This window comes from Lycium barbarum, chromosome 12 (genome assembly GCF_019175385.1).
Source record: "Lycium barbarum isolate Lr01 chromosome 12, ASM1917538v2, whole genome shotgun sequence".
Taxonomy (NCBI): Eukaryota; Viridiplantae; Streptophyta; class Magnoliopsida; order Solanales; family Solanaceae; genus Lycium; species Lycium barbarum.
In genome coordinates, this window is record NC_083348.1 from 56,144,225 (window position 1) to 56,216,313 (window position 72,089).

Below are 72,089 nucleotides of genomic sequence, written 5' to 3' on the forward strand. Positions count from 1 at the left end.
ATGATGAATGATCAGAATAGCGATGATGATATTGAGGACGACTATAATGGTAATAGCGATGATGATAATGATGAGGATGATGATAGTAATGATAATAGTAAAGATGCTTATGAGCTATATGTATGTATGCCCTTGTATGGCTACTATGAAACACCGAGCTTATATGGTCAGGTAGTATATGTATAGATGTATATGTATGTATGTTTACGTAACGCTCGCACACCACTGCAGTTGGGTACGGATAACACTGAGCCTTGGTAGGGCCAGGTATGTGTAACACTAAGCCTTGGTTGGCCAGGTATGTATGACCACCGAGCCTAGCTATGGTCGGGTACGTGAAACACCGAACCTTTGGGGTCGGGTATGTTATGTAAATGCTATGTATATGATATAACTATGTACGTGATATAATTATGTATACAATATGAATGGGAATAAGGGTATGTATATGAATACGAGTACTAATATGGAACGGATACGAATATTGAGGTACGAGCACAAACACACATTAGAATGGAAAGTTTCTATGAAAGGCAAGTAAGTGCCCGTGGCGATAATATCGCCATCTCCCATCTTGTGCTATTTCTTATGATGTTCTTTATGCTTCTACATTGATATTGATCATGCTTTACATACTCAGTACATTTTTCATACTGATGTCCTTTTGTTTGTGGACGCTGCGTCATGCCCGCAGGTGCTCAGGAAGACAGGCTCGATCCATAGCGGTATTCTCAGAGGCCACCTGCGGAGCTCCATTTCATTCGGAGCCATAGCTTTTGGGTACTTATTCTTTTGTGTACATAATCATGGGCATAGCGGGGTCATGTCCCGCTTATGTGATATGTTATACTCTTCTTAGAGGCTCGTAGACATGTGTATATGGTTAGATGTGTTTGGCCTCGTCGGCCTATATTTTGTATATCATTTTGTTGGCCTCGTCGGCCCATGTACATTGATGAGGCATAGATGCCTATGATGATATAAAGAGGTTGTTATCCAAAGGGACTAGTATGATTGATGGATAGAAATGTATGTTTTTACCATGTGGCTCACCTAAATGTAAGTGAAGTGTAAGTCAAAGGGGTGCCCGGTGGGCTAGCACCGGGCGCTCATCGCGGCCCCCTAGACGGGTCGTGACAAATTTGAAGTTATTCAAGTATAAGGTATGTTCTTCATCTTGTCTCTTATGTTGAGTTGATTTGAAGGTTTAGCAAGTCTTAAAATTGAAAATAGTTATAGAGAAAAGGTCATAAAGGGTTGTGTTGTAGTTGTTGAGTTCATCGACTGTTTTGAGCATGTTGTAGCTGTGTTGTTAAGCCAATTTCCATGTATATGGATAATATCTAATGTTGTTGATGTTGATGAGATTATGCTCTTTAATTTGGAAGAAAAGAAGTGTATATTGTTATTGTATATTGGAATACTTTGGGTTGTTTGGTGTATATTATTTGTATGGGCAGTGAAAGGAGTATTTAACGACTTTAGTAAACTTGCTATTGTTATCGTGGGTTGTTGTATATGTTGAGGTGATTGGAGAGTAAGGGGAAATGCTGCCCAAATTTCGTTAGCTTACTTAATAGTTTGGTTTGACCTCATAAGCATTTCACCGAATTAACCTTGGTACAAATTATCTTGAATGTAGATCTGCAAATTCGGGAGGATAGGCACTAAGTAGTTAAGGAGATGACAAGGTATGCTAAGGCTGTCCCTTTCTTTCTAAAAGCATGATTGCATTATTTTGAGCTTACACAAAGAATGTCCATAATGATTCCTATCTTAGAAAATATTAGAAGCATATGTTCTTGATGTTCTTATGATATTGTTGATTCTTATCTCTTGATTATTATGGTTATTAATCTCACTATTGATGTTGTCTCATCTTATGATTATTGTTCCTCCAAGGTGAGATATGTTCATGATGATAGTTCCATAATGATAATCGGAGGTTACCGACCTTACGTCACTCCGATAGAGTTATAATGTTCATCTGGGCTCTCCTGCATGCTTTATATGTATGTATGTATTTTTTCACACCGAGCAGCGCTATAGTCGGCCGGATACGACACCTATTGTGCATACCATTGCAGTGGGCAGGTTGTGATGATACCCCGGACGCGGGATGCCCCGAACGCGGGATGATATGATATATGGATCGGGTTGCACGTTCTGCAGCACTAACATTTATGGATGGAGCTACACGTTCCGCAGCACTAACATTTATGGATCGGGCTGCACGTTCCGCAGCACTAGCATTTATGGATCGGGTTGTACGTTCCGCAGCACTAACACTTATATTATATATGTATGAAAATATTTTTTTTAAAAGCTAAGCATGCATGACATCCTCCTTAAGAGGCATTCAGAGGTACAGGTTGATCTTTCTTATCTTATGTTATCTCTATATTTTTTCATTATGTTGTTGTCCATGCCTTATATACTCAGTACATTATTCATACTGACGTCTTTTGTTTTTGGGACGCTGCGTTAATGCCCGCAGGTAGACAGGGAGACAGTTCAGACTCATAGGCTGACTTCTCAGCGGTTGTACAGGAGCACTCCACTTGTTCCAGAGTTGCAGTCCAGTTGGTATGATCCTTTTTGTGCAGATGGATACGGTGGGATCTTGTCCCGTCCTTATTATGTTATGCACTCCAATAGAGGCTCGTAGACAGTTATGCACAGTTAGATATTCTATGACCTTCTCGATCCTTATATTGTTGTATACTTGGTTTCAGCTTGATGACGCTTATGTATATCTTTTGGGCTGGTGTCCCTTACCGCTGACGATATTTATAAGTTAGCAAGATGGCCCACTCAGTTATGATTATATGATGAGATACATGTATGTTTTGTGGTGTTTGGTAGGCTAGCTCCGGGCGCCCGTCATGGCCCTCTGGTTGGGTCGTGACAATTACGTCTCTGCGAAAGGGGGAAAAAAGGTTACTCAAAAGCTAAATAAAGTGAAGGGGAGCGAAAAGATAAGTAACTACATCCATGAACATCATTTAATGGAACCTGTTTATAAGTGTTTTTTAAGGCTAAAAACGATGCTAGCAAAAATATTCCCATCTACTAGAGATGATATTGTACATATTGATTTGTTTACATTTTGCTATGCAGTAGACTGATAAGTATGTAATTTTTTGATGCTTATGTTTTTATGCACGATGTTGATGGGAAAGATGTTTAGCTTAGCACAATTAAGGGAAAGGCCCTTCTAATTGTCAATGATGCTTTTATATAGTACTTGTCACGACCCAACTAGGGGTCGTGACGAGTACCCGATACTTGTACCGAGCACCCCTTATCTCGCATTATATTCTTATTACTAAGTGAGCCATATGAACTATACCATACATATTTTTTGTTACTCGACATTAACATTAACCGCATATTCATAAACGTACGCTATTAAACTTTACTAGCACCTTATATAGTGACGAAGGCCCACATAAGTACAAAACATCTAATTGTACATGTCTGTCTACGAGCCTCTAAACATAATACATAGCATCACAAAAAGGACCGGATACTGCCGAGTCCGGACATGTACACAAAAGTAGTACCAATAAGCTGGAGCCCCGAAAGAACTGGAGCACTCTCAATATACCGCTGGTGGAGCTCCTAAGGATCAAGTCCGCCAACCTGCTTACCTGCGCGGCATGAAACGCAGCGTCCGCAAGGAGGGACGTCAGTACGAATGATGTACCGAGTATGTAAGGCATGAATAGTAAAATAAGATCATACTAGAAAGCATAAAACATAGCATAGAGGAGGAGGGATATAATTTGTACCTCTGTTTGCCTCTTAAGGCAGATACTTGTACAGTTTAACTTTACCTCTTGAAGTAACATATAGACAATTCAAGTACACTGCCCGACCGCGTAGGTACGGTGTAATACTGCCCGACCCTATAGGTACGGTGTAGTGCTGCCCGACCATAGAGGTACGGTGTAACTTTATCTGAGCATACCATGGGGTAGAGGAATAAGCTGTTCATCTGAATGCCCCTTAGGGCGGATGCCATGCATGCTAGCTTTAAAAATAATATGTAAAAATCTGTAAGTAAACTGCCCGACCGTATAGGTGAGGTGTAATGCTGCCCGTCCATGTAGGAACGGTGTGTGAGCCCGCGTCCAGGCCTCCCGCGTCCGGGGTATAAGCTGCCCACTATAGTGGTGTGTATATCTGCCCGGCCGCCCGTTGGACGGCACGGTGTCATAAAATAACTCATACATAAGTATAAAGCATGCATGAGAGCCCAAGTGAAAGCTACAACTCTATCGGAGTGACATAAGGTCGGAAACCTCCGATTGCGTTATGGAATGATCATCATGACTTTGCCTCGCCTTGAAGGGACTAGTATTATAAGGCGAGACTATCAACGAAGAATAGCGTTAAGGGAAAACATAGGACAAGGTCATCAACATCATAAGTCACTCACTTGAAGTCTTTAGAAACGCGGGTCATAACCAAGAAGTAGCATTAAAGATCAATAACTAGCTTGACACTTTCACCCTCATATTGAGTCTTTAATTCAAGACTCTTAGTCGTGGGATCACTCTTGTCATACTCATCATAGATATACTATCTTCATTAACATCATCGTTATCATTATTATCATAGAAATACTCTCCTTAGAATAGTTGTAACACTTATCGGGTAATAACTGAACATTAGGGAAGAATACGGGAACAATGGGCCCACCTCGGGTCAAATGAGGCGGCGTACTAAATTTTCATATGTTACACGTCATGGCGTTACTTGTGTGGGTTTTAAAGTAATCGGGTCCTCTTTATGCAAGTTCTAGAGGGTTAGGAAGGTTTTTCAACATTTTTGCGCAATTTCTAGTTCAATTCCATTGAATGAAAAAGGGGAAACTTTAGGTGCGGGTTCCGGGGAATAGGGTTATCCCCGAGGCTCGTATCCAACTTATTACGTCTAAGACATGCCATAGAAGGAAGGATGAAGCCTTACATACCTCTTTCCGCTCCTTTTGCTACTCCGAATTCACGTTGCAATTACGTCAAAATCTGCAAATTGGTCATGTTTACCAAAAACTCTTATTAGGATACTTAGAGTTGAAATCTTAAGGTGATACTTGGCTACCGAAATTTCGGCAGCACTTCCTCTGTAACTATACCATCCTCGACATTCAACCTAGCAAGTTTTCAATCAACAACAACCCGGGAATTCAAACCCGGCCAAACTATTAACACAGCTCAACAATCACACTAGCAATTCACATATTCCATTCAAGACACATGATCTCAATTTACCACTTTCTTCAAAACCTTCCGACTTCAATGAATACAATAGCAACCTTATAATATATATTCCAACAACATCATACTAATACCATTACATGCTATCCCTGCAAGAACATTATTTTTCCATATACACAATCTTCCAATTACCAATACTTCACCAAACTTATCAAGCCTTTATTTGCAATATGAAATCTACAACACAACAACTAAAATATTAACTACAACTTGCTCATTATTCTTTCACGACTCACCAATATACACGACTATACATCATGTATACACGGCCACATACACACTACACACTAACGGCTTCATCATGCACACACAACTACATTCTTTCCAAATTCATTCAACTTCCATTATCAATATAGTATTTACAACAACAACAACAACCAAACACTAAACAAAATAATTGAAATATGATTCCTACACATATATACACATGTACGGCCACATACCATATTCCTCTCTTTCATGAATTTCATCCATTTTAGCATACTACAACACATATAAACCATGTATAACACATAAAACAAGATTAAAATTCACCTTTCTTCTTCAACTTCCCACTTGCCTACAACTTGGCAACTTGGATGCTTATGAATCTTTCTTGCTCCAACAACAACTCCACCTTATTAAGCACCCTTTACTTGGTAGAAAATGATTTTTGAAGGAATTTTTATCAATTTTTCTTGTGGGATTACTCTATGGCCGAATGGCCTTGTTTGGTTGAGCTCTCTCTTTCTTTTCTTTTGTCTTCTTGAAATTTCTAGATGAAAATGATACATGGCCCCCTTATTTATTTACTAGTCTTGAATTAAATCAAGACATGGGCTTGGGCCAATTTTATTGGACCATGGCCGGCCACCCCTCACATGTTGGGCCTCTTGTTTCATAATTTTTTTTTTGAGCCCAATTTAATCATAGGCCATGTTTTGTAATTCAAGAAGCTAATTTCCGAAATTCCAATTTTGCCCTTACTCATCCTCGATATTTCCACGAGTCATATTGCGCACTTCCCTTTATGCCCTTAACCTTTTTTTTCATTATTTCCACTTCAAAATTCTCATAACAACTTATATGCCAAGCCAAGTAAAAATTATGGCCTTGATTACTGTCTTCCCGCGACTGTCTTGAATTATCCGATTGTACAAGAATGCGGGATATAACAGCCTCCCCCCCTTTAAAACATTCGTCCTCGAATGTTAAACTAGCCTCATAGTGTATTGTAATACTTCGGGGAGGTCTCCTTTGTAGACACCTCACATATCTCTTAGCATATCCATTTTAGGAGCTTAGGTTGCCTTTAAGTCATAGGTCAACTGATGTAGCTCCGAACTCTTGCTCTGCGTTAACAAGTACCTTTTGTTGGATCTTGAATCGTCATAATCCATTTTAAGTCCAACATGTCCTCCCCCCCCTTTATTAAGAGGGTCTGCACACGCCTATGCCCTTTAAGTAATCGTCGCTTCCCACGATCTTTTACCATTATAATTCCTTCTTCATAGAGTTTGTCACGTTTACCCACTTGTTAGATATGTTCCCGTGTATCACCGCATTAGGCCTTTCTAGCCTTGTGGGTTCGGGATCGGTCTTACCCTGTGACATCCATACTTATACCTTTCATTGCGTCCTCTGAATTTCATTCAGCTTGCGCATGCTATGTATCGCGACACTGCTTGTTAGGGTTCTTCAGTCACCGATAAGATGTCACGTATATATATATATACATTTCCGCCACTAATTTACTTACAGCCATTCCCAAAAGCTAATCAAACTTTCCCTGATCTTGGATACCCTTTCTGTCATGCTTTCTCCCCTTCTGCTTGTCTAGTCCGCCTCTACCTGTAGGACTTATGTAGGGTTCCTAACCACTCCACACACTCTAATTTACATTGGGCTACCTAATCTCACATTCGTCTCTTGTTCCCATATTTATGAAAATTTCAGCACATTTCCCAGGGGGTCACCCATCATGGAATTGCTCCCACCTGAGCACGCTTAACCTCGAAACTTTAACGCATTTTTGTGTCTTAGTATTAGTATTCTACCCCCATTCTCTCGGACTATCTTTATCACATCACTAGGGGCGGTTTGGGGTTTTGACAACTTCCGAGACGCCCTCGTAACGTATTTTCTTTTTTTTTTCAATTACTATCTTAGCCTCCGTAGTTACTATTACTCACCTTTTTCCTACGTATACAGCTACTCTTCGTTCCGAATTCCCAATTTCTCATAAGTTCAGTAATATAAGAGCGGTACATGATAAGGTAGAACCTAGATCAATTTACACACGCATATAATAGGAGAATATCAATAGTGTACCTTTAGCCGCGTCTGGGGAAGGTTCAGGATCCTTCCGTCCTGTCAATGCATATATACGGTGCGGGGGACCGGCCGAACTGGGTGTCTCTCCTCTACCTCGGCCACGGCCTGCTGGGGCCTGGGAAGATTGTCCAGGAGGGCGCACGGACGATGATGAACCGGCTACCGATCCCATGGGCTGACTCGCACCTCGACCTCGCATCAAGGGGCAGTCACGCATCATATGCCCCATCTGCCCGCAAGAATAACAAGCATTCGAACCCAGACGGCACTGTCCCGAATGCATCCTACCACACCGGTTACACTGTGGTGGGGGCGGCCTCGTCTGACCAGATCCACTGCCGTACTGGGGGCTCGAAATCCTGGACTGCTCCTGTGTCTGACCCCCTCTATACTCACTGCTGGCTCTAAAAGATCTGGCCCTTTTTCTGGAGCTCCTATCCACATGGCGCTCGCTCTTCTGCAGCGGATGTTGTTCCTCCAGGTTCTGGGCGTGGGCCTGGATACGAGCAATGGTCATCCCGTCCTGGAGTGAAGCTGTCAAACATTCCTTAATTAAGTGTGGCCCCAATCCACTCACAAATCGGTGTACGTGCTCTCCCATATCAGCCACCATGGCTGGGGCATACCTGGCTAGAGAGTTAAAGCGAAGGCTGTATTCTCGAACATTCATATCTCCCTGTTTCAGATTCAAAAACATATCAGCTCGAGCTCGTCGAACCTCTGGCGGTAAGAAATGTCGTAGAAATGCCTCCGTAAACTCCTGCCAGACTGGGGGAGGGGCATTTTCTCCCCTAGAGGATATCCAGCTGTTATACCACAATACTGCTACATCCCGCAACCTGTACGATGCCAATTCCACTGACTCTGTATCTGAAGCATGTATTATTCTCAGTGTCCTTAACATCTCATCTATGAAATTCTGCGAGTCTTCCTCTGGTTTCGAGCCATAGAACTCCGGAGGTTTCAGGGTGATGAAGTCGCGAGCCCTTGCACTCACCGCCTTGTCCCCCAGGTCTACATCTTGCCGTTGAGCCTGTGCGGCAACTAACTGGGTCAATAACTGGATGGCCTCTGCCATCTGGTGGCCCGGGGCTGCTGGCGGTGGGACTGGAGGTGCGGGGGCTGGAGCTGGAACTCTTTCCTGCTCTGCTGGTGCAGGGGGAGCAGGAAAGGTTTGAGGGGGAGCTTTATTATGAGATTCTCCTTCTTCTAGCTCCCGTTCAACTCTCCTTCCAGCCACTGTCTCGCCCTTCTGGGCTGCCCTAGCTTTCTTCTTCGGCGGCATTACTAAAACCATAACATAGGATTAGGAAAGGAATATGGAAACCTGGGAGCATAGCTCTATCGCACGATCTTAGAATACAAAGAAGGTCATATTTCATAGATGCCCTGTAGCCTCCTGCCTATAAGTGTGGCGCGCTACACACCCATAAACAAGACTCTACTGGACATGGCTCGTAGAAAAAACCCTAGGACCGAACTGCTCTGATACCACTTCTGTCACGACCCAACTAGGGGCCGTGACGAGTACCCGATACTTGTACCGAGCACCCCTTATCTCGCATCATATTCTTATTACTAAGTGAGCCATATGAACTATACCATACATTTTTTTTTTGTTACTCGACATTAACATTAACCGCATATTCATAAACGTACGCTATTAAACTTTACTAGCACCTTATACAGTGACGAAGGCCCACATAAGTACAAAACATCTAACTGTACATGTCTATCTACGAGCCTCTAAACATAATACATAGCATCACAAAAAGGACCGGATACTGTCGAGTCCGGACATGTACACAAAAGTAGTACCAATAAGCTGGAGCCCCGAAAGAACTGGAGCACTCTCAATATACCGCTGGTGGAGCTCCTAAGGATCAAGTCCGCCAACCTGCTTACCTGCGCGGCATGAAACGCAGCGTCCGCAAGGAGGGACGTCAGTACGAATGATGTACCGAGTATGTAAGGCATGAATAGTAAAATAAGATCATACTAGAAAGCATAAAACATAGCATAGAGGATGAGGGATATAATTTGTACCTCTGTTTGCCTCTTAAGGCAGATACTTGTACAGTTTAACTTTACCTCTTGAAGTAACATATAGACAATTCAAGTACACTGCCCGACCGCGTAGGTACGGTGTAATACTGCCCGACCCTATAGGTACGGTGTAGTGCTGCCCGACCATAGAGGTACGGTGTAACTTTATCTGAGCATACTATGGGGTAGAGGAATAAGTTGTTCATCTGAATGCCCCTTAGGGCGGATGCCATGCATGCTAGCTTTAAAAATAATATGTAAAAATCTGTAAGTAAACTGCCTGACCGTATAGGTGAGGTGTAATGCTGCCCGTCCATGTAGGAACGGTGTGTGAGCCCGCGTCCAGGCCTCCCGCGTCCGGGGTATAAGCTGCCCACTATAGTGGTGTGTATATCTGCCCGGCCGCCCGTTGGACGGCACGGTGTCATAAAATAACTCATACATAAGTATAAAGCATGCATGAGAGCCCAAGTGAAAGCTACAACTCTATCGGAGTGACATAAGGTCGGAAACCTCCGATTGCGTTATGGAATGATCATCATGACTTTGCCTCGCCTTGAAGGGACTAGTATTATAAGGCGAGACTATCAACGAAGAATAGCGTTAAGGGAAAACATAGGACAAGGTCATCAACATCATAAGTCACTCACTTGAAGTCTTTAGAAACGCGGGTCATAACCAAGAAGTAGCATTAAAGATCAATAACAAGCTTGACACTTTCACCCTCATATTGAGTCCTTAATTCAAGACTCTTAGTCGTGGGATCACTCTTGTCATACTCATCATAGATATACTATCTTCATTAACATCATCGTTATCATTATTATCATAGAAATACTCTCCTTAGAATAGTTGTAACACTTATCGGGTAATAACTGAACATTAGGGAAGAATACGGGAACAATGGGCCCACCTCGGGTCAAATGAGGCGGCGTACTAAATTTTCATATGTTACACGTCATGGCGTTACTTGTGTGGGTTTTAAAGTAATCGGGTCCTCTTTATGCAAGTTCTAGAGGGTTAGGAAGGTTTTTCAACATTTTTGCGCAATTTCTAGTTCAATTCCATTGAATGAAAAAGGGGAAACTTTAGGTGCGGGTTCCGGGGAATAGGGTTATCCCCGAGGCTCGTATCCAACTTATTACGTCTAAGACATGCCATAGAAGGAAGGATGAAGCCTTACATACCTCTTTCCGCTCCTTTTGCTACTCCGAATTCACGTTGCAATTTCGTCAAAATCTGCAAATTGGTCATGTTTACCAAAAACTCTTATTAGGATACTTAGAGTTGAAATCTTAAGGTGATACTTGGCTACCGAAATTTCGGCAGCACTTCCTCTGTAACTATACCATCCTCGACATTCAACCTAGCAAGTTTTCAATCAACAACAACCCGGGAATTCAAACCCGGCCAAACTATTAACACAGCTCAACAATCACACTAGCAATTCACATATTCCATTCAAGACACATGATCTCAATTTACCACTTTCTTCAAAACCTTCCGACTTCAATGAATACAATAGCAACCTTATAATATATATTCCAACAACATCATACTAATACCATTACATGCTATCCCTGCAAGAACATTATTTTTCCATATACACAATCTTCCAATTACCAATACTTCACCAAACTTATCAAGCCTTTATTTGCAATATGAAATCTACAACACAACAACTAAAATATTAACTACAACTTGCTCATTATTCTTTCACGACTCACCAATATACACGACTATACATCATGTATACACGGCCACATACACACTACACACTCACGGCTTCATCATGCACACACAACTACATTCTTTCCAAATTCATTCAACTTCCATTATCAATATAGTATTTACAACAACAACAACAACCAAACACTAAACAAAATAATTGAAATATGATTCCTACACATATATACACATGTACGGCCACATACCATATTCCTCTCTTTCATGAATTTCATCCATTTTAGCATACTACAACACATATAAACCATGTATAACACATAAAACAAGATTAAAATTCACCTTTCTTCTTCAACTTCCCACTTGCCTACAACTTGGCAACTTGGATGCTTATGAATCTTTCTTGCTCCAACAACAACTCCACCTTATTAAGCACCCTTTACTTGGTAGAAAATGATTTTTGAAGGAATTTTTATCAATTTTTCTTGTGGGATTACTCTATGGCCGAATGGCCTTGTTTGGTTGAGCTCTCTCTTTCTTTTCTTTTGTCTTCTTGAAATTTCTAGATGAAACTGATACATGGCCCCCTTATTTATTTACTAGTCTTGAATTAAATCAAGACATGGGCTTGGGCCATTTTTATTGGACCATGGTCGGCCACCCCTCACATGTTGGGCCTCTTGTTTCATAATTTTTTTTTTGAGCCCAATTTAATCATAGGCCATGTTTTGTAATTCAAGAAGCTAATTTCCGAAATTTCAATTTTTCCCTTACTCATCCTCGATATTTCCACGAGTCATATTGCGCACTTCCCTTTATGCCCTTAACCTTTTTTTTTCATTATTTCCACTTCAAAATTCTCATAACAACTTATATGCCAAGCCAAGTAAAAATTATGGCCTTGATTACTGTCTTCCCGCGACTGTCTTGAATTATCCGATTGTACAAGAATGCGGGATATAACAGTACTCTCTACTGAATTTGTGCTTTTAATTGTATTCTTTATATGAATGCTTTTGTAGCATGGTGAAAAGCCATTTTTATTGAAGACAACAGAAGATGAGCAGGTGTTCATATGGTGCAAGTATGAGACGTGCTTATTTATTATTCCTTAGTTCAACTCATATTATGGAAATAACTACTAAATCCCAGGTTCGTAGGATGTGTATGCATTGTTGATTTCAATAAATCAATGTGAGCTCTTTCTTCAGTCTCTGATTTGTTGTTGATTATGTCTTGAGAAACCATCTCAAAGGGGAAGTGTTGAGCTCCCATCTTCTCTACTAATTTTCCAATATTCCTATATTGTGTTGATGTCAAATCATTTATCATTTGAAGGCCAGTCACTTAAAAGTGTTAACCATGTAGCTTTACTTCCATCTAAACCATGTGTTGCTGCAGCAACAGCAGCAAGTCTTCAGGCAAAGAAAGAAAGTAGTCTAGATAGTTTTAAGTTGAACAAGGCATGTTGTACTAACCTGCGAGACAAAGCCACTCAATAGCATAATGCAGATAATGGTACAACCTTGCTACAACAAGAAGCATGGTATAAAGATGAAGTAACCAAGGCTCTAGATTGGTTGTTGGAGAGGCATCGTTCGTATGTCCCTTTTTGCAGATATTTGTAAAGAAATAGCAAGACCATGCCCATGTTGTATGGAAAAATCTTTTGATTATTATGATTAATTTTTTGTAATTCAAATACGAAGCATTGTGTGTCACGACCCAGCTCCGTGGGCCGCGACTGATGTCCTATTTGGACACCCCAAACAGACTTACATACTGACTCGTCATATTTTTATCTAACTCAGACTTTCATATTAATCATCTCAAACAGATTGAAAGCAAATATTATCTTAAGCGGTCGCACGTGCAAAAATTATCATATCATAGTCAGAAGGGGCGGCGGAATACACATCGCCGAACAGATATACACATATACAAACATACGGGCCATTATAGCCGCCATAACAGACGGGACCGCATTAAGACGTAGATCATAGACAAACGAACACACACACATGACCCATTACCCACATATATGACTACAGGCCTCTACAAACCATAACGGAATCATATGACGGGACAGGGCCCCGCCGTACTCCAAATAACCAAATATACAGAAGCATATACATCACAAAAGATATGTACCAATATATGGGCTCCGGATCAAAAGGAGCACTCTGTAATAGCAGAATGTGTGGCCTACACTGGCAGATCACGAACCTCTGTACCTGCGGGCATGAAACGCAGCCCCCGAAGAAAGGGGGTCAGTACGAAAGATGTACTGAGTATGTAAAGCATAAAGTACAGAAATCCAAACCATAACTGAAGTGAAGGGTACAGAGAGAGAATACCGGATCAAAATATCAAAATCTGTACTGAAGACACATGTACATAATGCAAATAGAAAATCATGCATAAGGCTCAGGAACGTGGTCACCACTCCGACACTGGTGCCACAACACAGCATACTCCAGAAGGTTTCAAATCTCAGTACAACTCCGAACACAACATATGATCACATCATATCATATCATCAAAACATATCATGAGCCATATCACAGCATAACTCCATAAACGGAACCCGGCCCTATGGCGAGGTCTCGGGAACCGTAACACATCATACTGCCGAATATATCATAGTGCGCACGATCACAAAACCGGCCCGGGAACCGGCGAACGATGTCATAGTATAGGCACGAGCAGAGTAGTGCGGAAACCATATGCATATACACAATTAAGTTCCAAGACTCGACAAATAAATACATATACATGTGTATATTGAGATCAGAAAGCTCAAGGTAAGTATCGAGTCTGTCGGAATTAGTATACAAAAGATATGAGCCTTTAAATTTACAAAACTTTCGAAAAATATAAGCCGTTTTCTGAAAATTTAGTATCATTCACATTAAGGAACTTTCAAATAACTTGTGGATCAAGTCAAACGGAGCCTTAAATTCATAGGCAAAAGTCCCCTTTTTATATCATACAAAAATAAATTAAGTAAGACAAACGAAGAAAGTCTCGGGACTAGAGGGCCCACCTCGGATCAAGTCGAGGTGGCGGACATAAATTACGAACATTAGACTCTATGGAGTCATCCATGAAGGTTTCAAAGCGATTCTATCACATTTGTGCAAATTATGGATGTTTGAATAGTTTTCCAACAAAACATAAGAATTGTAATTCAATTACATTGAATGAATAGTACCTAAAATCAGACTCGGATTTCTATGAACAAAATAACCCCCGAGGCTCAAATCCAAACCTAGTACACCTAGGACATGCCAAAAGAAGAAAAGAGATAGCTTTACATACCTTTTCTGCTTCCTACACGTCTCCAAAATCAAATCTCAAGTTCGCCAAAATCTACAATTTGGTCACAATTACCAAATGTTAATTGTAAGGCTTTAAGATTACAATCTCAACCAATACTTGTCTAAAACATTTGGGCAGCATCTCCCCTATACATATAACATCCCCGAGATTTAAACTCGGCCAAAATAGCAGCAATCTCAACAACATCAACAATCGGCTAGAGATGCACTCTAACATAAATAGTCTTCTTTTTCAAATAATGCAACAACTCCCAATCTAACTTTGCATCTCAAATCAATATCAATATTTTCATGCTTCCATACTAATTTAAGATTATCCAAACATAGACCAAGAATATTCCAAGCCATATATCCAATGCTCAAAAATTCCATATTCCATCCAAAGTTCCTACTTATGCTTCGAAACCATCACAACACATTTTCCTATTTACAATTTCATAATCAACAACAATAATCTACACTTTAATAACTTCATTTTCATAATATCATAAAATCACATTAAAATGACATAATTTCCTACAACCAATTTCCATGCCAACTTAATCCATTTTACCTTCATTTACATTATAAGGGTCACAACAACACAACTAGCATACTAAACAAGATTAATTCATTTCCATTCCATCACTATGCACCACACGGCCAACACCCCATTTTTCACTTCAACCAATTTCATTCAACTTTCATCTCCAATACAAAATCCACAATAACCACAACTAGAACACTACATAAAATTCAACTCATCTCACCTATCCATTAATACATACATACGGCTACATGCATATATATACACCCAACATGCAAACTTCTATATTTTTGTAACTTCTACTCATTTCTACATACTACAACATAGACAAACCTTCATAACATAATAAAAAGGAATTAATTCTTACCTTTTCTCTTTAACTTCTTCACTTGACCAAAGTGCGGAAACGATGAAACCGATGAATTATCTTCCAAAATAATTATACCACGTTGTAGAGGGTCCTTGAATTAGTAGGAATACCACAAGAAAATAATTTTTGGAACAAGATTTCAAGGGGTGAAATTCTTGCCCCCTTGGCCGAATGGCCTTTAATCTTTGCTCTTGTTCTTTTGTTTCTCTCCTTCTCTTATTTCTTGAACTTTCTAAAGATAAGGCTCCTTAATATAATTGGTCACATGGGTTTTTAAGGGGGCATGGGCTTGGGCCATGATGATGGCCGGCCACCCCTCCCTCTTTGGGCCTCAATTTTTCTTATTTTATTTGAGCCCAATTTATTATGGGTCTTATTTGTAATTCCCGAAACTAATTTTCAAAATTCCAAATTTGCCCTTGGCCTTCCTCCGTATTTTCGCATCAATATTTTCCATGAATATCACACGTATATTAATTAGAATAAGAACATAGCCTTCATTTCCTACAAAGCAAGATTATTCCAAATTTTCCAAACGCGCAAAACGCGGGATATAACATTGTGTCTGTCGAAACAAAATATCCTGCAATGCAAAGTCCTGGCACGGGCTATTCTCATCTAGTATAATAAAAATAATCTAACTTTAATTATAGTTAAAGAAATAAGTCAAAAAAATAAATATGACACATTATAAATAAACTACACATGGCATGGGAAATATAGTTTAAAACTTACCAAAATTTAAAATAGTAAATTCCTAAAACATCAAGGGTAAAATAGGTATCACTTAAATAGGAGGAGGAAAGTGTCTATTGTTCAAAATTGGGGAGATGTTTGATTTCTATAGCAAAATTGAAGGGAAAATGTTTTCCACCCAAAAAGAATTGATGTTGGTAACACATCTAATTTCTATTGTGAAACAATTTTATGACATTTTAAAAATAAAACTTGTACTATATAAAAAGGTACATACAAAATATTACTACATTATAAATAAAATACTTTTGTATTAAATTTAAAATCGTAGTTAATATAAATTGTTTAGCTTAGTAGCTTTTTCTAACAAATAGTATTATCATATTGATCTGAATTACGTTCCCAAAAAAAAAAAAAAGTTTCTCAAACAGCTCTTGCAAAAAAAGAAATATCCCACGGACTTTGGCAAAATAGATCCAAATTAGTGAAAATTGGTACTCCGTCTATCCGACAGAAGCTCCATCCCATCTCCGACCGCCATTCCTCTACGTGCCAAAGGTATCCTTTAATGCCTATTTATGTCTTCTTAAATTGGCCTATTTGATAAGAAATTGATACAAATCCTGCATTTTTAGATCGGAGAAATAAAAATTAGGGATTCAATTTTTCAGTCTTCATCTGCTTTTAAATATTTAATTTATATTCTTATTTGTGCCTCGTAGATCAATTCACTGTTTGTACTCTTTAAAGATCAACAATTACACCACAATCTCCGTTAAACCGATCAAAGGTAAAAACTTTACTCAGTTTAGATGGTTTTGGTATTTCATCTGTTTCAAAAGAATTATACTCCATTGTTTGCTCTTGCTATATGTGATGAGAGTAATTGTTGGTTTACCTATGTGTCTGCACTTCATACATTTAAACAATGTGTAAGTGCCCAATGACGGAGCCAGGAATTTATGCAAGGGATTGAAAATAGAATAACTAAAATGTCACACTTGAGATTTGAACCTGTGACCTAAAACAATTATCAAACCTCCATTACCAATATACTATAGTTTTTCCTTATGCCAAGGGTATTCAACAGTTTGTATATAGCCAAAAACATTAGTTTTTATCCTATTTGTATAGTATAATTCAAGAGGAAGGAGAAGAAGAGGGTCGCCGATGATCGGCCGAGGATCAAGTGGGGGAGTTTGACTCTGTCTAATGCCCAAGAATTAGGGGAGAAGTTGATGGCTTTAGGGGCGTGGGAGAGCAGGGGAGATGCGAGCAATATGTGGGATAGGACAGTCAGTTGCATTAGAGAAGCAGCTAGAGAGGTTCTGGGAGTCTCAAGAGGTCGCCATGGTGGGCACTGAGGGGATTGGGGGAATGGGGAAGTCCAAGGTAAAGTGGAAGCAAAGAAGCAGGCGTATGCGAAGCTGGTAGACAGCAAGGGAAAAGTATAAGATGACGAAAAGAAGTGGATGAATAGGGAAAAGTATAAGATGGCGAGAAAGGAGGCGAAGTTGGCAGTGTCGGCAGCGAAAATGGTGGCGTTTGAATGCCTTTATGCAGAACTAGAGGACAGAGGCGGGGATAAGAAGTTGTTCAGGCTTGCCAAGGCCCGAGAGAGGAAGGCGCGCGACCTGGATCAAGTGAAGTGCATCAAGGACGAGGATGGCAAAGTGTTGGCGGAGGAAGCTCTCATTAGACGGAGATGGCAGTCATACTTCCATAAACTCTTGAACGAAGAAGGGGACAGAGACATTGTGTTGGGAGATTTGGAGTACTCTGAGAGGCATCGCGATTGTGGTTATTGTAGGAGTATAAGGGTCGACGAGATTAAGGGTGTTGTTCGTAGGATATGCAGGGGAAGAGCGACCGGACTTGACGAGATTCGTGGGGAATTTTGGAAGAGTGCAGGCGGGGCAGGCTTAGAGTGGCTGACTGGGTTATTTAATGTCATTTTTAAGACGGCGAAGATGCCCGAAGAATGGAGGTGGAGTACAATGATTCATTTGTACAAGAACAGGTGCGACATTCAAAGCTGCAACAACTATAGAGGTATCAAGCTGCTAAGCCACACTATGAAAGTGTGGGAAAAGGTGGTAGAGATGAGGGTGAGGAGAGGCATGTCTATTTCAGAGAACCAATTCGGATTCATGCCGGGGCGTTCTACTACTGAAGCCATTCATATTGTTAGGAGATTGGTGGAGCAGTATAGGGAGCAGAAAAGAGACTTGCAGATGGTATTCATCGACCTAGAGAGGTTCTGTGGAGATGCTTGGAGGCTAAAGGTGTACCTCTGGTGTACATTAGAGTGATCAAGGACATGTGTCATGGAGCCAAGAATAGGGTAAGGACTATAGGAGGAGACTCGGAGCACTTCCCAATTCTGATGGGTTTGCATTGAGCCCTTAGCCCATTTTTATTTACCTTGGTGATGGATGGATTGACGCGACGAATTCAAGGTGAGGTGTCATGGTGTATGTTGTTCGCAGATGACATAGTCTTGATTGACGAGATTCGTAGCGGAGTTAACTCTAAGCTAGAGGATTGGAGACAGACATTAGAGTCTAAAGGATTCAAGTTGAGTAGGATCAAGACAGAGTACTTGGAGTGCAGGTTCAGTGGCATACCTCAGGAGGCTGACGTGGAAATAAAGCTTGGTACCCAGGTCATTCAAAAGAAAGGAAGTTTCAAGTATCTTGGGTCTATTTTACAAGAAAATGGGGATATTGACGATGATGTCACACATCGTATTGGTGCTGGATGGTTGAAATGGAGACTCGCTTCCGTAGTGCTGTGTGACAAGAAAGTGCCACCAAAACTTAAGAGCAAGTTCTACAAAGTGATGGTTAGACCGACTCTGTTGTACGGGGCAGAGTGTTGGCCAGTCAAGAACTCTCACGTGCAGAAGATGAAAGTTGCGGAAATGAGAATGTTGTGGTGGATGTGTGGGCACACTAGGAGAGATAGGATCAGGAATGAGGACATTCGGGACAAGGTAGGAGTGGCATCGGTGGAGGACAAGATGCGAGAAGCGAGGCTGAGATGATTTGGGCATGTGAAGAGGAGAGACATAGATGCCCCAGTGCGGAGGTGTGAAAGGTTGGCTATGGACGGTTTTAGGAGAGGTAGAGGAAGGCCAAAGAAATATTGGGGAGAGATGATTAGGCAGTACATTGCGCAGTTTCATATTACCGAGGACATGACCTTAGATAGGAGGTTGTGGAGGGCTCAGATTAGGATAAAAGGCTAGTAGGTAGTCTCGCTTTTCTGTCGCACTAGTAGGCGTAGTTTTGCTCTACTTTTTATTGCCCTTTGATTCCTGCTTTTATGTGTTGGGTCTTGTCTTTTCATGCTGTTTTATCATGACTTCTTTGCTCTTGTTATTTCGCATTGCTTTGATTTGCTTGTCGGTAGCTGAATTTTTTTCCTTGCTTTCTTTTGAGCCGAGGGTCTTTCGGAAACAGTCTCCCTACCTTCCAAGGTGGGGGTAAGGTCTGCGTACACTTAACCCTCCCCAGACCCCACACTGTGGGATTCAACTGGTATGTTGTTGTTGTTGTTGTAGAGGATTCAGTTGAACCCACTTGGTTCTACATAGCTCCAGCCCTGTAAGTGGCTGTAGCAAGTTTTTACTCTTCCTAGTGCATTCGCACATTCTCTTATCAAGTAAAAGCTAGAGCAGTAATACGTTTTTACCTTTGTTAGATCAAAAGGAGGGTACAATAGAATCAGGGGTGGACCTACATTTGTTCAAGAGGATTCAATTGAACCCACTTTGTTGGAAAAATTTAGTATTTATATACATAAATCATATAAGAAAATCCGTATATGTAATAATATGAACCCGCTTTACCGCATCCGAGAATCACTGCACAGTGGTCAAGCTGGCTCAATATATGCAGAAGTGGCAGAGATCGATTCTCCGCACCTGCCATTGCTCGTTTATGCTTATATTTTTTTGAAGTAATTGATAATTGATTAGGGTCCAGGTTACAGGCACTAACATTAGACCTGCCTGTAGCATATCCTAATTTAGTTTATTAATGAAAATATTGCTTCTTACTTCAATTAAGTAATACTTCTATTATGTATAAAACGTAAAATTATTAGTCTTTCTTCTTCGTCTTTGGTATACATGAAGGTTAGGTTAATTTTATTTATTTACTAGTATTTTTTTTCTTATTCTGTTTTTGTTTTGTTTATGGTTTTTCAAAATTGTAATTTTATTGTTATTAGCTAGTTATTAGTGTGAAACATAAAAATTTAAATTGAAGACGAGAAGAAAATTTTCAATATATATTACTTGACCCTACGTTGCTCGGAACCTTCAAAATTCAACTTGTGTGTGTTGGATTCTCCAAAAGTAGTGTATTTTTGGAGAATCTGAAACGAGTGCGATAGTATTTTTGGAGAGTGCGAGCAACATAATTGAACCCACTTGAACAGAATCCTGGGTCCGCCACCGAATAGAATAGCTGAATTGGGAAACTCATTTGGTGCTTCAGGCTAGTCCTAGTGATGTCTTGCAGGATGTTTTGACTTATTTGAGATAATTAGCTGAAGACTTCCTGGAAGATAGGCAACTCTTTGAGCATGTTAACATCTTTTGTTGCTTAGAGTGTGGGGAAATATATTTATTAAGCTGATGAAATGTCGAAGCTGTGTTTCTTTTCTGGCATGATCCGGTGTTTGGTTTGTTTTTGAGAAGGAAACTGATTTTGCTGTAAGAGATTTGTTTTTGGATAGAGTAAACCATAAGTTGAAACTGGACATACATGATTGCAACCGTGTATGGATTATAATACTTTTTGAATGTTTTGTTCTTGTGCTAGTTATTTAAGCTCTGGTCATGGTTCCTGAGGTAGATCCAGATGATCATGCTCTGATGATTGAAGAAAATCATCCGCATACGATGCTAATTGATTCAAAAAGAGATCGCTTTCCGTGCTGCATTGTATGGTCACCGCTTCCTGTCCTGTCTTGGTTTATCCCCTTTATTGGGCATATAGGTATTTGTAGGGAGGATGGCGTAATCTTGGACTTTGCAGGCCCAAACTTTGTGTCTGTTGACAATTTCACATTTGGGGCACCAACTCACTATTTCCAAATAAGCAAAGAGCAGGTATGTCTGCTGGCTCTTACTTCTTTTTTTTAAAAAGAAAAAAAAAAAAAAGATCGTATGCTCATTTGGATACTGCTCTTACTGGGTTTGTTTCTGTTGAGGAGCTCCTTTCTCTTATCAAACTGTCACTGGCTTGTTTTTCCCTTGCTCTTGGTTCTACCTGCAGTTTTTCCATCCAAGCAGATCTAATAACTCTATTGACTTTTTTCATTTTTGGCCAGGCCGAAATTAATTACGGGCGCTAGCCAAAATATACAAAACCTATACATTGATTACGTATATTATATGTATATGTGTTTATATTTTGTGTATAAAATATGTATGTTATATGCATATTTATATTTATACTTTATATACCAAACCTATACATTTGCTGGCTATTATTCTTTTGAGCGGTCCAAAAATTTAATTATTCTAAACTTTACCGGGTGATTGAGTAGGATTCATGATTTTGCTATTTGGCTGGTTAGTCGTGATGTATATTCACTTTGTTTGTGTCGTTTTTGTGGCAAATAGTGCTGCTGCATTTCTCCTTATTCAGCTGATGAACATACCGGTGAATATGCCCAGAACCATGATGAAACTGGAAGCAATGATGACACTTGGGAATCTGCCTTACGGAAGAGCATTCAAGAATTCCAACACCGATCTTACAGCATTTTCACTTGCAACTGCCACTCTTTTGTAGCTAATGGTTTAAACAGGCTGGGGTTTCAGGCTGGTGGATGGAATGTAGTCAACTTGGCCATTTTCATTTTTCTCAAGGGACGTTGGGTAAATAAAACATCTATTGTTAAAACCTATTTACCGCCTCTCGTTGTGCTTGGTTTAGGACTCATCTTTGGAGGAGGGACTTTCCTTACTTACCTGATGATTTTCATGTTTGTTCTTATTGGTTGGTTTCTCCTCGGTACATACTGTTTCAAGAAGTTAATCCATGTGTAGTCTGACACTTGTAATTTTGGACATGATACAAGTAACTTGTTTAGTTATAATGCTCATGTCTTAGAGCTGGTAACTTCAGGTTCTGTATATGTCAACGGTACTCCTCAGTCGGGGAAGCTGGCTTCTGTTCCACTTAAAAGATTTTTTAAAGTGGTTGTTTCTTGTTCTATTGAGACTTGATGTAGTAGAGGCTTGAACTTATGTGATGTCCCAGCAGGGACAAGAGGCTTGCATTTTTGGTCCAGAAGAAAAAAAAAAGTGAAAATTGTAAATTTTGTGGGGATTTAATCTAGAATTTTATGTTTTGGTTATTAGTTATCATATTGTTATTGTGGCAATGACCCCAAAATCCCTCAACCTTTTCTCATCTTAGACTATTTTTTGAACCCTTTTTGATTTCCTAATGTGGGTCTTAAAGAGGATTTGGGACTTCATCTTGAAAGGTGAAATTTGAAAGAAGATCTTTTAAGTCTTTTGTAGAGGGAGTATTCTGGGTATTGACAGAGAGGAATAACTTTTGTAGCTTTGGGAGTAAACCTGCTGAGTTTATGGCCTAGTGATGAAGAAAAGGTGAAGAATGTGACTGGAGGGGGAAAAAAGAAGCCGAAATTACGCTAATTTTTAATTTGTGATCATGTTTTAAACAGTAACCATTAGAAGTGGAATTTATGCAAATAGCACATGAGAAGAAGTCGTTTTTCTACTGGGATCCTTTCTAATTCCTCTGTCTCAATTTATGTGATACATTTTTCATTTTTAGTCGTTCAAAATGAACGATTACCTTTCTATGTTAAGAATCAACTTAACTTTAAACTTTTCATTTTTAATCTTAAAATATGTTTTGTCAATTTTCTAAAACATTGCTTTACTTTGAGGGGAAAATTGGCAAATAGCCACTTTTACACTTGCAATTATACATTAGCCACTATTTTAAAAGCTATTACGAGTAACATTTAGCTACTTTTTTTACACTAAAAAAGTTTTGGACCAAAAATAGGCTATGTTTAACCAAATGCCTAGTGACATGATCAAAGTCAATGACCGTAAGCTATGTCCTCCGTTACTCCCCCAACTAGAACATGGAAAAACTACATGAACAGCTGTTATAGATTGGACATTCACAAAGCAAACAGTGTTGGAGCTTCTCAGTTGAAAATTATGAAAAACGTAGTATGAGCAGATTTCAAAAGCAGTAGCATCAATTTGCAAATGTTGAAATTATAGTACTGAGGACAAAAGAGATACCACCGGTAATATATTTTGTTTCACATTGTTTCATAAGAGATATCTTAGAGTACAAAAATGTTTTTATTGCTTAAAAGTTCTTTTTATTTTGATCCTCAAATCTCTTAGAAAGTACTTTCAGGAAAAAAGTATTTTTTGGCTCCCAAAAACTTGGCCAAACAAGCTACTAATATTTATAACATATTTTAAATTATAAGTCTTAAACTTTTTTGTTTTTAAATTTTATATAAATTAAAATGTATTACATAAAATGGGAAGGAAGATTAACAATGAAGGCTCGATTGACCAGCAGAGATCAGATAAGTATCAAAACGTAGAGCTACGTGCACAAATAGATATACTTGACACGTTTGCTTACAGATGAGGAAAATTTATATTCAGAAAGGAAAAATAAATAATAAAGTAGAATATGATACCAAAACTTCATATATTTTGATATGCTTATTTTGATTGATAACAATCGGTAGCAGTAATGGCATTTCTCAAATCTTGAGGTCATTGGAAGTGAGTATTTGTGAGGTACTTCTAACAAGGATTACTCTTTCCTATGAACAAAAAATAAAATAAAAATAAAAAGGGATTACTCTTTTCTGGGTAATAATATAGATTATTATCCCTGATTTATTAATTGAGATAATATATTATGTAAAAAACATAAACTTTTGAAAAAAGAACAATTATGGGTACTTTCTACTATATCTCACACAAGTTTAATCCTACAAAAGCTCCAGAAAGTGCATCTAATTCATGCACCAAATAATAATTGCATGACGTAAGTCATATACACAAAATATTTCACTTAATCATACTCCCTCCGTCCCAATTTAAGTGTCTTAATTTAACTAGGCACAAAACTAAAAAATAATGAAAATCTTTAAATCTTGTGATCTTAAATTAAAAATATGTATAATGTATTATAGTGTTCTATGCATCTTGTAATTATAAACTAATCACGTAAGATGTTTGAATTATCAACTTACTAAATATAGAAAGAGACATTTTTTTTAAACAGATCAAAAAGGAAAGTAAGACACTTAAATTGGAATAGAGAAAGTATTAGTTACTTTGTCCATTTCAAGTTAAGTGTCTTATTTTTCTTTTTGATCCGTCTAAAAAAAAGATTTAGTAAGCTAATAAATGTAAAATCATAAAATTCAATGAATATTTTAATATATTTACATATTCTTAATTTATACCCATAAAATTAAAAAGTTATTTATACTTATTTTTTATACCCATAAAATAAAAAAATTCTTTATATTTATTTTTTAAAACTTTTAAAATTAAGAAATTTAATCTCAATTAAGGTGGTTTTATATGAAAGTGCAAACTAGTTTTCCTAAACCAGAAGTGGGTGTCATTAGAGGGCATTTAATTATTGGTGACTCTTTAGTTTTTTATTTTAGGAGAGGTGACTCAAGTTTTAATTATTAGGTGGAGATGATAATTTTATATTAGTGATTAAGGGGTTTTGAAGTTGCCCAAAAGTTTCCATTTTGACACTTTGACCCTCAACTTTATTTTTAACACTTTGCACTCAAGTTTTATTTTTAACACTTTGACCCACCCCCGACCCCGACCCCATGCCCCCCACCCCACCCCCGGATAATTTTTTTTCTTTATTTTTTTTTCACCCACCCTCCTCCTCCTCCCAACCCCTTAAACCCCCACGCCCTCCCAAAAAAAAAAATTATTTTCTTTATTTGTCCCCCCCCCCCCGCCTCCTCCTCCTCGCAACCCTCCCCCACCCCCACCCCCAACCCCCACCCTTCAAAAAAGTTTTAAAAAAATTAATTTTCTTTATTTGTTTTTTCACCCCCACCCTCCTCCTCGCAACCCTCCCCCGCCACCTCCCAAAAAAAAAAAATTAAAAAAAAGTTTTGATTTTTTCTTACCAGCCTCCAATCCTCCTCGCCCTCCACCCTCCCCCCCCCCTCCCCCCCCCCCCCCCCCCACCACCAAATTTTTTTTTTAAAAGTTTTGATTTTTTTTCACCAGCCCCCGCTCCTCCTCGCACCCCTCACTACCCCCACACCCCCAAAAAAAATAATTTTTTTTTCACACCCCTCGTCCTCCTCCTCCCCGCAACCCTCGCCCCACCCCTCAACCCCCCTCCCCCCGCCTCCCACAAAAAAAATTTAAAAAAAGTTTTAATTTTTTCTTACCAGCCTCCACTCCTCTTCCCATCCCTCCACCCCCCCCCCCCCCCCAAAAAAAAATTTGATATTTTTTTTAAAAAAAAATCACCAACCCCCTCCTCCTCCCACCCCTCACTACCCCCCCCCCCCCCCCAAATTGCTTTTTTGTAAAATGTTTTGAAAGTTTTTCTTTTTGTTTTTTTGCACCCACCACCCCCCAACCTTCCAAAAAAATGTTTGTTTAAAAAAAAAAAATCTTTTTTTGCAGCACCCCCCTCCCCCACTCAAAAATAATATTGAAAACAAGTTTTGATTTTTTGGGGTTTAGGAAAAGTTTGGATAAAATTCAGGTTGTTGTTGTAGTGTGTTTGTAGTGAAATAGATGGTTTTTCCGTTATTGTCCTGGTATGGTTCAGGGTTTAGGAAAAGATATCCAATAGATGATTTTTTTGTTCTTGTCCCAGTATTTATCTGGTTCTGTTTATAGAAGATATCCAACAGATTTATAGTTGTTGCAACAAGTTCTACACTTGTGGCAACAAGTAGACAATCTGTTCCAACAACTACAAATCTGTTGGACATAGCTTCAGTTATTTGGTTCTCTTTGTAGAAAATATCCAACAGATTTGTAGTTGTTGTCCAAGCCGAAATGCTCCATAGTTGTTAACAGCAATGCATTGTAATAATAGTTATTTGTTGGAACTTTATGACATTTTAATGTTATTCTTTTTTAGAATGGTAATTTCTGTTCTTAGTGCTTGTGAACTTGGTTTATATGATATGTTGATCGTGTTCAAATCACAAATGTGTGTATTGTTGTTAATAAATTGCTGAACAATTTTTAACAAGTAATGAATCTGTAGCAACAACTCTGTAACTTATTGGGTTTTATCCAACAAGTACAGGACTTGTTGCAACAACTAGTAACTTGTGTGTTTATCCAACTGCTAAAAGATTTCCAGCAAATAAGCAATCTGATAGGCCTTGTTGCAACAACTAAGTCATGTTGGGATTTTTCCAACAAGTGGAGTGACTTGTTGCAGAAAGTGGGTAACTTGTTGTGTTTTATCCAACAAGAGTAAGGACTTGTTTAACAACTATGTCATTTGCTGCAACAGATACTACACTTGTTGCAACAGATATTATAGTTGTTACAACGGATGCTACTTGATTCACCTATATTTAGTGATCAACAAAGAGAATCAACGATATTTAGTGATAAACAAAGGAAATCAATAATAAGTAGTGATCAATATATAATCTAATCAATTTGATGGTAATTTGAGTCAGGAATATGCACTAAATCCAATTATCATTAGAGTGAATTGATGTGAACTACTTGATTCACCCATATTTAGTGATTAGCAAATGAAATCAATGATATTTAGTGATCAATATATAATACTTAATCAATTTGATAGTATTTTGAGTCAGGAAAGATGATCTACTAAGTCAGTATGCACTAAATCGAGTGATTATTATAGTGAATTGATGTGAACTTCTTGATTCACTCATATTTAGTGATAAACAAACTATATTTAGTGATCAATGTATAATACTTAATCAATTTGATATATTTTGAGTTAGGAAAGATGATCTACTAAGTCAGTATGCACTAAATCGAGTGATCATTAGAGTGAATTGATGTGAACTACTTGATTCACCTATATTTACTGATAAACAAATGAATCAACAATATTTAGTGATCAATATATAATACTTAATCAATTTGATAGTATTTTGAGTCAGGAAAGATGATCTACTAAGTCAGTATGCACTAAATCGAGTGATTATTATAGTGAATTGATGTGAACTACTTGATTCACCCATATTTAGTGTTAAACAAATGAAATCAACGATACTACAGTTGTTGCAAGAGATACTACAGTTGTTGCAGCAGGTACTACACTTGCTACAACATATACTACAGTTGTTACAAAGGATATTACAGTTGTTCCAACGGATACTACAGTTGTTCCAACATATACTATACTTGCTGCAACAGATACCATACTTGCTGCAACAGATACTACTTGGTTCACCTATATTTAGTGATCAATAAAGGGAATCAGCCATATTTAGTGATAAACAATGGAAATCAACCATATTTAGTGATAAACAATGGAAATCAACCATAATTATTGATCAATGTATACACTTAAGCAATTTAATGATGTTTTGGGTCAGGATAGATGATCAACTAAGTCCACTACGCACTAAACGGAGTGATCATTGAAGTGAACTACTTGATTCACCCATCTTTAGTGATAAACAATGGAAATCAACCATATTATTGATCAATATATGTACTTAAGCAATTTGATGGTGTTTTGGGCTAAGATAGATGATCAACTAAGTCCAATACGCACTAAACGGAGTGATCATTGGAGTGAATTGATGTGAACTACTTGATTCACCCATATTTAGTGATAAACAATGGAAATCAACCATATTTATTTATCAATATATATACTTAAGCAATTTGATGGTGTTTTGGGTCAGGATAGATGATCAACTAAGTCCAATACGCACTAAACGGAGTGATCATTGGAGTGAATTGATGTGAACTACTTGATTCACCCATATTTAGTGATAAACAATGGAAATCAACCATATTTAGTGATCAATATATATACTTAAGAAATTTGATGGTGTTTTGGGTCAGGATAGATGATCACCTAAGTCCAATACACATTAAATAGAGTGATCATTAGAGTGAAGTGGTGTGAACTACTTGATTCACCCATATTTAGTTATAAATAATGGAAATCGACCATATTTAGTGATCAATATATATATTACTAAAATCATTAGTAATTTGTTGCAACTTCTTCCACAACTGTATGATCTGTTGCAACAGATTAGTAACTTATTTAAACAGATTAGTTATTTGTTGAAACAGATTAGTAACTTGTTGAAACAGATTAGTAATTTGTTGCAACTTCTTCCACAACTGTACTATCTGTCGCAACAGATTAGTAACTTGTTTAAACAGATTAGTTACTTATTGGAACAGATTAGTAACTTGTTGAAACAAATAAGTAATTTGTTGCAACTTCTTCAACAACTGTATGATCTGTTGCAATCAGTTAGGCAACTTGTCTAAACAGATTAGTAACTTGTTTAAACAGATTAGTTACTTGTTGGAATGGATTAGTAACTTGTTGCGACTTCTTCAACAACTGTATGATTTGTTGCAATCATTTAGGCAACTTGTCTAAACAGATTAGTGACTTGTTTAAACTGATCAATCTGTTGAAACAGATTAGTAACTTGTTGCAACTTCTTCAACAAGTGTATGATCTGTTGCAACAATTAACTCATCTGTTGCGACATATTTTTTAGTTTTTACAATAGTTTAAGCAATTGTTTGATTTTTTTTCAACAAGGTGAGTAATTTGTTGTAATAACTAATGCATCTATTGCAACAATTAGTAAGTAAAATAAATAAGTTCATAAATAGAAATTGTTCAACAGCCACCTTGGCTCCAAATACCACAACTAATCAAAATAAATAAGTTCATAAACATCATTCACAAATAACATAAAGGACAAAAAAAAAAAAAAAACAGAAATTGTTCAATAGCCTCCAAATACCACAACTTAAGTAATAATTTGTTCAGCAACTACCTTCTGGGGTGTAGCAGATTTCCTTGATCTATTTCATCTCCTTCATTTCCATCATCAGTTTCTTCATCTTCTAGTTCTTCTTCACTTTCTTCATTTGTATATACTGTTTCTTGACTCTGTTCTTCATCTCTTTCTGAGGATTGATTGTCAGTTTGGCTGCCAATTTGACTATATCTTTCCTCAAAATTTGCTGATTCATAAATAAATTGTCTACTTGTTGTAACAAGTATAGAACTTGTTGCAATAATTACAAATTTGTAGGATATTCTCTACAAACAGAACTAAATAACTGAAGCTATGTCCGACAGATTTGTAGTTGTTGCAACAGATTGTCTACTTGTTACAACAAGTGTAGAACTTGTTGCAACAACTAAAAATCTGTTGGATATCTTCTACAAACAGAACCAATAACTGAAGCTATGTCCAACAGATTTGTAGTTGTTGCAACAAATTGTCTACTTCTTACAACAAGTGTAGAACTTGTTGCAATAACTAAAAATCGGTTGGATATCTTCTACAAGCAGAACCAAATAACTGAAGCTCTGTCCAATAGATTTGTAGTTGTTGCAACAGATTGTCTATTTGTTACAACAAGTGTAGAACTTGTTGCAACAACTAAAAATCTGTTGGATAACTTCTACAAACAGAAGCAAATAACTAAAGCTATGTCCAACAGATTAGTGAGTTGTTGCAACAGATTGTCTACTTGTTGCAAAAAGTGTAGAATTTGTTGCAACAACTACAAATCTGTTGGTTATCTTCTACAAGTAGAACCAGATAAATACCAGGACAAGAATAAAAAACTATCTGTTAGATATATTTTCCTAAACCCTGAACCATACCAGGACAACAACAGAAAAATCATCTATTTCACTACAAACACATAACAACAACAACCTGAATTTTATCTGAACTTTTTCTAAACCCAAAAAAATAAAAAATTCAAAACTTTCTTTCAAAATTTTTTTTTTTGGAGTTGGGGGGGGGGGGGGGTGTTAAAAAAAATGGAGGAGGAGGAGGAGTGGGGGCTGATAAAAAAATTAAAATTAAAAAAAAATTATGGGGTTAGGTGGGGGAGGCGGGGGGAGGGGGAGAAGGAGGGGTGAAAAAATAAATAAAGAAAATCAAAATTTAAAAAAAAAAATGGGAGGGAAGGGGTGGGAAGAGGAGGAGTGGGGACTTATAAAAAAATCAATTTTTTTTTAAATTTTTCTTTTTTTTCTGGGGCGGGGGGGGGGGGGGGGGGGAGGGGAGGATTGGGAGGAGGAGGAGTGGGATGAAAAAATAAATAAAGAAAATTAAAACTTTTTTAAAAAAAAAAAAAAAATAGGGGAGGGGTAGGAGGAGAAAAAGGGGGCGACTGGTGAAAAAAAAAAAAATTAAAAAAAGTTCAATTTTTTTTTCTTGGTGAGGGGGTGTTGGGAGGAGGAAGGGGGTGGCTGATAAAAAGCAAATAAAAAATTTGAAACTTTGAAAAGAAAAAAAATTGAGGGGAGGGGTGTGTGGGGCGGGGGAGGGGTGGAAGGAGGAGAAGGGAGTTGGTGAGTTTTTTGAATTAAATTAGGGTCTTTTTATATTTTATAAAAAGTTAAAAAATTTAAAAAAATATATTTTAAACTTAATTTTTTTAATTCTAAATTTAATTGAATTTTAATTTCAAGTGGTGGCTGAGTCACCTATACTAATTTCAAAACTAAAAAAGTCACCCAGAGTAAGCATCAAGGATTGAAAACTGAGGGCAGTTGCAGAAATATGGAGGACTGGAAAGTGACCTATCGTTTACTTACACACTGCAAACACTTTTTTCATCGCCGATCAACCCCTATTTTCCACTATTCAATACCATTTTGCACCTCAGGTACCGCCCTTATTTCTGCTATTCATCATTTGAATTAAATGTATGCTTTGCTCTATACTTTTAGCAATTCCATAACTCTGCCTATGTGAGTTTTAGAAATTCCCATAAATGAGGAGGATAAGGTAATTTGACGATCAGATAAAATAATCAAATTAAAAAGAAAATCAAACTAGGATGAAACCGTGAAACTGAACTGTATTATATGGAATTGATAAAGGGGATGCATATAGAGTGTGTTTTGTATGACATAAGTCATTGTTTCTTGAAAACTACTTTCCAATAAGAATATAATTTTCTGAAAAATCTTTTCTAGTTTTGATTGGTGAGTGGAAACTATTTGCTAGAAAAAAATATATGTTGAATATAAATAATAATATTAGCAAATCGGAGAGCATCGTGACAAAATATGTCAGTAGTGGAATTCATATAACCGACACCAACTTGTTTGGAACTGAAGCGTAGTTGGTGGTGTAATAATGTCTAAGCTTTAGTTGGAGTAAGTAAATGTAGTGAAAACTTAAAAAGAAAATTGTGAGGAAAATGACTTCCACCTATAAGTGAGGGGGAAGTCATCTTTTCCATTTTGATGGAAAATACCAGAAAATGACTTCAAGCATTGAGAAAATGATTTCCCTCATCATTGAAGAATCTAGAGCATAATGTGCCCTTTCACGGGAACCCTATAACTTTTGCACAAACCCTATATATATAAGAAATCAACTAAATATCAATAAATATTTCACTATGAATCCGGTTATCACTGTATATAACTCGAGGTCACTGTAGGAACCCCTAAACTTCAAATTCTGGATCCACCTTTGTCCCTCTCACCAAACAGCCCGATAGTTAACCTGAATTAATTTGGGACTTAATGTAGTTATTTGATGATTGCATGCTGGTTTGATCCAAAGATTGCAATCTTTCGGCTATCGTTACTTGTGTTCAAGGTTGCTTAATTGAACCATTCTCATTTTGTCTTGATATTTGACAATGAAAAAATTAGTCACATGGTTTTGGTCTTTTGGGGTTACTGATTGAATTAAAAATTGTTGAGATAGGAATTTCGGTTACTACCTACAGAGTTTCTTCTGATAAAATCTTAGGTTCAATGAATAAAGTGGCGTTATATTAAGGTATAGTTGAAAATGGACCCAAGCGAACGGTTACGTGTACTCTGAATATTCTTTGATGAAGCTAACTAAGAACCTTCATTTTCATGGTTTGCAGGTTGTAGGTATCATTTTAACCAATCTCCTGAGTTGGAAAAACCTTATATTGGTAATTATCAACAAGAATTTCAAACATTTAAACATCCCCTAGTATCTCTGGGTATGAATCAGTGGAACATATGCAGAAGCCAGTATAGATGTTTTGCTTCTCAGGCCACCATTATTCAGCGAAGACCTGATTTTTCAACAATAAGCTCAGAAGACTTGAGCTATTTCAAGAATTTATTAGGGGAAAGAGGGGTGGTTCAGGATGCGGAGACACTGGATGCTGTGAACACGGATTGGATGAGAAAATACAAGGGCAGCAGTAAGCTTATGCTCCAACCTAGGACAGCAGAGGAGGTTGAAATCTCACTTCTCATCACGATGCTTTAGCTCCTTATTGATAATACATACCAATATCTACACCTTTTGGTTTCCCATTTGGGTTTCTTGGACTTGGGTTTTACAGGTATCTCAGGTTCTTAAATATTGCAATTCAAGAGGCCTGGCTGTTGTTCCTCAAGGGGGGAATACAGGTCTTGTGGGAGGAAGTGTACCTGCTTTTGATGAGGTAAGGAAATCTTGGTTTCTTATTGACCACAGATATTAAATTGTGGGTGGATGGCTAGCGGCTACAGTACCATGAATATCATCTTGCTAGCTCTTTGTCCAAGTAGAGATTGTTGGTGTGGTTTCCCATCATTCATGTTAACTATTCATTGATAGGCTGCCATCACATTGTATTATATCTTCTTCTATTTTGTTTACCACTATTGTTAAAGGCTCATCTGATACGTGCTTAAGCCTGAAATTTACCTAGTGCGCTTCGCCTTTCTTAACTGGCACTTCAGTGTCGGTATCAAGGCGTTAAGGCAACCGCTTCATAACCCATGCTATCTTGAAGAGGGTGGCAGTAAAAAATAAATATAATCGGAAAAGAGATATTTTAATTGTTAAGAAAATGTTGTGAATGGATTTACTACTTATTTAGGAAAAGAATTTTTTTGTTTCAATTACTGTGATCATATAATTGTTTTTTGTGATTATAGTTATTTTTTCTAGCTTTACATATTTAATATTTATTTTTATTCTTCTTCGTTGCGCCTTTCTTTACTGAAACCCACGTTTTAATTGCGCTTTGAACTTAAAGCCCTAGACCGCTTTGAACATAAAGCCCTAGACCTTGTCCAGTTAAAGCTTTTCACTTTTGACAACACTGTTGTTTTACCAAGTATAGATGTTGTTTTGGATCTTCATAAAGCAGATGAACCATTAATCTTCATAAAAGCGAACTTAATAAGAGAATGCTGTCTCATACATCAATCGTTTTAGTTTGTAAAATACTAAAATTAAGAGTGGGCGCAATTAGCTAAAAAACTTATAACATAAGTTTCGGGGGTATGTTTTACCGTATCATTATAATATTCTAAGGAGCCTTAATCGTAATGATATGTCACTTATTCAGAGTAGTTGACACAATAAAATACTTGTAGAAGTTTTTGGAATCAAATTTTGGATAAGTCAAGCGGAATCGCTCAAACAGATTGTCACTAAACTGTAAAAAGGAAAAGGATAATAATTGGATCACTAAATTTGACATTTCTGATACTAATGTGTCCTATTTCGGAAGGATTGAACCTTAACTTTGCTATTACATATGGGATTAAAGTTTTCTGACAACTGGCAATAATCATGTGAAATAAGGATAAATACTGCTGCATCATGTTTTCTAAACCATCTTCTGATAGAAGTGGCAAGGATAGGGAGCAATTGATTCGCATTGTACTTTAAAGCTTCACCTAGGAGGTATACTTCGTGTTTCAATGACTTTCTAATCTACGTTCTTACAACCCACGCTGATGCTGCTTAAACCATATTTCCCTTTTCCTCTCTTTTAGAAGTGGGAAGGATCTGAAGTGGCATTGTTGCATTGTGCACTGGACTAGTTGAAATGTAAACTCTGGCAGGAAAACTGCTGATTTTTTTTTTTTGCTCTCTATACAATTGCACTGTGAGAAGAGTTTAGACTTAAAAGCTGTAGTAATGCAAGTCTTTTTGCTCAATTTAACAGGTTTGAACCAAGCCAGAACATCAGAAAAATTGAACTTCTATTTTTATAAAGCAAAACCCGCATAGAACTGTTGTTGTGCATATATAGATCAGGAATCAGTTTAGATTTCTATGTCTCACACGAGCTAATCACTGATACTTGTCAAGCTAGAATTAGTAGTAATCGACTTCTATCAAACATTATCCATGTTTGCTGAACTTGAAGTCATTTTAAACATCAGTGTTACTGCTACTAGATTTGTTTTCCTTTTCCTCTTTGGATAAGTAGAGTTCGACGGATATAGATGATTCCTATAGCCGAGCCCAATTGGTTTGGGATTGAGGTAGTTGACAGACTGATTGATGTAACTAGTGTTGTTGCTGCTGGATTTGCTCTTTGCTGTGAATGTTCGAAAAGGTCTTGACCTAAATGTGTTGGCTTGTCTTATATTTCTTTTCGTAACTGATTACTGATGTATTCTTTCTTTATTTTGAAAACGTCCAGGTGATTGTCAGTATGAGTCATATGAATAAAATCATTTCTTTTGACAAGGTAAGAGTAAATTTATTTTGAAAATGTGCAGGTGATTGTAAATATTAGTTACATGAATCAAGTCGTTTGACAAGATAAAAGTAACTCTGCTGATCTATCTTCAATTTTTATTTCTGTCAGAGTTACATTAAATGAAGGAAAGAGTTCTTTAAGAATGCATAAAGTCTGTGCATCATAGAATAAGTTGTCCTCCTTTACATCTTTTGGCAGGTTAGCGGCATACTGGTTTGTGAGGCAGGATGCATTTTGGAAAACCTCATCGCTTTTCTGGATAACCAAGGGTGATTTTTTCTTTCTTAGACCTTTTAGGGTTACTATATGAATTATGTAAAGGATAGTTTTACTTCTTTCTTATTTTTTGGATAATTCTTCTTGTGCAATTTTTCTACTCTAGAAGAATGCCTTTGAATACTTCATTGTCATATTACATGTGCAATTTTCTGACCAAAAGATTGTTTCTGTCTCCATTTAATTGACATATAAACTCTCTGTAGTGTTATCTATCAGATTGACTCTATTCTAAGCATTCTTACCATGTAATAACAAGGTGTTTCAGTTTGATAGTACCATCTAACAAGTTTGTTGATTGAACTTCTCCAAACTCCGTTATTATCTTGTTTAATACTCCCTCCGTCCCAATTTATGTGGCGGCGTTTGACTAGGCACAAAGTTTAAGGGAGGGAAGAAGACTTTTGGGATTTGTGGTCTAAAACAAACCTTAGACATTTGTGTGCCTATAAAGCATTTCATCAAGGGTAAAAGGAGAATTTTAAAGTTAAGTTCTTTTCTAATTATAGAAAGTTGACATTCCTTTTGGGACAGACTAAAAAGGAAAGTGTGCCACGTAAATTGGGACAAAGGGAGTATATGACACTAGAAAGAAACAGAGTTTAGAATTTTGCCCTGTTTATTACATCAATCTTCTATCTAGTTCATTTTTAATTATAAACTTATTCTGGGTATTTCTTATTGGCTCTTCTAATGCCAATGAACAAGCCCTTTATTCTGTTTCCTTGTGAAATAAAATGTCAATCACATTCTCTCTTAGGTTTGTTATGCCACTAGATTTAGGTGCTAAAGGAAGCTGCCAAATTGGTGGAAACGTCTCTACTAATGCTGGTGGCTTGCGACTTCTCCGCTATGGTTCACTGCATGGCAGTGTCCTTGGTAAGATCTGATTGTGCTATGTTATCAAATTTTGAGTCGAATTTGTTGACCTAAATCAATCTGAGAGTGGGTTAATGAGGCTGATGAAAAATTTAGCCAATAATGAAAATTATGTGCTATCTCTTCATAGAGATCCTCTTTTCCTGTTAGATAAACTTGGGATCCATTTTGTTACATTCTTTTCAGTGCAAGGCTATGTATGAGCCTTTCAAGATCATTCCGTCCTTGAAAAACATTATAGTGAAGTCCATCCTTCTGTATTTGTTCTCAAATGTACTTTCATCTCTTCAGGTCTTGAAGTGGTTTTAGCAAATGGAACGGTGCTTGATATGCTCGGCACTTTACGAAAAGATAACACTGGATATGACTTGAAACATTTATTTATAGGTGATCAGACTATATCTGCCTATTCTGTGTCAGCTGAAGTTGGTTTACATTGTGATAAACATTTTATTTTACTACATGCACAGGGAGTGAAGGATCCTTGGGAATTGTAACAAAGGTTTCCATTCTCACTCCTCCAAAGTTGTCCTCTGTAAATGTATGCTTTCTTGCTTGTAAGGATTATGCAAGCTGCCTGGTAATAGTGGTTCTACACTCTGAAGTATGATACAGCTATGAAGTTGCTTGGAATGATAACTTTACTTAATGAATTATGCTCTTTGCCATCAGAAACTTTTGTTAGAGGCAAAGTGGAAACTTGGAGAAATTCTTTCTGCATTTGAATTCCTTGATCATGACGCAATGGATCTGGTGAGCTTTATGTTCTTTTATCCATCAAGTCTCCCCTGCCTATATCATCCAGAAACATCAAGTTCTTTTCCTATTATATTTTAGTGGTCTTTTTGTGTTTAGCATACTTAATTAATGCGCTGCATTTTTACTTTGTGTGTTATTCAAAATTGCATGGTAAGCTTGCAGGTGCTGCTGCAGTGCTTTTCATTCCTTACCTGTCAACTTTGTGCTTAGTCTGTTTTTTAAGTTGGAGATTGAGGTTGTTGTTTTGATGATTATTATGAAGGTTTAAGGTCACTTTCATGGCAGTAGATTAATGCAGCATCATCTATTATGTTATATGGAGCAGGTCCTGAAACATCTAGAAGGTGTCCGTAATCCATTTCCGTCGTCAATGCAAAACTTTTATGTTCTGATCGAGACAACGGGCAGTAGTGAGTCTTATGATAGGTAATGTCCTTTTTGCTTAATATGCACGACTTGTTTAAGATAATTCATCAAAGTTCGGTTGCTTAGAACTGTTTTATATCTTTCATTTGAAAGAACTAAAGTTTATATTTTTTATGCACCTTTTATTCTGCAAAAATTGGAGGAACAAAAACCATTTTGTACAAAACTTAATCCTCTTAATAGTACATGTTTCTTTCTGTGCCTCTCAGAGTATAGAGGTGAAACAATGGATGTCATAGTGTGCCTTTGTTTTTTCACTTCAAATGTACTATGAAATGTCTAGATCGGAGGACTTTGGCTTAGTCTATTTTCAGACCACTAGTTGACTGAACAGAATTTTAGAATGTCTTATCATTGTTTATACCCATATGCAGATTTGTAAACCATTTGTGTCTTTGCTCACCATCTGGTAAACCCACTCCTGAGTCAGTGAAAAGAACTCAGCCACATTTTATCCCTTATCTCATATTAATCAATGAAGTAAAATTACTTTGACCCTTTCCATTTTTCACTTGTGAATGTGCTTACTATCTCTGGTTTTTTCTTGTTGTACCTTTTCACCTGACTAATCTATGCACTGGTTGTGCGATGGTAGTAGGTCGCGCTTCACTAGCTAACCTAAACTATAAGCAACTGGGATAGACTTCTTATGATCGGAACCAATATATTTCAAGAATCCTTGATAAAAAGATTGCTACTTTTGTATGTTATAGAATTTGAAATGCTTAAAATGGTAAAATTACCAAGAAATATTATCTGATACTTGAGTTGAAGTAAGAAAGAAAAGTTATTAATTTTTTACGGTGAAAATTTTTACTTCTAAATTTAGAATTTTGCTATTCGTTAGGAGATTAGTCAAGTTTTAACTATGGGTTTGCTCGTTACTTTATTACGTCCCGACTATCACATAAAAAGGCTACTAAGTAAAGTCATGCTTGAGTGACCCATTTTAAAGAATCTATAATATTTGAGAGTTGATTTCCTTCATGTTTAGCTGCTTTATGAAGCTGATTGGATGTCTGTAGCACTCTCAGTTTCCTCTGGACTTTGCTGATTTCCTGCTTATTCAGTATGCAATTTGATGAGTTGAATTTGTTCTTTTTTGGATTCTGCTACTTCGTATTGGCATATGCAGAGAGAAACTAGATGCCTTCTTGCTTCACTCAATGGAAAATGACTTGATAAGTGATGGAGTTGTTGCACAAGATATAACTCAGGCATCTTCTTGCTGGCATATTCGTGAGGTTATCTCTATACTTGACAATTGATCTGTATTCATAAGCTTGCATCCGTAAGCTAAAAAGGGCAGGCTGGTGCATCTGAAACCTTTCTCAAAACAAAAAAGCTTGCATATGTACCTGTGATAATCTACCTATTCAGAGTTTTGATAGGTAGCTATTTCATACAAGATCCCTATACTGAATTATAGGCTTCCCAATACTTTCATCCAATCATCTATGCAAGTGAGAATATTTTGTGATCTCCAAAATAAATGAAAATAATTCCATCTTTAATTTGGGTAAAGGAGTTTTGTGTCCCTTTCAAAGCTCTTTTATTAGAAACTCTGTTACTGTTATTAACTTTCGTCTGGATCACATTTTTCCAACTCTACCATATGCTAGATTTTATAGTAGCTACCTGCTTTGTGTGAAATTGTCACAACTTATACGTCATCTTGATTTAAGGTTTTACTTTTATAAGAACCAAGATATCTACAACTCCTCCAGTAATGAATAACTGATTTACCCTATTAATTACTAGTATTATGTATTAGAACCATGGATTTGAAGCATTTCTTCATTCTCAAAAAGGCCACCCACCATTCAAACATCCATCTGCTAGATAGCAATGTGGATTTTCATCTCGGGAAGATAGGGAGGGGGAGTCAGCTAACGACAGTGATTGGTACAGCCTCTGTAATTTTTTCTGGGGAAGATGGGGAGAGTTTCTGAAAGGGGAGACTGGTGAATAAGGTGATTAAAATATAATGCTGTCAGATGAAACCTTGGGTATATTCTTTTATATCCATGCTAAAATCAAACTAACAGCTAACTGCAATGAACAATGTCTATGTGTATATACCAGAATTGCAATTAGCAGTGCAGAAAGATAAAAGTCTGCAATGAAAGTCACACTGATGACACATAACCAAGAACATTATTGATAGCAGATTGATGTTAAAAAAGTGCACACTCTCATGTGGTAAGAATCTGCTCATGTCTTGATAAATAAAAGGTGAAAATCTTTATATTGTAGGGTATTCCAGAAGCTTTGATGAAGGCAGGAGGTGTATATAAATATGATTTGTCAATACCGGTTGAAAAGATGTATGATCTTGTTGAGGAAATGAGAGTCCGACTTGGTAAGAATGTCAAAGTTCTTGCTTCGCTGAAAGCATGTCCAATTTCATTCTTATTAGTGTGTCTGAATTATTTATGGGATCTATTTTCTTACTATTTCCTTAATTAGGACTCAGTTTTTTTTTTTTTTTTTTTTTTTTTGGCTTGACACAGACTCAATTTTCCTTTTATAAAAAAATCCTTTTAAAAAATTATGACTCAGTTTTCCTGCAGAAAAGTAAATGCACTTGGTTTATTTTGAGTGTCTCGTTCAGAGATGCCATATCATATTAGATGCTTTCATTTTTTTCCATCTCTCCTTTTTCTGTTGAATCGACAATGTTAGGGTCATGCCATCTGTTAGCTGTAACTAACAAACTCGAGAATTTGTTGCTGTCTTAATTGAAAATTTACAGATGCTTCAGCAAAAGTTGTTGCTTATGGTCACCTTGGGGATGGAAACTTACATCTAAATATCTCAACTCCTCAGTATGATGATAACGTACTATCTTTGACCTTATTGCTTCTCACTAAATTTTATTAGTTGATTATCACATTAATTGGATATGTTGGCTCCAGATATTATCAGAGATCGAGCCTTTCGTTTATGAATGGACTTCTAAGCACAAAGGGAGTATTAGTGCCGAACATGGCCTTGGACTGATGAAAGCCAATAAGATCCATTACACCAAGTCAACTGAAACTGTAAGACCAGTACTTTTAATTATCATTTAATTACAAGTGACATCGGTATTACTGAGTTCTCTTCCAGGATAGTGTTTGGAAACACCAATTGTCAGACTAATCTCAATATATAAAGTTCTCTTTTCTTTCAGAGGACAAAAGAAGTATCAAATGAACTAGTTAGGGAATGCTGAAACTTCATGTAGATATATATTCCTTTTGCATGACGCCGAGAGAATTTACCCCGAAATGCAGTAAAATTCTCGGTATTTTCCTTCTAGACATTCTGGAATAATGTGATCAAGTTCAAGAGACATGAAGAATAGGAGTTCTTTTCATAGGTTAAGACTGAATGAGGATAAACGATCATCTATGATGGTGTACTGTTATTTGTACCAACATCGAGCCCTCGTCTTCCTTAAAGGCATCATGTATAGTGAAGATAACATCAGCTTGCTAAAGCATCTGCACAACTACACATCTCTAGACCTGTTCCTAGGCGATGTTTGACTGTTTCTAGACAAAATAATATAATTAAAAAATTATGGAGTGTGAATGTTTATAGAGGGTGTCAATTGTCTAATTTAGTCCGCATAGCTATCTTAAAATTGAGCTAAAAAGTGAAAATGCTACATCTGCTGTTTGCTTTATTCTGTTATTCGCCCTCCCCTCAACGAATGGGTACATACTCCATAAATTACTGAAACGATGCATTTCTTTTCCCAGGTGCAATTAATGGCTACCATTAAGAAGCTACTGGACCCAAATGGAATTCTGAACCCATATAAAGTTCTACCGCCTTCCCTTTTCACAAAAAGCTGAGGTAACTAGCTGAGGTTTCCATATTGATTTTAGTAGTCATACTTGTATCAGTGCTTAGTACAGTAAGTTGTACCCAAAAATGACTTGATATCTAATACTGTTACAGATTTATCACTAACTTCGCCTCAGCTTTTCTATTGTATGGAAGTTAGTCTGGTTGTTTCTCAATGCAAGTGTTACACCATTTCTGGCTGCAGGTGAGTTGAAGGGAGAGTAGAGCAGCTAAAGTTTGTACAGGAAGTACGTTAGTCTGGGTCAATTGTATAGCTTGTATAGCGGTAATGAGATATGGCTTCTGTGATAAAAGCATGATGTCCAGGCTGATGATGTAATCTTGACGTATAATTTTATGGAATTAGGCCATAAACTTGGCAAGTAGTTTGAGAATTTCCATTGAAGGTGAAGCAAGCATATGCAATCATGGGACTGATATTGTTGTCGAACTTGTTTGCTCTTGATGTCAATATAAGAAATGCCTTCTCTGGATTTACTGCAGTATTTGGCTACGCAGAAACAGTGAAGCATATACTCTTATCATATCATATCAATGTCAAAACTGCTTTGAAATACTATAGCAATATCATGTCCATGTGTACCAAAAAAAAGTGTAATGTCCTCGTCACATTGTCTCAACTGGTTACAATCAATAAATAACATTATCAACCTTAATCTAGCTATCAGGGAGCCTGAGGAACCATGATTATGTCCTCTTAGTTCAAAGTGCTAGTAGTAATGAATTCTGACTGGGTACTTACACCATAATTTAACTTTAGTATTTAAAAATTAAAATTAGAGTCCACATCACTTAACCATGATTAGGTAATAAACATGTAAGAAAGACAACTTCTATATATTTGGACATCCGAAGGTAGTAAAATGGAATCCGATGAGAAACTGAGAAAGGAGGGGATTAAAAGTGCTCTAACTTCTGCATACTTGAACATTAGTTTCCTTATAAGATGATATTTTAAGATAATTTGGCTTTGAGTGATATACTTTTGGGACTAATTATGTCAATTCTCCATGAATGTCTTTGAACCCCATCATTTTGTAAGAACCACATTCTTACGAGGAAAATTAAACCAAAATACTCTTCATATCATAAAGTATAAGATGATCTGCGAAGATGACTACAAGCTATTACATCCTCGAGTACAGATGCGGAAGTAAAACTCAAGAATTTTGAAAGAAACTAGAATACCACAAAACATTAAATTAGAGCCACAATTATTAATTTTTCTTGCTGCTGTGCCCTTTAGGAGTTAACCTTCCTGCAATTCTTCCTGATTTCTCCCCTGGAACCCGTCAAAGGTGAAATATTTCCCATCTTAACCATAGATTTCGCGAAATGCTCGAAGAAAAGCTCACTGTTCTCTGCATACTGTTTCACCAATGCTAGTGATTCTTGATTCTTAGTCACAAGGACTTGGTCTGAGTTCAACAGTCCCTTTGATGCCAACAAGTTCTTGAAGTAGCTGTTATCAAATTTTATTGGGGAGACAAAGTCCATGACAAATAAAGTTTGGTCACCACCAGATCTTGGGCACCTAGTGCGCAATTGGGCAGCATATGACTGTTCCAGTGTAGAGTCTGGTAAACTGTTTCCTGACTGGTTGTAGAGTCTCTGCCTGAAGCTGGTGCATCTGGCATTACCAATGGTGTGGCTTCCTGTACAACAAAGTTTTGGTATTAATTAACTAAGAACTTGTTTAGCTAAGGGTTTAACTTCTATGAACTTCAGTGTTAAAGAATTTTTACACTATCACGTTCAAGACACCGTAATTGGAATTAGTGCTCTAACAAAAAAGAGACAGATTACCTGTTATAGTAAGTTATGAAAGTGTAAGATCTCGTTACAACTTTTTAAAAATCATTTCACGTGTAATAAGTAGTTCAGCTAAGAATTTAACTTATATACAGTATCTATTACTATACCATGTACTTTAATATGTTATATCAGGTTGACTGCCTTATTTTTCAAGTTACTAATTTGTTTTTTATGATTAGTTTACATGTAATTGTCTATTAGTAGGTAATTGTGTAAAAAATTCTTTATTACACTGTATATAAAAGTTAAACTTCTTAAAGTTAAAGTCTATGTCCTGTAGCAAAGAGAGAGAGAAACTTTTACCGGATAAAGCTACAAGGTCAACAATATCAAGCCCTTTTAACTTGAATTTAGTGAGAATGGTTTGAAATGTGTTGTTTGGAGCAGGGATGTTATAGTTGGAGCCACTTATACTGGCATCTCTGGAGTCTCTTCTTCCTAATGGTACATCCCAATTTGGTCCACCAGCCTGCAAATACAAAATTATTAAAATGTCAGTTTTGTTAATTATCAACTTTCATTCCTATATGCAAGATAGCTATTCAACTTACTAAAACAGTTGAATCCCTTGCAGCTAGTGCCAAGATGTCTGCACAAGAGACAGTTTGAGGGCACTCCTTCTCCAATGCCTTCTTAATTTCATCAATCACTTCAAATCCACGAGCTGAATTCCTGTTGGGATTTGATCTCTTCTCACTAATTATGCTTCCATTGCTGTCAAGAAGTAGAGATGCATCACACCCCTACATGACACAATAAAAATGAAATTAATATTTAGTCATCACTCAGTACAGTAGTACATCTCTACTTTAAGGGGCCAAGCTACATGGTCCGAAGGGGTTCAACTGAATTCTCTTCGTCGGGAAATTATGCAGTGTAATAGCATTAAAATAAACTTTTTTGTACATCACTATATATATATATATATATGATTGTTGAATACCGTTGATTTGAGGGAATTTTCTAGTGTAGTGATAAAGGTGGATAAGAATTGGTTTAGGTCAGAGGCTTGAATCACATGTGTAATATATTGTGATATTCTTCGAATCGCCTGCTTAGAATTTCTTACTCCGCTACTATTCTAAGTTCTAACCGAATATAAATAGTATTTACATAAAATAAATAGGGCGTGACATGCATATATACTCCGTATGTAATAACTTTATAGAGAGCCAGCAGGGGCGGTGCTAAAATATCAGGCACGGGTTTGGACAAACACAAACGTTTTTGCTTAGACCATATATTTGTATTAGAAAATCATTAAATATGTATAAATATTTAATTGCCAACCCAGTAACTAAAACAAGCTATGAATTTGATAGTAAATTCAAAACCGGTAAACTTTAAATCCTGACGACGCATTTGAATTTAGAGCTTTGATTTACCTTGACAAAGCAATCGTGGAAATGCAGCCTCAACAATGAAGCAGCCATTCGAGCCTCTTTAGCTACGGCCTTGGCAACAATAGACTTGACAATTTCTTTTGCTTGGGGACATGATCGGTCATAAAATTGTGGGAATAAGTAACCACCATAAGTTTTAGTAGAGAGACAAATTGGTGCAACAGCAAGGAGAACAACGACCGTGAAGAAGCTCATAAATTGAGCCATAATGAAAAGTATTAATTAAGCTCTAACTAAGAACTTAGTTTATTAGAGATTAATTTGAGAATGTGAGTAGGCTATGGCTTGATTTGATGAAATTGAAGGGGAGTAACGAGTACTATATATAGTGTTCAATAATTGGAGTGTTGTTACAAATTAAGGGGAGACATATAGATGGAGTTGGTAGCTTATTAGTTAGATTTTTCATGATTTAACCTAGTGAAGTAGACGCATGTTCTTACAAGTACAATGATGGGGTGCGCATGGACCGGGACTAAATTAATTGTGTCAGGTTTCTAAATTTATAAATCAAACCAAACCAACGAAAGTCGGGTTTTTCAATCTCGGGTTGTTCGATTTTCTCGGTTTTTGATTTTTTCGAGTAAAGTCTTCATACAAAACATATAAAGTGTGTTTCGAATATTTCTTTAGTCCTAGAAAGATACAACTATCTAATTAAGGTGTTTCTTAAGAAAATAACACAAATTGTGAGATGAGTGATGTCATTGTAGAGAAATATTCAATCAAAAAGATAATGAAATCGCTAAGCCAAAACGAAAATGATCATAATCCAAAAGTACTAAGTCATGCTAAAATAAATAGGGCTAATAAGTATTAGTACATTACATGACTAAATATAAAAGAAAATTGAATTAAGTTATGTATTTTCACTATCTAAACCATTGCAAAACTAAGAATAGATATCCAACATATCATTGTTATTCCTAGTGTTAGAATTGAATTTCTTTTGTTAGCATTAGTATTAATTTGGGTTCTATTTGGGTTGCTAACATCCATGGGTTATAAAAGTTATTGGACCATTTAAAATTCTAAGTTCAAGCTTGAAATAATATATTAAAAGACAAAAACTATGGAAAAATATAAGAAATATTTATAAATTACATTATAAATAAATGTTTTTATGTACAAAATATTTTAAAAATTGTATACATGTAATGTCGGGTTGGTTAGGTTCGGTTCGGTTTGACTTTTTTTTTAGTTAAAACCAAACCAAACCAATTATGATCGGTTTTTTTTTCAATACCAAACTAAGTCAAACCAAATCACTAGTCACATTTTTATCTCGATTTAACTCGAATTATCGATTTGACGTGGTTTGTCAGTTTTCCTTGTACACCACTAACAATGATGATTGATTTGGTCCGTGATTCAGCTACGGAATTTTTTTCAAAGTTTTCAACTCATTCTTAATGGACTACAAATGGTTTGATTACAACTTCAGACCTTACTACTCCCTCTCAATTTATGCGGCGCAATTCAGATTTCGAAAGTCAATTTTTTTAATTTTAACCGTGAATTCGGACATGAATTCTTTAAGTTATTTGAAATAAAAGCTACATATTTGAAAACTACGTAAAAATAATATAAACTACAATAATTGAAAATTCAAAATATTTAAAAAGCGTATGAAAAAATCCCAATTAAAAAAAAAAAAAACTCGTTTCGCTCTCGAAATTCGAACAGTGCCACGTAAACTGAGACTAGAGAGTAATGGTTTAATTCATTAGTTTTTAACCTTTGTAAAGTTGATCAAGGACAGCAGGATACCAGATCCACTTCTTAAACAAAATAAACAAAACGAAAATAAAATAGGAGTAGAGACTAGAGAGAATGTGGACTTGGTATGAAAATTATTCGTGAGTGATAAAAAGACAAAGTTTTATAATTAAAGTAACAATAATGTGCAAGAATAGGCATAGTCGTCTCTTAATCAAAATCCAATATATTGTAGCTATCAAGGAAAATCTTTAATCAAAAGATGCATATAACTTATGAAAGAATGACATTTGGTCAACCACAAATCCATTGCTTTAGGGTGAAGGGATGTGGATATGACAATTGATATACATGCATGATCCATGAAATATAAAATTCTCAAAATTTAAGAATTGAGCAAAGTTGGAGCAGAAGCACCTGCTCTGTTGACAAAAGAGGACCTCAAGATTACTTTAATTTGACCAACATAACGTTAATCTCCCTCTACTATAAAAAGCCTTCCCTGTATTATTTTTATAGTATATATCTTAACGACTTAATTTCATAGCATATGAGACGTTGAAAATAAATTGCTTGTTAACTCGCTAAAAAGTATGCTGATTAAATTCATTGTAATGGCCAGTGCTCATTCATTCAACATACCATAAGCTTGTAGAGACAACAAATATTAGTTCATCTGTTCATGTAAGTAGTTGAAATTGTCTTTGAATTAGCAACAGTGATAGGCGTATTCAACTATGCAGCTCAACTTTAACTTTGTAAAAGAAATCCAAAATAAGCTGGCTGGTCAAACAAGAGCTGGGTGAGTTTTAAGTTCTATGCACCGATTGCGTAAAGATAGTTTACATAAACAAGTCATGTATGAGCAGAGGCGGATCCAGGATTTAAATTTTATGAGTTTAATCTTAATATTTTTAGCATTGAACCCATTATATTTTTAAAGTTAGGGGTTCATATCTACTATTTATTACAATTTTAGTAATTTTTTACACATAAATTTAGGCTCAACGTCGAAAGTTTGGGGTTCAGTTGAACCCCCACCTTGTAGGCTAGATACGCCTCTATGTATGAGGTAATTATAGATAAATTTCTATAACAAGCTGTTGGAAATATATTGATATTAAATGTAATTTTGAGCCAGAGACATATATAATTGTACGTAGAGAAGTGAACATGAAGTATATCTCTATGCATCACCTAATAGTAGCTATAAACAAAACCCATCGCATTTGTTGCTTATGAAAGATATGATACCGTTGAGTTTGCGTTTATATTGTCAAATATTTTCTGCTCACTTTCAAATAAAACTGCATTTTGAAATAAATGTTAGTTACTGCCTAAATTATTCAGTTTAGTTATTTCATATACATAAGATGTTTTTTATGTTTACAACATAAATTTCAAGTTCAAGTGTGTCAAACAGATAAAAAGATTGGCCTATTCACACATGCAATCGTCTTTATTGTCTAGGTGACTAATAATAGAGATGAGGCAATCATAAACTTATTATTGTCAAAAGTGATAATAACAGAGAGCTCAAAATTTATAATACAAATGTCGTCTGTTTTACGATTAATCACGTCTGATTAAATGTGATTGCCTATCTTAATGCCAGAAGTGAGTTCTCATGAATAAATATATGAGTATATATGTGAACTCAAAGTTAGACCTAAGTTGTCTGAACTATCATCCGCATAATAGTTTATTTGAAAAGACAAACGCTCCATGAAAATGAGTTAATACTGCAATCATGATTCATACCACGTATGAATAAGATGACCTAAAAGGGCGATACAAGTTTAATCTCTACTTGTTATCGTGTGAAGTCCTGAAAATTATGAGTAATTTTCTCCTTGCACTCTTATGACTTTGACCAGTTTCTTGAGATTCAATTTGGTGTTTGCTATCTTAGGGTGTTTCCAAGAGATCATGAATGATTCGGTCTGGTGGAACATTTTTAGAAAAGCATATCATATTGAGATTGAGAAATTCATGAGATGAGGAAGATTATTGAGTATTATCACATTAATTGTGTTAATTATGTTTGTCTTTGAGACAAGAACATAATGATGAACTCAAGTTACGACAAAAAAGATGTTGAGACGTGAATGTGATAAGTACTGCATACTGCAATCTACTTCAAACTCTATTAATTGAGATACTATATAGTCCTAACAGATGTATAGCAACCGAGCTTTCGAAGTATGCATTGGTCACACGGTCTAGTTGTTATGTATGAAAGTTACATAATGAAATGAGAGTTGGCACACCGTGTGTGTAAGTTAGAGATGTTGCAAAATTTGGATTTTGGCCTCCCATGCGGGTCAACCCAGATTCCACCCCATATATATATATATATATATATATATATATATATATATATATATATATATATATATATATTACTAGAAAAAATAGAAAGAGGGAAAAACATATTGGTTGGGAAAAGTTCCTAAAAGTTGTATTCCCTTCAGCAAAAGAAGAAGGCTTCTACAGAAGAAATCAACGTGATTTTGTCCTCTGCTTCCTTCTCCCAACAAATAGTATTTTTTTTTTTTTTTTTTTTTTTTTTGTGTGTGAAGAGCTTCTATGGAGGATCTTCTACAATGTTTATTGGAGTAATGTCTGCAATTAAGGTACAACTTACACTATGACTTTATCCGGTGTAGTCGTCTTTGCACATGATTACGCGGTCGACTAGTGAAACAAATTAGATGGATCTTGAGAGAATTATGTGTTCTTGACTGTTGTATTTTCCTTCAGAAGCATTAACTGATAATTGGGTAAAAATAGTAGTTAACCTGCTAACGAAGACATGGAATCAATGATAGAGTATAACATATTTACACTGTCAAGGTATACAACTTAAATTATTTTTTAATTATTGATACAATGTAAACAATTAAATACTAGCACATTATTAAGATATTAGTCCTCTCGATCTCCTTTAATTCCGTCTGTGTTTCCTCTCATGCGTTACAGAAGCAAAAAGATGTTGTGACCTACAAATTGATAAGATCAGAGAATATTAGGTGAATCTGATTGGTCCAAAGTCCAATGAATGATAAAATATAGTAGTATGTATATAAGAGGAAAACAAAAAGAGATTAGAAGAAATGCCCCTCTTATTTGTCAAACATGAACAAATTCATCTTTATGCCCAATTTATTCCGATACTATTCTTTACTAGAACAAGGCCAGTGTGGTTGAAGGTAATTGTTTCTCCATTTTATCATTATTAACGAACTATCCTTTTGTTATTTTGCAACATAATTGCGGTAAAGCTGGCAATGGAAGAAGTTGTTCAAACAGCTCAAGCAATTTATGAATTTTAATCTCTGGAATGGGATAACATGCAATTTGGAAACCAAGATATTGCTTTTCAAATTGGCTTAACATTGACAAGAAGGCATGTGATATACATTAATCGTCTATTCGATATCCTTGTACGAATTTACAATGACTTAAAACGTTTCTTATTTTAAACTACTGATCGATCCTTCAGAATTTGCATTCGTAAGTTGATGTAATCCGACGTTAAAACTTTGATCCGCCCTTACTCCTACATACACTGAATAAACATTTCATGTACCGATAACAGCTATCAAGTGTGCCACATTAGTGGAGGAAATGGGTTATTATCTGCCTATATGGTCTTTGGCAAAAAAGCACTAAAGACAATTAAGAGTCTCCAGCCATACGCACAATAAAACCAAGCTTCAGCCTGAGAAGGCAAGAAAATTAAGAGAGACTGCAGATCGTAAAATGAACCATGAATCTCTCTTTGCTGAGAGCTATCGAACAAAGGCAGACCGCAGATGGTAAAGCATAAATAAAACATAAGACGGGCCAGAAGATATTAATTGACAGTACAGTTGGCAGTTTTACAAATCATCACACAACTGATTCTCTTAAAACCTGAGCAAACTAGAGTTTAAGCAGACAACTTTTGTTTTCCTTCATATCTGAACTGATAGTTATAAAACACAATTATGTTTTCAACTTGCAGCAAGAAATTTAAAAAAGAAGCAACAAATTACCAAAAGCCTCAAAGGTGTCAATTGCATCTGCGTTTTGAAAGCTTAATTCAATATCAATGTTGCTTTATTTGAGCTCTCCTCGAAACATCATTTGTTTGGAGATTGTAGACTATTACTGATACTGCCATTAATCACGTAACACAATATATACATTAAAAGAAGAAAGAAAAGTTTCCACATAAAAGCTAAGGCCTTGATATGCACAGAATTTAAAAGCCTCTGAAAGCCATCGTATTTGCCCATTAAGCTTCACCACATGGTGAATGGAATACTATGCTCTCTCTCTCTCTCTCTCTCTCTCTCTCTCTCTCTCAGAGGTGAATGGAAAGCCATCGTATTTTCCCATAAACTCTCTCTCTCTCTCGCACTCGCTCTTCTCTAATTACTCAATGATAGAAAGCTCCATTAGATCTTTGGTTCATTATCAGACACCACGTTATAGGGTTTATGATGACCTTGGCCGGGAAATATCACTTCTTGGCATTATCTGCTTTGTATTTGGCCAAGAAGTATCAGTTCCTGGCTTCATATGCATTGTATTTGGTTTTGTGAACCAGGTCGTATACAGAAATTGCTTCTGGGGCCCTACATGATTGCATATAAGCTTAAGCTTTTGTCTTTCCCTCATCCATCTTAAAACTATCTTCATGTGCCTTTTGCTTGTCAAGCCTCTCAAGCCAACATCCTGAAATTTTGGAAGGAAAAACAATTAGCAAAGAGCAGCCTAGAGTTCTCAAAGTTAAGAACCATAGGTTCATAAGAAATAGGAAAAATGGTAAGAGTTTCACATAATTTTATACAGTGCTTGGAAGAAGTAAAGTGGCAGAAAAAGAAAGAACTAAAGCCATCAATTTTCCACCACAACTAGAAATGCAATAGAACTACTGCTAAAGACTTGAAGTTAGCAACAAATTGTTCTTGAGTATGGTAAATTAGATGCTAGGAATATTCCGTGAACTTAGCGGTCAACTTGCTCTTTGCATGAAGCATATATTTTCAACACCTAGAAGAGTTTGCAACTGCCCGCAATTTGTCAAGCTCCTTTCACAAAGGATGACAAATATAAGACAAAGATGCTTAGAGAGAGAACAGATCTTAAAGAAAACAAGGCTGACATATGACAAGATGAAAAAATGGTTATGAGCTGCTGAGGCACCCTAAAAGTCTTGTTAAAATCTGGTGTTGCTTAAGAGATCAAGAGAATGAAAGTTTGTAGATTCTATGCCTATTAGTTGCAAAGCCACCGCTCAAACCAACTATCAAAGACAAGAGAGTAGTGTCGAACTAAAGTCAAGCATCATTGGTTCATAGGAGTACCATGGAAGATAACTTTATTTGACGAAAAGCTAAAAAAAATGTCCCTTATCTTTGGGCCTAGAGTTAGGACGGTCCTCATTCCTTGATATGGAGCACATCAGTCCTTATTGTTTGCCAAATTAGTGCACTTTTAGTTCCTCCTCAAACAACAGTTATTTTTTTAATGGAGATAGCAGCTCTTGTGTTGCTTATGTGAGATCTTTTCTTTTTGCGCAAAGGGTCAAATTTACTCTCCAAGTATGGTTATAGTTTAAATTTGCCCTCCATCAGAGTTTGGGATCAAATTTTCCTTCTCCGTTAGGATACTTGATATATTTGCCTTTTATGGATGGAAGTCCACATCACAAAAAAAAAATAGCCACGTTGGATCCACATCAGATCCACGTAGACAACTCATACCCAACCCAATAAAAGGGCAAGCAACCTACTTCATGCATAGTAACTGGATTCTGTGCATATTGATTTGGTAACCTTGATTTCATTGTTCACAACCATGAACTTACTGCATATGTACAGGAATGCTTAATTTTGTGTCAAGTTGACAATTAATTGAATTTAGACTAGGCATTTGATAATTATTTACTCTGTGCCAATAGTTGCTGATATACTTCAGTTAGTTGATCTTTCGAATGAATGATGCGAAGGAAGTAACAGACATAGAACAGTGGAACAGAAACACTACACAAAAGAATCCTGTAGGATTATTATTTTTCAACTTGTTTTTTATTTGATATTTTGCGTTAGGCCATGGATAGACCCTTTTAACAAAAAACTGCATGGACCTAACCTATCTTGGGGATCAAACTTTTTTTCCATTTTTCTACTGCCCCAAATGTGAACTGGTTGAGATATAATTGTGCTTTATTTAGTGCCTCTTGTCCTACCATATCATCTTACGATCAACACTAAAGCACTCAAGTCAATCTGTCGAATTAACCTACTCTGCTTTTGCATTGGTCCACTAGGGATGGGGATACGGTTATGGGTTTATTGGGTTGGGTATGAGTTGCCTACGTGGATCTGATGTGGATCCAACATGGCTATTTTTTTTTTTGTGATGTGGACTTCATCCATTAAAGGGCAAATATACCAAGTATCCTAACGGAGAGGACAAATTTGATCCCAAACTTTGACGGAGGGAAAATTTAAACTATAAACCATACTTGGAGGGTAAATTTGACCCTTTGCCCTTTCTTTTTCTCCGAAAAACTTAGGCATCTCTGCATGGGTTCTTCTCTTCCAATTTAAACGATCAAAATGTAGGGATCTTTGATCAGCAAAAGACGGACAAGATGAAAGCAATTTGTTAGCTTTGTCTTTTAAACATGAAGAGGAGTAAGGCACCAATGGCTTGGCTATCCAGGGTAGGTTCATTAGATGGAAAATCGTGGGATAAGAATCTTATTTGATGACATGTCAAAAGTTTTTTTTAATGCTTACGTGATGGCAAATTCTGCTAGATCCTACCTTGGAAATTTCTCTTATCCGGGGTCTCTCACATAGGAAGAAAAGGAGTGACAAGGGAGGTCTGGGTTTCGGGAGAAAAATATCTCACGTGAGCAGTTGAGTTGCTCTCTCTGTTAAATAATAACGGTTGTTTGAAGAGGGACTAAAAGTACACCAATTTGGCATACAGTAAAGACCATTAGTGCTCTATATCAAAGGAATAGGGATGATTTTAATCTTAGTCCAAAGATAAGGGACGATTTTGGACCTTTTCTCACTTTATTTCAATGCATTTCTGGCTTTATAAACTAGAACAGAAAAGGATAACGCTGAAGCATCTTTTAAGCATGCCCTTTTTTGTGTGAATTTCAAATGAAAATGTTCAAGGTGGTAAATGAACCTGTTTGGCCTGCTTAAGCAAAATGCAAAAGTTACAAACTAAGAACTGGATCTTAACAATCCACTTATTGATTTCAGCTGTTCAAGATTGCAATATCACTACAATTTTCAATACAATCATCTACCCAAAGCCTAGTCTCAACTCTTCTGAAATATGGCATTGACAGGATACTAATTGAACTATTATGCAGATCGACAATTGTGTAACCAGAGGCGTTCTAGCATAAACACAGTTGATGCAAGTGTACATGCACCCACTATATAGAGAAAGTACAAGAACTTAAAAGAATTATATAAAAACATAAAGTGGAGCAGCCATTGCTTTCCTCTGTGATTCTAATAATTGAAGGAGAGACACAACATACTTGTGTTCTCTTTTACGTTAACCAGTTAGGGGTAGTTTGGTTCGAAGACAAGTTATATTGCGATTAGTAATGCCGGGATTAGTTGCACTAAACTTAAATTTGCGACAAAAATTTGTACTAAATTTAATACCCGCATTATTCTACCTAACACACCCTACCAAACAACCCCTTAATATGTTTGGGCGGGTTTCTGGAGTTCTCACAAAAATAAATTGCAAGAACTGTAGCTCTGTAATATCCACAAAAGTTGCTCAAGTGCCACCTTAGATGTCCAGAAGTCCAGACAGATCATAATAATTTAAAAAAAAAAAAAAAAAAAAACCGCAATCTGGATAAATTTTTTTCCCTGCAATTTGTATAAGAAGGCCTATTGTACGCCATGGAAAATGAAAAGATAAGAGAAATGGGGTAAAAAGGACAACTTTTCATTTTAGTTGATTCAACTATGTACCAAAGTTACATTTCTTTTTCACGCCCAGTTCCAGAATTTATTCATTAATACAGTACAGTACAGTATAATACCATACTACAATATGGAACCATGGGTAACGACCATCCAAACAGAGGCTAACATTATCTAAGGGTATTTATGAGTGATTACCTTGACACGTTCCCAGGTATCAGCAATAGTGAGAGGGCCATGTTCCTTCAAAATGTCGAAGATAACCCTTGTAATAGTTTGAGTCTGCTCAGGTGGGGTTTTAAGCTCGATCGGTTTCATTTTTGGCTTTGGTTTCCTCCCGATCAACCTTATCGCTGTCGCAAACATGTTTCCTTTCAATCTCTCTCGCTGTGGCGTAAACCCCCTTCACAACGGAATTTTGTTTTTGACAGTTTATAAGCCCTAAAATAAAAGTTTTGCTGGCACCATGCGAGACAAAACGACATAACTGGTTCCTTATATTTGAGGCTAAGTTCAAAATAGTCCCACTTATCAGTTTTGGTCCGTCAAAAGTTAATACTCACTTTAGTGTCCGGCAATATTTCTATGGGACTATATTTATTTTTAATTTTTTTTATTACGTAGAGATAAGGGAAAGGTAAAAAGGGAAATGAGATGACAATGTGGGATTCGAACTCTAACCAACTAGATAAAAGTTCAAGTAGTCAACCAACTGAGCTACTAAGATTCCCACTCGAACTATATTTGTTAGATTTGACTAGAATCATCTATATACTATTTTAAAAGCATAAATATAAAAAACTGTTGGTTGACCAAAATATCCTTAAAATATTAAACGACTTTTATACCCTTCAAAATAATTTTTTCAAATAAATAATTCTATTTGATGTTGGATATAATTGTCATATTAAAGACCTATTAGGACTTTGAATTCCATCATAACCAGGGGCGGACCCATGTACAAAATACCGGTGCTCGAGCACCCATTAACCCCAATTTAAATAACGTATATTTGTGTAGAAACTTTTCAAAATTGGGTTATATTAAATCATCAGCACCTAATGAACAAAATCGTTGGTGGGTGCTTTGGTTGGGGCACTGAAATAAAGGCCCCTTAGGAGATGAATGAGGAGTCCGCAACCTAAATGACCCAAAATGTGATGAAAGGTACCAAAATACCCCAGTTAAAAAAAAAAGTGATCGAAGTACCATTTGCGCACTAAATTAGTGCGCAATAGGACTAAATTGCAATTTTGCAATTAATAACCATTTTGCGCAATATGGTAGTAATAAAATCTGTTAGCTTCATTTTCCAAGCTACTCTTCTTCACCTCCTCCATTTTTCACTCTTTCAACATACTTTAGCGCCCCCCCCCCCCCCCACCCCCCCCCCCCCCCCCCCCGCGCAAAAATCATGTCTCAAAACTCTGAAATGTCAACCTTTGCTATAGAACCCGACGTTTGTGAATGTGGTCGTTATTGTAAGCTAAAAACATCAACGACCGAAGATAATCCGGGGTGTTGTTTTTGACGTTGTAAAATGCCCGAAGTAAGTGTTTTTACAATTTTTTAGGGTTTATTTTTTTTCACATTATCTACATATTTTACTTTTAAAAACTGATTTTCTTGTAATGTTTATAGGATATGGGAGCTTGCAAACATTTTCATTGGGAAGATAGCATTCCCGTGGATAAAACGGTAGCGGCGAAAATTAAAAAACCTCCTGATGAAAGAGATATCGTCACTTCACGTATCTCAAGAGATACCATAAAGTTTGACTTGCAATTTAAGGTTATGGAAGCTAAAGAAAAGATTGACCTTTTGGAGGTCTTGCTAAAAGAATCCAAAGAAAAACAAAGTTTTCTCAAGGCTGACCTTAGAGAAACTCAACACGAGAAAAATGCTTTGAAAGAAAAACTGAAATTTTGGAAGATTTTGTTGTTGTTTATTATTTCTATGTAATTTATTTTTCTATGTATTTTCTATTTATTTTGTTATTTTTATGTACTTTGTTTTTGTTGTTTATTATTTTTATGTACTTTGTTTTAAGAAGATTATTTAAATTAATAATAGACTATAACAATCAAACAAAAATAAAAACATACTAAAAATATTCAAATTGGTGACTTCATCATAAACTAAAAATACAAATTAACCGCACGAGTCTGAAACTTAAATTACCCAAAATCTAAGAGAGTGAACCAAAATAACCCCTAATCATCATCAGAATAGAAGTCCTCAATATCGTTCTCAGAACAATATTTTGGGTTTCTTAAGACATATCTTTTTTTTGTTGATGTTGATTCTCTACTTGTTGGTGATGTTTGTTCTTCGGACAACTTTAGCATGTAAAATGTACAACGTCTTGCTAGCATTCTGTTGTTTTCTTTTCTAATCCTGTGTACAACAAGCTCGCAAGTTTATGGACCTACTCGAGGCATGTTTATTGAGTACCTTGTTGGGATTTGAGCATTGAGATTTTTCAAGTCATGAACAAGACGTTCTGATTCGGCATGCAGATATGCCCATTCTCGGCGTAACCCACAAAAATATTTTCGTGGATCTGAATATTTCACGCTGCAAAAATCATCATTACGCTTTATAAGAAGGTGGGGTTTCAAATCGTCTAGTTTGAAATCATTGTTATCAAGAAAACTTGTTTCACTGGAATAGCTACTATGATTTGAACTATCATCACCACTGCTATTCGAATCCTTTGGTAGGAATAAAGACCAATCTACATTTCTACAACTCGACATTGAATATGTTGTAGTCTAATAACAAATGAAAGGCTACTTATATAGATGAAAACCCCGAAGTACCCTCGGGGTGGTCATTATGACCCTACCTTCTTACTTTATTATAAATATTAATCTTCATCGGACATCTCACAGTCCGAATCCCACTTGGATCTGAATCTTACGTAACTATGTTGACCATATTCTACCCTTAGGAAACGTATTTTCATCCGATTGTTCTCTTCACGAAAATGGTTAAGAGCAAAATTCAACTCTTGTGGAGTGTCACGAGGCATTGACATAGCACGTTTTTTTTTGGGCGTTTAAGCCCTAATGACCTCAAGTTTTGTTCAAGTGTTGCAGCCTCCCTGACACACCAATCTCACTCCTCTCTCATTGTGTTATTGTATTTTCGATTGAATATGTTGTTCGGGTTATTTGAGTATTTAAAATCATCATCTAGCTCCCATGTCCTATCTATTGCTTCGAATATCTCTGTTGGGTAAAACATGTAATAGAACCAATATCAGCAAATTGGGTATAGAGTGAAATGATAACTCGTTTTTTAATGTGAATGCTAGTTGCTCGTCAATCATGTTATATACTACTCCTTGATTTGACAACACCAACTTATATTGCACAACATTTAAATGCGCAAAATATGAGTTTTTAGAATGACATGCTTGATTTGACAACAACATGCTGCATTATTTGTCCGCTTTTTATGACAGTAACTTGTATTGTGCAACATTTAAATGAGCAATATATGAGTCATATATGACACACTATGCTTGTCCGCTTTTTATGACACACTATGCTTGATGTGACAATACAATGCTCCATTATTTGACCGCTTTTTATGACACACTATGCTTGATGTGACAACACAATGCTGCATTATTTGTCCGCTTTTTATGACACTAACTTATATTGTGCAACATTTAAATGTGCAATATATGAGTCATAGATGACACACTATGCTTGTCCGCTTTTTATGACACATTATGCTTGATGTGACAACACAATGCTCCATTATTTTAGAAATCTTATCCTATTGCGCAACATTTTCATGCGTAAAAGTATTGCGCAGTATTTTCATGCACAATAGGGTGCCCACGTTTTTTAAATGTTCAATTTTGCGCTCATATTTTTCCTATTTAATATGAATGTTGGATGAGGTAAAAACTCATCCATTTCATAACTTTAAGTCTTTTAAGTTCTTGAAAAAAATCAAACTTCAGAGAAAAAAATGTCTTCTCCATCTTTAATTGTTAAGGTTTCTCTATTCTAGGATGGAGATATAGTTGATGATAATAATATCGTTCGTTATAGTATCAAACCAAAAGCCCGTGTAAAGTTTCCAACAACCTTAAATTACGAAACATTAGTCACTTACCTACACAAAAAAAATGAACACTGATCTCACAGAGTATGAATTATCTGTAATTGGCAGCAATCCACACAACATTTCACAAGGCTTAGTACTTTATGGTGTGTGGAATATCAATGATGATGACTCTTTGATGGAGTATTTGAGGGCGCCTGAAGAATATAGGGATTTAGTCGTCATTTATGTTCTTGAAATGTATATAGAAAAGATACCTGAAGAAGTTCCTCAAGTCTAGCCTACTCATGATAACACTTGACTTTAGTTCTTATGGACACATTTTGAGTGGTCAAGTACTGCTGAAAACTCTAAGCCAGCAATTTAATCAAACTTACACTGAAAATTGGCAAATATCCATTTTTAAATTATTATTTTGTGTAGTAGCACGTGGTTATTTTATTTATTGGTAAATATTCATTTTTGGTATCTTTGTAGGAGTTATACATCTGATACGAGTAATATTGGGCAAAACTCTCAGTTCGGTGGAGCTGAAAATTATTCACAAAACTCGCCATTAGAACCAAATGTTGATTTTGGGCAATCCACTCAGTTCAGTGGAGATGATCTTTCTCCAAACCATGTCAATATAGATCAATATCGGTAGGTTCATCACCTTGATATTAATAATCCATATATATTTGATGTTGGTATTTAAAATATGTTACTTTTCGTGTAGGAAGAGGCCTTTCTTAGATGGTGATGATTGTCCAAATTATTGTGAGACTTCATCAAGTAATAGCAAACCGAATAATACAGAAGTAACCGATGATCATGACGATGACGAAGAGGTCGATGTTCAATCTGGTAGGCAGCAAGCAAATTTAATAGAATTGATGCAAAGCCCGCTGCTAGAAAACCCAACTCCCGACAGCCCAATGCTGGCATTCTACAATATTCCACATCTAGACAATCTTCAAGGTCGTGCGGATGCCTTTGTCTTCACCAAAGAGGATGATCAAGGTCGCCAAAAAATGTGGAAAGAACCGGCCGATCTTATAAAAGATGATTGCTACCTTGAAAGGGATGGTGTTTCGAATCAAAAAAGGCATTGCAAAGGGCAGTCAAAATTTATTGTTACAAGGAAATTAAAGAGTATAGGGTTGATGATTCAACCAGAAAAATATGGAGACTAGTTTGTAGACGGCAGTATTAAGGCTGTCACTGGATGCTTCGGGGGAATTGTTAAGCCCGGTATTATGTGGGTTATCACAAATTTCCACAAACGTCACACTTGTGATATGGGAGAGAATAGAGGAGATCATTTTAACTTAGATATAAATATGATTGCTCAAGTGCTACTTAAAGACGTTGCCGAAACCCCAAGGTAACCTATTCGACCTAGTTCATTATAATTCTTACATCAATTAAATTATCATTGCTAAGTGTTGTTTGTTTAAACATGTGCAAGATCCCCATCAAAGATTGCATTAGAAACGTTAAGATAGTATATCAAAAAACAATAAGCAAGAGAAAAGGATATCTTGGGCGAAGGCGTGCGTTTGAGATGATTTATGGAAATTGGGAGGGCTCTTTCAAGACGTTGTCGAGGTATATGGTAGCTCTACAAAAATTCAATGCTGGAAATGTTGTAGAGTGGAGGCTTCTGGCCGGTAATATTTTCAACTATGTGTTTTGGGCATTCAAACCGTGTATTGATGGTTTTGCTCACTGCCGGCCAGTCATATCCATAGATGGCACGCATGTATATGGTGTATACAACATCAAGCTACTGATTGCAGTAGGAATGGATGCCAATGGTCGATATTCCCTCTTGCTTTCGCAAATGGCCGCTAAAGAGAGCAACGAGACATGGGGGATGTTTTGACATATTTGAGGCAGCATATTATTAAGGATCGTATGGGAATATGCATGCTATCTGATCGACATCAAGGCATAATGCACTGCATGTCTACTTTGGAGGGGTGGCAGCCTCTCTTTGCTTATCATCACTATTGTTTAAGGCACATCAAGGCAAATTTTCAAACGAAGTTTGGAAACGGTACACTCAACAAATTGATTTGGGCGGCTGCGATGGAGCATAAAAAAAAATGGCTTGTGAGGATGGAGATGATCAAGAAAGTGAGTCCAGAAGCATATACTTAATAGAAAAATCAAAGTTGAAAAATGGACATTACATGCTGATGAAGGCAAGAGATGGGGGATGCTTACAACAAACAGCTCGGAGTCATTCAATGGTTTGCTAAAATCTGCTCAGGGACTACCCGTTACTGCAATGGTAAGAATGACTTTCATGCAAGTTGTGGAGCAGTTTGTGACAAGAACAAAGCAAGCCAGAGCCATATTAGCAGAGGGTAGGAGATGGATGCCAAAACCTTAAAAAACGATGGAGCATCACAAGAAAAAATGCCAACTGCACAAGATGATCGAGTATAGTCTGGCTGAACGTGTGTATAAATTCAGAACAAGTTATTATGAGGGTAGGGCAGGAAACATACATATCGTTTATGAGGGCATGAGAACGTGCAGTTGTGGTAAGTGGAAAACATGCCACATGCCGTGTTCTCATGCCGTCAAGTGTTATGTGGCATCGAAATACAGCGTCAAAAGTTACGCTAAAGCATATGCCGACCACTTCTACCCACTTGGTGATCAAGCTTATTGGCCAAACGATCCATTTTCAATGGTTGCTAACAAGGATTATATCCGTAAAATTCGGGTTAACGCACGAACTCGAATTCACAATCAAATGGATGTCAGTGATAGGACATACTCTCGCAGGTGCTCTACGTGTAAGGAGTTTGGCCATGATAAGCGTTTATGTAGCCTACGAGGCCGTGGTGGTGCAACTACGTCTCGTAGTAGAATAGCCTCTCGGACTTGATGTATTGTTTTAAATATCTTGTTATTGTAAATAATGATGTATTATTTGGTTATTGCAATGAATTATTTTTAACCTTTCGTATTGGATGAATTATTTTTTAATATAATATTTTTATTTGTACAATCAAAATAAAGTAATATCTGTTGACACCTAATTTTCACCGCATAGGACGCGTATTTTAATTCTCAAAATTCCCGAGTCAAAGACGGAGCGAGGATGCACCTTCAAAATTGAAAAATTCAAAAATCCCGAGAAAATTGCAAAATTGACATTTAATTAATATTTTTTCATAAAAATTAACAATTACAAGAAGTTACAAGTTATTTACTGTCACAAACGTAATTTGAGAAGAAGATACATATCCCTCTCCGCCCGACTTGGTAAAATTGTTAATTAAAAACTACGTGTGAATTACCGCTAATTTTTACCGCATTTGTTTCCATTTTTAAATATTGCTCAAAAGTATATCAATATTGGGCTCGTTTCGAAGCTCGTATTTTAAAATGACGTATTGCGATTTTTATCTTGCCAAAATATTATTTTAAGGGGGGGGGGGGGGAATTTTATATTAATTTTTTTTTTACTATATTATATTTAAAAAAAAAAAAGGGGGGGGGGGGGGGGGGGGGAGGAAGTAAATAATATACTTACCCCCCCCCCCCATTTATTTTCCTTGAACCCATCATTTTATTACCCTAAGTACACTTCGTCTCTTTCTCTTTTGAGAGAAACTGATGGCGGCTAGGGTTTCAACCAGGCGGCGCCATCGCTATCCCATCGTGATTCCACCGTTCATCCATTATTTTTTATCCTACGTGGGTATTTCCCCACCATTTCCCGTGGTGTGGGATGCCCTGGGCGAGCCTAAAAAGCTCTAGCCATCTTCTGCCGCCACACCACAATAGGGAAATGGTGTGTGGTGATTTGCTCAGGGATTAACACCCTCCTCGTACTGTTATATCGACGTGTAAGGTTTGGATTGTTTTCCAACGGTCCTTTTGGATCGTTGCTGGTACGATTTTTGTCTTTGTGTGCGACTAGGTGCGTTTGTGGTTTCTATTATGTACAGATTGGCAATCATTTTGCCTCCGGTGTACTATTTTCATGTGATTTTAGAATTTTTTTGTGCCATATAGTGATATAGATACTACTTTGATATAGAAGAGATTACTCTGAAAAACAGTGCATTACGCTTGAAAAAAAAAAAAGAGAAGAAGGCTTGCAAAAGGTTTTTGAAGTGTTGTTGTTGAAGGCTTGATTCAATCTTTTCATTTGATCTTTAGGTTGCCTTTGTAAGAGGTAATATCCCTATCCTATTATTTAAATAAGTTTCAGTCTTTATATGAGTTTAAATGATTATATCATTGTCTAAATGTGTGTTTGTAGCTCTGTTTCACTAAGTTCGTATACATTTCTACCTAGTTTAGTTAATAGTGAAGTGTTGATGTTGTTTAAGATTGATATAATGTGATTGATCCTGTTTTGAATCATGTTTGACGTTTGTTTTGTTGTTTCCCCTTCTAGGATTTAGAACTAAGAAATGGGATTTAGAGGGTGTTGTTTGGAGTTCAATATCATTTATGTCAAGTTATTTAAAGTTCATTTTCTTTGTTATATGATATTGTTCATTAGGTTTGAGTATTTAATCCTTTCTTGTGACTTTTGTTCCTTATGATGTGAATATGGTCCTGTCTAATAATAATGGATCAACTTTGCCCACTAGTTTAGTTATTTTATGTGGTTTTTAATCCTAGACAGGGTCTCAGACGGTTTCTGCTATAAAAAGTTTAAATTTCTTTCTTTAGAAGCCTGTTAAAGTTTAAGTTTTAGAAGTCAAAATTGATCATTTCTTAGTATTTGTTGGTTTTGAATCACTTCTAATGGTTTAACTTCTTTTAAAAGGGGTAACTTAAGGTTTTGAAATTTCCTTGTTAGTGGAATCCTTGAAGTCCTGAAATTCACCTCTGAATATGTGTGTATTATTAATGTTTGCCTAGAATCTGCTAAAAAGAAAGAAAGAAAGAGGTAAGAGGTTGTTTTGCTTAGACTGTGGTGTGTGGATCTCTTTCTTTTATATAACAGGTTTCCTTTTCTCTTGCTAGCTAATTACCTAAACTATCGTGGAATGTTGTTATGTTTTAACTTGGACCTTGAAATGTTAAGTAGGTAGACCTTATACACCTTTGTTATTTGAATAGGTAAGGAGTATAAAAAGGGTTAAACTAACTTAAGAAGCAAGAGTAAAACTTAGTATTAGTTCAGCCTGATTTCTTGGAGTCTTGGTCTATGATGGAAATTTCTCTTCTAAAATAGTGTCATGAGTTGACTAAAGGATTAAACTTTGCTGGATTTATTGTCATGCTAAAATAGAGGACAAAATTTTGCTTTTGAAAGAATAAACAAGGTGTTTGCTAGTTGTTTGTAATCCCAGACCTGTATGTTCACATGTTCCTCCATCCTCCCTTGTACTGTTCAGTCCAAATATGGTGTTGATGACCTAAGAATGGAATCATGATCCCATATGCCCAAGGCCTAGTTGTTTGTGAGTGTTTCTTTATGAATTCTTCCCTGTCTGTGAATACTGTGACCTTATCTGACCTTTACTCATACTTAGGGTAGATTTATGCTCCCATGACTCTTATGAACTTGTTTAATCCTGTTCTGATCACCCTCTATAACTGAGTGAGACATTTGTTGTCTTCTTTACTTTGTTTTGGACTTTTGTATGTAAACTTTAAATAAAATCAAATGTAGAATTCTGTTGGAGTTTCATAAAGTTGACTTGGATCTAAAATGACTTTATTAAACAGCTAAGGCCTCTATGATTTAAAACAGGCTAAGATTAGAAATTTAGAAGCCACGACCTTAAACTTGCTACTTGATTTTGGGGTACCTTGCTATGATATAAGTAAAACTAGGTAACTCACTACTATTTAGCTAGTCTAAGAGGTGGTTAAAAGATGTAATTCTTAGAAATCATGTGGCATTTGCTTGTTTTGATTGAGGTCAGAACTGATTGCTTGTTTTTGCTTGCCTGTTTACCTTGCTTTGCCATTTCTGAACCTTGCTAAGTTATGTGAAGGTAAAAGGGATTTTTTCTTGTAACTTGTTGGACATATTTGGGACTGCCTAGATGGAAAGTTAGTAGAAATATGAAAGTTGTAAGGTTTGTGGTTGATCTCTGATCCTAGAAGAAGTATAAGTGCCATTTTGAACATTGTGTGTGTTTGTCAATACCTATTCTGTTAGCTTATTTAGGAAAGGTAGAAGTGCAGGGAGTTTGGAGGTTAAATTTCTGTTGAAACTAAGTATAAAAGTCTAAACTAGTTCTGAGACTACTGTGTGACTTGTTTTCCCTTTTTACCTGTTGCTTACCTAGGATGTTCTGCAATCTATTCTTTCTTAGAAAACTGTGTTCGTTCCAGTTGGTTCTTGAATGTAGTTTTCTGGGAATTGTTGTGTCTAGTATTTCAATATAGAATAATGGGCATAAGAGGTTTAAAACTAAGCATAAAATTGCATGAAAGGGTTAAAATCAGTCTGTGTAGTTGTCTTTTTTTTTTTCTTTGCCATTTGCTCGATCAATTCTTGGCTTATATGACATTTCCCTGTCTGTGCTTGTTGTTTGAGAGTACCATGACCTATTTTACTACTTGAAATTTAGACAAAGTACCACAAAATTACTCTATCTCCCTAACTGAGTCATATGATTTAATTTCTTCCCCCCCCCCCCCCCCCCCCCCCCCCTCCCACCCCAGAAAGTTCATAAATAAGGACTATGAGTATGGTCCCTGGCCTATTTTCTGTCTCATTTACCTCAATCTTGAACTGCTTTACTTTCTTGCCTTTCTACTATCAACACTGCTTGTTTAGTCACCTAAAAGTGTGTCATGTCTCCTTGATTATGCTATGTTTGGTTCTGAATTTTGATACTCAATGTCATGCTAAAACTAAAACCAAAACTACTTTTACTAGAATAAATGTAGTACCTGCTCACTTGCACCTATGGCTGGTTTGTGAATTTCTATAGCCCATATGTATGATTTCCCACCCTTGCTGACTTGTTTGAACCAAAACATGACTAATGACAGTTATTGCACACTAGAACAGTGGCATGAACCCTCTTTAGCCTTAGTTTAGGCTCCTTGGACCTGTAATTGGTCCCATATGGGCTTCCTACCATTTGTGACTTGCTATGACTATGATTGACTCATGTTTACCCCCCTAGGATGGCTTTATGTCCCCTCCTAGGATAGCTTTATGTCCCCTCCTACCTTCTTGTGGACTTGTTGATCCTATCTTGATTACTCTGTGTGTCCTAATAGAACCCTGCTTGATTCCACATTTGTGTTTGAACCTATCTGTTTGAATTCTGAGAAACAAAGCTAAGTGTAAGTTACCATTTTTTGAATCCTTGAGAATGTTTTTGTGAAGGTAACTACATGATAAGACAACTCTCATGATTGGTTAAGACTTTTGTAGTTCACAACTGAACCTAAAACTTTGATTTGAATCTGGGAATTATTTGTAAACCTGTGACCTATATCTGGACTTGTTGAGTCAAAGTTAATGGACTTAGATTCTTAAATTTGCTTTTGTGACATCTTGTTTTTTTGCAAAATGAGACTGAAATGGTTCTCACAACTTGTTAAAGTCAAAATCTAGCCTAGAAAAGTGACTTGGACATTGATATTACTCTGTGACACTCTTGTTTTAACTTGCCGATGACTGACCCTGAAATTGTGTATTGCAAGGAACTCTTAATTGAATAGCTTAGCCTTAATTTGTAGCTAAATGCTTAACTTTAGAATTATTGGAATTATAGGGGTAAATTTGAAGATATCTGGGTGATCTGAGTAGGTATTTGAGGAATATATATGCTGAGTATATAGGGTATATCAAAGTATATAGAGAGTATGCCCCATTAGTGGGTTTTGCTCTCTATTTTTTATGAGTATATTAGTAGTGCGTTAGTAGTATATTGTGTATATCATAGTTTTTACACTTAGAAAATTTGAGGAAAAAATAATTTCAGGCCTGCTGCTTGGGCCTGTCATTCGCATTTCGCACCCGGGCTATTATTATCACTATTTTGGGCCTATTTCTTATTTGGACCATCTGATTATCTACTGCTGCTAGTTTTGATATACGGGCTTGGCCCAGATCTAATGTAATTTATTTTTTGGGCATTGTAATAATTATCATTATAGTTTTAATCTTGTACTCAATTTAATTTGTGAGCATATACTAATGTTATGTATGCCATTTACCTCTCTGTCCATCCAAAACCCGTTGGTGGGCCCCAAACGTATCTAGATCGAGTCAACTCAACATTGGAGAAAAATGGAGCATGCGTTGGAATTAAGACGAGACTGATTGCATAAATGTTTTTCCTTTTGGGCTTGATCGGCCCAAATTCTCTACCTCATTTAAATTATGTACTTCAAATTGATTATTTGCCTAATTATCATGCCAGTTGGAACCCTTATGAGATTGCCATGTTTTAAAGTCGCCAAAAATGAATCTGCCATGAAAGATAAGACTAAATTTGAGGCATTAACACAAATTGGGACTGATATGATTAAAGGACTAAAACTGCCGACTTTTAGGAAGTTTGGGACTGATTTGAACATTTGCAAAAACCTATAGACTTGGACGCGTGGATTGATTTGGACAAAGCTTATGAGACTAATTATGATTATTTAGACTTAGGCTAAAAAATGAAATTTGACTAAAACTTAGAAAAAGATAGAAATAAAAATGGACTATATACATGTATGTAGAATATTATAATAATATAACTAACTTATTTTCTCTAAAACTATTTTCCTATACTCAAAATATTTTTTCAAAACTGTTTTTGGGTGGACTTACATAGGGTCCTACTTAGGTTAAGAGCCTTCGGGTATTAGCCTAAGTGTTCTAGTCCGACACCCTAAACGTCCAATTTTGGGCAAAATTTTACCACTTTTGGTTCTTGAAATGTGGTATACTTTGCATAAATGACTAATTTCTATTTGTGGAAGTATGAAACAAAACTGTTTTATCACAATCAATTTATATTTACAAAGGCGCATTATTAGAACCCGTAGGTCAACCGTATTTTACGGATCCATAATACCGGGGTGCCTAACACCTTCCCTGGGGATCATCAGAACCCTCACCCATACTTTGGTTAGATTAGGATTCTTTTAAGACTTAATTGCTTTAAATGAACCCTTTTCGAACTGGTTTTTCCTAATTTCCTAAAAATTAGGTGGCGACTCTAAAATAAATCCATTTAGAGCACCATCCACGTAGAAGTATATTTTTTCATTTTTCCCGATACGATTGACAACCGTATTTCCCCGGGACACATTCCTTTTTAAATGAGGTAAGTGCAAATACGAATCGGAAAAAATAGAACCGCTACAATATCTTGATTAAATAATAAAACACTTAAAACAAACCTTACAAAATAAAAGACTTAAACCTAAAGATAACAAGATTCAAATAAACAAAACTTAACAAGATTCAAATAAACAAAACTTACTTCGGGGTACTTTACAACCCCTAAAACGACGATCCAAACGTTTAGGCAAACTTGATGTAATGAGCCGATATTATTGTCCGTAAAAAAAGATATCAAGTTCTATATAAAATATTAATATTTCGGAGTTTTGAAACATGACTAATCTTGGGTCAAAGTATTAAAAAAAACGTGAATTTGAGAGCTTAAAAATTGAGTGAAAAAAAATACTACCATATTGCGCACTAAATTAGTGCGCAAAGGATACTTCGGTCACTTTTTTTTTACTGAGGTATTTTGATACCTTTCATCACATTTTGGGTCGGGTTTGATACCTGTGGATGCATCGCTGTCATTTTTTCATTTTTTCTTGCTTTGAAGTCAAATGTTTTCCTTCTTTTTCTCCGATACAAGTTCTTCATTCCTTTTCTTATATTTGATTTATGGCATTTCCTTTTAGTTTTGGTCTCAACTTATTGATTCCTCCTCCTCCGTTTATACTTGATTTATCTACTTCAAGTTAGTTTTGTTAGATTTTTATTTATTTTATTTTTTATGTAATTTCTTGTGACAAAGAAAGAGAAAAAAAAACCATCCTCTTGTTTTTCTTGAGAAATGTTGGCTAGCTGAGAAAATCCTTCAAGCTAATTCATTTTTTCCTAAGAAATGAAGAGTTTTTTTTTGGAATAATAATATAAATCGCGTTTTCTCATTCACTTTTTTAAAACTACTGTGTTTAAATAGTTGTGCACTTATACTATGTAATTTGTACTAACTTTATATTAAAAACGGAAAAGGCTCAAATATGCTATTGAACTATTGAAAATGACTCATTTATGCCACTCATTAATAGTTTGGCTCATTTATGCCATCGAACTATCAGAAATGGCTCATTTATGCCATCGAACTACGGAAATAGCTCATTTATGCCACTCATCAATAGTTTGACTCATTTATGTCATGCTCGTTACCAAAATGACTCTTCCATGCAATTTTTCATTAACGCCGATTTTATAATACCAGATATGACACGTGACCTCCAATTAGAGGTTTACGTTGTTTAATTAAACCAGCCCAATTTTAAATCCCAAATTAATAAAAAAATCCGACCCACACACCCGACCCACCTACAACCATAATCTAGTTGGAGGCCATATGTCATATCTGGTATTGTAAAATCGGCGTTAATGAAAAATGGCATGGACGAGTCATTTTGGTAAAGGACGATGGCATAAATGAGCCAAACTATTGATGAGTGGCATAAATGAGTCATTTCCGATAGTTCAATGGCATAAATGAGCCATTTCCGATAGTTCAATGGCATAAATGAGCCAAACTATTGACGAGTGGCATAAATGAGCCATTTCCGATAGTTCGATGGTATATTTGAGCCTTTTCCGTATTAAAAAAGTGAGCACCAACAAGCTTAAAAATCCTGGATCCGCCACTGATCATAACAACACTATAACGATGTAAAAGATTCATATCAGTAAAGGAAACCTTTTTAGGACTCTCAATTCAAGTAGGATTGACTTTCCATATTAACTAACTGAATTTGATTGATCATAGGCAGGTTGGTTCTTAATAATTGTATTAAATCCAAAGAAAGGATCAAATTAGTTAGTCACAGAATTAGAAGTAAAATTAGGTTAAAAAAGAAATTAGAAAAAAAAAAAAAAACGAATTAGCCTAATTCTTTGTTTAGTGAATTTTATAAATACCTTTCTTTGAATTCAGTTTTGTGAATTTTATAAATATCCTTACTAATATACTCTTTTATATAGTGAATTTTATAAATCTTTCTTTAATTAGCATAATATTTGTTGTTAGAGCATCAAACAAGTTCAATGACAAACACAAAATCTACGAGGTTGATATGTTTCAGGCTTTGAATTGCTACAAAGAAATTAAAATAAGGAGATAAACATAATTTCATAAATCACAAATGATTAGTGTTAAGAAGAGAAATATGGGTAAGGTCTATGTAATTAATCCATTACAAATAATGTATTTTGTCGAGCTAACTAGCTATTTGGAGTGTCGTGACATATTTTCCGTACAAAGTATAAGAATTCACGTGAGAATTACACATTGGTTAATTTGGCCAAAATTGACTGCCTTCTATGTAAAAAAAATAAAAAAATACAAAAATAATTTGAGTGATAAACTTTAGTTAAATTGGATGATTTTTATGTAACAAAAAATAATTTTGTGTGATAAACTTTAGTTAAGTTGGATGATTTTTATGTAAGAAAGATAATATCGCTTCTTTTACTAAACACAAAAAAGATTTTTTTTGTGTGGTAAACTTTAAGCTTGATGACTTTTATGTACAAAAAATTAAAAAGTGACTTTTGTGTGATAAACTCAAAGTTGAATGACTATTAGTTAGGTTAATTAGGGGAATCAACTGGATATGCTTAAATAAAATAGGAGAATAAGAGAAAAAAATTATCTATCTAAAGTTGATATGATTATTTTTTGCATGTCAATAGATATAAATTTTTATGTTGAAAGAAAATAAAATAGTTAAAATTATTTCTACGTATAAGAAGTTCATCATAAAAACTACCATGAAGTAATAAAATTTTACGACGATGGGAGGACTTTTTTTTTTTTTTTGGTTAAATATTGTATCTTACTTTTGTGATCAACTTAAATTTTTAAAAATAAATTAGTAAATATTCTTAACACTATAAGATATTCTTATACTTTAATTTTGTTTAGTAACAATATTCAACACTTTTATATTTGTAAATAACGATAAATAAATATGTGATCACTGAATCCTTAATATTGGATTATCTTAGTCGTAACTCGTACATGTTTCTCATATAGGAAAAAAAACAAAAATTATATAGCAGGAACATCTTCTTTAAGGAAATATTAAGTGTATACAATCTTATATTATAGTAACATTTTTATACCTCATAAATCAATGTATACAATTATAAATAATTGTCTAATATTTTTTGCGGTGCTTGAGGTTGACAGGGAATAACGTCGAGACACGCTTATAGAGACTAGTAAAAGTAAAAACAGGTGAGTTAGCGAGAATTCATATTTAGAGGTACATGCTATTTAGAAAAGGTCAAATATATCGGGACAAACCGACAGATGTCCGTCGGTTATAGGAAAAACCGAGAAAATTGTCCGACTAGATAATGTCTGAAAATATTATCTCTGAACACAAAAATCTACGGATTCATTCGATTAAAACCAACTTAGTCCACAACTAGATAAAATACTTAAATATCAATTTTTATTGAAAATTGATATAAAAATAAATACTTTCATTATAGTGAAAAAAATAAAAAATAATTTCCACGCATTTTTGTGCAGAAATAACCAACGAAAGTCCGTTAATTTTCAAAAAAAAAAAAAAAAAATCTTATTGGCTTTCCAATAGTGTTCCTCATTTTTCGCTTGTTTTTAGTAGTGACAACTTTTGTAGTGTTTTCTATTTTTGATTTATTTATAAAATTTGGTGCAACAGTTTGAACTGTATTTTCTGTTTTTTTTTTCTATTTCTTTTTAGTATCTAGTGTAATTTTGTGTGTTGCATATTTTTTCATAATTCCTGTCAAATCTAACAGGCAGAGTCAGTAAATATTTTACCGTACACTATAATAATGTCAACATTCAACAATATTTAAAGGATAAAAGCTGTTAAGCGCATACTTAGGCCCCGTTTGTCCATAGATACAAAAAAAAAAAGGAATTTTGGAGTTGGAGTTGTGTTTGGCCATAGTTTTTGAAATTATAATTTTTGGTGAAATGTAGTTGTAAAAAAGTGAAATTTTTTTAAAAAATAAGTTTTTTGAGTTTTTGGTATTCCGGAATAAAACTTCAAGTTGTATTCGAAATTTTTATGGCCAAACGCTGATTCCGAAAAAAAGTAAAAAAATTTTTTGAAATAAAGTGAATAATTTTTATGGCCAAACAGGGGCTTAAAGGACTAAGTTGATCCTACCCTCAAACACAAGTGACCAAGCCTGTTAGGTACTCAACATTTAATGACAATATTACCGTCATTTCTTTATAATCAATTCCCCAATTCACCCCTTTAATAATCCGGACCCCGCGAGATTAAAAAATGCCCTTTATTCCTGCATACTTCTAGAACCTTCTAGGGTTTTTATATTCCTTAAATCCTCTTCTCAAGTTTTTTCTAGGGTTTATAAATAAATTCCTCCCAAAATCATCAAATCAATCAATATCAATGGCCTCATCATCATCATCATCAAAAGCAACGACATCTGCAGAAATAAGTGAGGAAAAGAAAATGCTAACCTTAATCTCCTCAGATGGTGACAAATTTGAACTGGAACAATCCATCGCTATTCAATCCTTAACAATCAAAAACATGGTAGAAGATGACTACACAACAATCCCTCTTCCAAATGTTGATACAGAAACCCTAACAAAAGTGATTGATTACATGAAAATGCATGCTGTTGAGAAGACAGAGATGAATCAAGAAGAG

General features: G+C 36.0%; 5 protein-coding genes across 8 annotated transcripts in view; 3 read left to right on the forward strand and 2 right to left on the reverse strand.

Moving 5' to 3' along the window:
- The first annotated feature begins 16,626 nt into the window (after positions 1-16,626).
- On the forward strand, positions 16,627-22,528 carry LOC132622239 (protein RTE1-HOMOLOG). 3 transcript variants are annotated; one of them, XM_060336812.1, is made up of 4 exons: positions 16,627-16,818; positions 16,983-17,050; positions 21,093-21,382; positions 21,953-22,528. In XM_060336812.1, exons 3-4 carry the CDS (start codon positions 21,110-21,112, stop codon positions 22,325-22,327), a joined length of 648 nt encoding a protein of 215 aa, XP_060192795.1. In that variant the 5' UTR covers positions 16,627-16,818; positions 16,983-17,050; positions 21,093-21,109; the 3' UTR covers positions 22,328-22,528. The 3 variants fall into 3 exon arrangements, with proteins under 3 accessions (XP_060192795.1, XP_060192794.1, XP_060192793.1); XM_060336810.1 differs by having other exon boundaries at positions 16,628-16,818; positions 21,899-22,528; XM_060336811.1 differs by lacking the exon at positions 16,983-17,050 and having other exon boundaries at positions 21,899-22,528.
- An 8,452-nt stretch (positions 22,529-30,980) lies between these two features.
- LOC132621298 (D-2-hydroxyglutarate dehydrogenase, mitochondrial) lies at positions 30,981-41,778 on the forward strand. 2 transcript variants are annotated; one of them, XM_060335518.1, is made up of 16 exons: positions 30,981-31,198; positions 32,426-32,769; positions 32,879-32,980; positions 34,964-35,011; positions 35,222-35,292; positions 36,060-36,178; positions 36,470-36,565; positions 36,649-36,758; positions 36,851-36,931; positions 37,263-37,363; positions 38,499-38,607; positions 39,620-39,725; positions 40,119-40,204; positions 40,282-40,407; positions 41,113-41,209; positions 41,315-41,778. In XM_060335518.1, the coding sequence occupies exons 1-15, from the start codon at positions 31,093-31,095 to the stop codon at positions 41,206-41,208; spliced, it is 1,701 nt and encodes a 566-aa protein (XP_060191501.1). In that variant the 5' UTR covers positions 30,981-31,092; the 3' UTR covers position 41,209; positions 41,315-41,778. The 2 variants fall into 2 exon arrangements, with proteins under 2 accessions (XP_060191501.1, XP_060191500.1); XM_060335517.1 differs by having other exon boundaries at positions 30,983-31,198; positions 41,406-41,778.
- A 507-nt stretch (positions 41,779-42,285) lies between these two features.
- Positions 42,286-44,745, reverse strand: LOC132621299 (peroxidase 72-like). Its single transcript, XM_060335519.1, has 4 exons — positions 44,422-44,745; positions 43,588-43,779; positions 43,340-43,505; positions 42,286-42,876 (listed from the first exon to the last, which is right to left on the reverse strand). The coding sequence occupies exons 1-4, from the start codon at positions 44,644-44,646 to the stop codon at positions 42,464-42,466; spliced, it is 996 nt and encodes a 331-aa protein (XP_060191502.1). The 5' UTR covers positions 44,647-44,745; the 3' UTR covers positions 42,286-42,463.
- Positions 44,746-50,211: 5,466 nt separating this feature from the next.
- On the reverse strand, positions 50,212-54,619 carry LOC132623696 (uncharacterized). The gene is made up of 2 exons (XM_060338485.1): positions 54,327-54,619; positions 50,212-50,883 (listed from the first exon to the last, which is right to left on the reverse strand). Exons 1-2 carry the CDS (start codon positions 54,492-54,494, stop codon positions 50,644-50,646), a joined length of 408 nt encoding a protein of 135 aa, XP_060194468.1. The 5' UTR covers positions 54,495-54,619; the 3' UTR covers positions 50,212-50,643.
- Positions 54,620-71,705: 17,086 nt separating this feature from the next.
- The window catches only part of LOC132623520 (SKP1-like protein 11), a 956-nt gene continuing 572 nt past the window's right edge, over positions 71,706-72,089 (forward strand). The window contains exon 1 of the mRNA XM_060338296.1: positions 71,706-72,089. This exon is cut by the window's right edge and continues 572 nt beyond it. Coding sequence (XP_060194279.1) covers positions 71,826-72,089 — 264 coding nt within the window. The 5' untranslated portion in view covers positions 71,706-71,825.

Excerpts from the sequence above, each read along its gene's own strand:
- LOC132622239 (XM_060336811.1), top strand. The coding sequence starts at position 21,110 with ATGGTTCCTGAGGTAGATCCAGATGATCATGCTCTGATGATTGAAGAA. Across the intron at positions 21,383-21,898 it reads TCCAAATAAGCAAAGAGCAG|TGCTGCTGCATTTCTCCTTA; the intron begins GTATGTCTGCTG and ends TGTGGCAAATAG.
- LOC132621298 (XM_060335518.1), top strand. The coding sequence starts at position 31,093 with ATGGAGGACTGGAAAGTGACCTATCGTTTACTTACACACTGCAAACAC. Across the intron at positions 35,012-35,221 it reads AAATCATTTCTTTTGACAAG|GTTAGCGGCATACTGGTTTG; the intron begins GTAAGAGTAAAT and ends ATCTTTTGGCAG. Across the intron at positions 37,364-38,498 it reads AGTAGTGAGTCTTATGATAG|AGAGAAACTAGATGCCTTCT; the intron begins GTAATGTCCTTT and ends TGGCATATGCAG.
- LOC132621299 (XM_060335519.1), bottom strand. The coding sequence starts at position 44,646 with ATGGCTCAATTTATGAGCTTCTTCACGGTCGTTGTTCTCCTTGCTGTT. Across the intron at positions 43,780-44,421 it reads TCCACGATTGCTTTGTCAAG|GGGTGTGATGCATCTCTACT; the intron begins GTAAATCAAAGC and ends TGTGTCATGTAG. Across the intron at positions 42,877-43,339 it reads TGACCTTGTAGCTTTATCCG|GAAGCCACACCATTGGTAAT; the intron begins GTAAAAGTTTCT and ends TTTGTTGTACAG.
- LOC132623696 (XM_060338485.1), bottom strand. The coding sequence starts at position 54,494 with ATGTTTGCGACAGCGATAAGGTTGATCGGGAGGAAACCAAAGCCAAAA. Across the intron at positions 50,884-54,326 it reads ATACCTGGGAACGTGTCAAG|GATGTTGGCTTGAGAGGCTT; the intron begins GTAATCACTCAT and ends CCAAAATTTCAG.